Consider the following 72089-nt stretch of genomic DNA (forward strand, 5'->3'; position numbering starts at 1 on the left):
CTCCTTTATGAGGTACGTGTCTCTCCAGTTCACTTTGTTTTAGAGTGAAAAATATTATTTCGATTGAATTCAATTAAATACACAGCCGGACAGCCACTCTCTTGTTTACAGGAGGCGCCCAATCCAGTGGAACAGGGTTGCAGTCAGTGCAGGGTGTTCAGTGCAGAGCAGAGAGAAGAGTGCTCAGCAAGCTTAGCTTTAAACAAAGGGGCGGGAACAGGAACGAAATCAAATGGACGTCTAAAGTGCACAAATATCTGTGCCACAACAGCGTGGACACAGAATGGAGGAAGAGGTCAAGACAATTGGCAACCATATGCATTGTAACTGAAAGTGTATATAGACAACGAGGAGTCATCAAAGAAAGAAGTGGGAGAAAGAGAAACCCTAAAATGGGTGCGAAGGATGGAATTAAAGAAGACCCTCGAAAGTTACAAGAATGGCAAGATAAGCATTAAAAAGGAAGATCTGTATGACAACGCAAAAGGCACTACCTTGCTATTTGAGGCTGGAGCTGATTGCCTAAGGACAAAAACATACTGGGGTCAATATACGGAACACTTTGAGGCATGTGGGGCTGCAGCAAAAGTCTGGAGACAACTCAGCACATCCTAATAGAATGCGAAGGTATTCACCTAGCGAGACCCGTAGGTAACATGCCCCTTCGCGAAGCGCTGGGGCTTAAAGCAGATGGAAGCATTAACCGATGAGGCAGTCCGGATAAGCAAGAGACGTTCAGAGTATTGGCGCAAAAAAGCAAGGGATTGATGGCTAGAACTGGATCCGTTGTAGATATAGGTAACTGCGCAACGTAAGTTCCAAGGAAGAGATGAATGATTAAGGATGTGTACACAAAGTGCTAGACTGATAAGGATGCGTAGTATGCCTGATTAGTTCTAGCAGGCTAGGTGACGATTTGTCACCACCCCATTTCAGAGGAGGTCTGCTAGTAAATAATCATCAATCAGCATCATCATCATGGAGCGGACAAAGAGCTTCGAATGTGTGAGAGTCCGGGCATGCGTGACCTGCTTCACGCGCTCAACAAGGCGCTTCGTGCGCTGGCTGACCGATGCTTGAAGTATGTGTTATTTGTAGGTAAACATGATTACACATGTAACAGGGGAAGCTGGTATTCTAGTTGATATTGTTACGGGTTCGAAGAGAAAGATGGCAGGTTGGTTGACTGAAGGGGCATGAAGATGAAGTGTAAGGAGAAGCTACGTGTAGAAGCAATCGTGGCGAATAACTTAAGCATCTTTCATTTAAGTGTGACGTGCGCGTTACACTTGTTAGTAGCGGCTGGATGACCGAAAAGAATGAGGTTACGGAAGCTACGGACGTCTTCAAGAGCGAAGTACTGAGCTTGTCGCGTGACCTTCGGTAAGTTTATTACCAAACGCAAGAACAGCGGCCATGGAGAGGATGTTTCGTTAAGTTGTAAGCTGCTACTCGTGCTACTGCTGCATCTAGGAACAGTGAACTGAGGTGTCAGAGAAAAAAAGAACGTGAAGACGAATTCGTGAACAAAGAAAGGCCAATATGAGAATCATTGCAAGCAGCTTCAGGACTTAGCAGGGAACGTCACACTGGGCAAAAAAAAAAAAACAGTTTCTTATGTCACCAGGTCTTCGAACCTAGCTCCTTCCTGCACTTCGTTTTCCTGCTTCACCCACTGAACCGGTCGTTTTCTTTCTCTTGAAGCCCGGACCACTACACAGAGGAAGAAATTGCGCCCCCAGAACAGCGATGCTCCCATGCACCCATACGCATGCATGTCAGCTGATGCGGCCGCGCCATGCACGGGCCAGAAGCACACGGACACCGAACGCAAAACTTGGCAACAAGATAAAAGCTGTCGCGTAAAGCACACAAGATCGCACAAACGCTCTGTTACGTTTCGCCTACAACGCGCGGTAATGCCGGCGCGGATGCAACGGACGCCGGGGCTTTGTTCAAAGCGGCGGACATTTTGGCCCGTTCAACGACGCCGCAACGCCTACCCGCCAAGCGTGTCCAGGCGTGTTTCAGTGCCACGTGTCTTCGTGTGTGCGTGTGTGTGTGTGTGCCCTCGCTTGTCAAAGCGCGGCAGCCGGGGAGCGGAGTTCCCCGAATGAGGGGCCTGGAGGTCTCTCGGCTCAACCGCTCGCGCCGTCGTGGGCCCCTGCTGCGCCGTCCCGTGACCTTCATCCCGTGACCTTCCCTCCTTCCCTTTTGGACCGCGACGCCGAGAGTATAAGAGCAGCTGCCCCCGGACGCCAGGGGAGAGGCTCCGATTTGTACTGTTGAGTTACGTGCTCTCCCGTCTCTCCACTTCGGTCGAACTGACCGGCCGCTCTTTTGCTATGTTAGAATAAACCAGTTGTTCTGTTACCAGTCTTCTCATGCTTTGCCGGGACCTTCGGATGCTTCCAGTGCCCCAGGCCGCCAGGCCAACGCTACCCTTGGGGCTTGCGACCCATTGGCAATAACGGGCGTCAGCACCGAGACCCCAACAACTCGTGCCAGCGGTACGATTCCAACATCTGGTTGCCAGCGGTGAGATCGCGACAACGGAGGCCAGCAGCGAAGAGATGCGGTTGAATGTATGCTGAGCAGCACAACGACCATCCGGGAGCAGTGCAACGAGCCCTGTGTGATGACTGGTTGCCTGCAGCGGAACGACTGCGCTGAAGTCTTGGCTGCAAGGTTTGGTGAGTGCGGGACTTTCTTCTTCTGAGTTTTGCCAGGCTTTTGTTAGTGTTAGAAACAGAGCTGGTAATTGTGGTTGTCGTTGCTACCGGGTTAGTTTGCGGCAAGACAATAGTAGGCAGTAGAGAAAGCAGCATTCAGAGCAGCCATGGATTTGAAGTCGTTGCGCAAACCGAAATTGCTGGAGCTTGCAAGAGAGTTGGGTCTGGATGTCTCAGACAAACTCAGAAAACCAGAACTGCTAAGGGCTATTCTTGAGTTAGAAGCTGAGGATGACGAGCTGTCGGAATGCCTTGAGACCATTGAGGAGAGGGAGACGGCAAAAAGACAGGAGCGTGAACTTAAAGAACAGAAAGAGAAAGATGAGCGCGAACGTAAAGAACAGAAAGAGAAAGATGAGCGTGAACGAAAAGAACAGATAGAACGAGAGCAACAAGAGAAAGAAAGAGAGCGCGACCGTCAACACGCGTTGGAAATGAAGCGTCTCGAGTTAGAGATGGAACGCGCTCGTAATGGAAGTCAGGCACACGGTGCAGGAGAACGAGTATTGTTCAAAATGACTGACCTGATGCGGCCGTTTAAGCTTGGAGAGGACATTGGTTTGTTCCTGGTTAACTTTGAGCGAACGTGCGAGAAGCAGGGGTTCTCTCGGGAAACGTGGCCACAGCGCTTGCTCACTTTGCTACCCGGCGAGGCGGCCGACGTAGTCGCTCGCTTGGAGAGAGAGGAGGCAGAGGATTTCGACAAAGTGAAATCGAGTCTGCTAAAAAAGTACCGGCTGTCAGCGGAGGCGTTCCGTCGGAAGTTTCGGGAAAATGAGAAAGGCAGAAGTGAGTCATATACAGAGTTTGCCTACAGGCTTATGTCAAACATGCAGGAGTGGCTCAAAGAAGAGAAAGCGTTTGGTGACCACGAGAAAGTTCTGCAGTGTTTCGGGCTAGAACAGTTTTATAGTCGGTTACCTGAGAACGTGCGGTACTGGGTCTTGGATAGGCCAGACGTTAGTACGGTGGCTAGAGCCGCTGAGTTAGCCGAGGAGTTTGTGACGCGTCGGGCTCGTGGAGCTAAGGACGGTCAAAAGGGTGAATTTGGCTCCAAGTTTGAGAGGCCAAAGTTCACGCCCATGAGAGCAAAGGGGGACACACGTAGTTCGGATGCGAGTGAAAGCAGTCCGACCGAACGTACGGAGACGGCGGCAACCGAAGCCGAACGCAGAAAGCGGTTCGAGATGAGGCAAGCGCGCGTTTGTTATACGTGCCAGAAGCCGGGTCACTTTTCGGCGCAGTGTCCGACCGAACGTAAGGAGACGGCGGCAACCGAAGCCGAACGCAGAAAGCGGTTCGAGATGAGGCAAGCGCGCGTTTGTTATACGTGCCAGAAGCCGGGTCACTTTTCGGCGCAGTGCCCAGAAACAAAACCAAAAGTCGTGTTTTTGTCTATATGCAGCACTGACGAGAACATGAAGCTTCTCGAGCCTTACATGCGAGACCTCCTCGTGAACGGGAAAGAGTGCCGAGTGCTTCGCGATTCCGCAGCTACGATGGATGTAGTTCATCCCTCTTACGTAGAACCCGATATGTTCACGGGCGAGTGCGCATGGATCAAGCAAGCAGTGGAAGCTCATAGCGTGTGTCTGCCGGTAGCAAAAGTGCTTATTGAAGGACCTTTCGGAGCACTTGAGACGGAGGCCGCAGTGTCATCTATGCTGCCCCCCCAGTACCCGTACTTATTTTCAAACAGGTCCGATCACCTCCTGCGCGAGAAGGGGCTTTTGTTTGGTGAGGCTAGCGTTCAGGCCTTAACCAGATCGAAGGTTCGGGAGCTCGCTGCAAAGGCGGTAGTTGCGGGGCCGACGTTGTTGAACGATGAAAAAGGGTCAGAGGCGCAGCAAGCTGGTATTCAGAGCACGCCCGAACGGGATAAAATTGAGCCTGTAGCGTTAAAGGCACCAGATACTGGAGAGGAAATTCCCGATGCGGGAAAGTTAGAAGAGCTTCCGGGACTAGGCTCAGTGACGAACAGGAAAGACACCGATCAAGTCATTAGTGACTTAATAAGTAAAGCATCGCTGTCGCCTGAGCAGAAAACCGAACTACACCAGCTCTTACAAGAGTTTCAAGGTCTGTTCTCTGAGAGGCCTGGTAGGACTTCTGTCCTTACTCATGACATAGAACTTACCTCCCCAGAGCCAGTACGATCCAAGGCGTACCGGGTGTCACCCCGCCAGAGCGATATTATGGAGGCTGAGGTAAAGAAAATGCTACAGCTCGGTGTTATTGAAGCGGGTGAGAGTGATTATACCTCCCCTTTGATTTTAGTTGAGGTACCGGGCAAGGAACCTCGTCCTTGCGTCGACTACCGCAGGCTTAATTCCATCACTAAGGATCAAATTTATCCGATCCCTAACATCGAGGAGCGCCTTGAGAGAGTGAGTAGCGCTCAGTTTATCTCCACCCTAGATCTTGTCAGGGGTTATTGGCAGGTTCCACTTACAGAAGAGGCTAGTAGGTATGCGGCATTCATTTCGCCAATGGGGACATTCCGTCCTAAAGTTTTGAGTTTTGGTTTGAAGAACGCGCCATACTGCTTTTCAAGCCTCATGGATAAAGTGTTGCGGGGACAGCAAGAATTCGCTTTACCGTATCTAGACGACGTAGCGATATTCTCCGCATCCTGGCCTGAGCATATGGCCCACTTGCGGGCAGTGCTAACCCGCCTGCGCGATGCGGGCTTGACAGTCAAGGCTCCCAAGTGCCAGTTAGCACAGGCCGAGGTTGTCTACCTCGGACACGTGATTGGTCGGGGTCGTCGCCGCCCCTCTGAAATAAAGGTGGCCGCTGTGCGAGACTTCCCGCAACCGCGCACGAAGACCGATATTCGGTCGTTCTTAGGTGTCGCCGGCTACTATCAGAGGTACATCCCCAGGTACTCTGATATCGCGGCTCCCTTGACGGATGCTCTAAGAAAGACAGAGCCGCAAACAGTCGTCTGGGATGAGACGAAGGAAAGAGCTTTTGGCGCCCTAAAGAGCGCCCTAACAAGCCAGCCTGTGCTACGATCGCCCGACTACACAAAAGGGTTCGTTGTTCAGTGTGATGCTAGTGAGCGAGGCATGGGCGTTGTACTGTGCCAACGGGAAAATGGAGAAGTAGAACACCCCGTCCTGTATGCTAGTCGTAAGCTGACCAGTCGTGAGCAGGCGTATAGCGCCACCGAGAAAGAGTGTGCGTGTATCGTGTGGGCCGTTCAGAAATTGTCATGTTACCTAGCCGGCTCGAGGTTTATCATTGAAACGGATCACTGCCCTCTCCAATGGCTGCAGACCATCTCTCCCAAAAATGGCCGCCTCCTGCGCTGGAGCCTCGCTTTGCAACAATATTCCTTTGAGGTGCGTTACAAAAAGGGGAGTCTCAACGGTAACGCCGATGGCTTAAGTCGAAGCCCCTAACGTGAGAATCAGCCTCAAAATTGCTTGTTACTGATGTTTTTCTTCCTGAGGCAGGATTTTTAACTTATTGCTTTTGTATAGTGTTTCAAAGTGATGATGTGCTTTCTAGTGCAATTTTCCGATTTGTGGACGCGTTCTGAGTGCTGCTAAACTACTGTAAGGAACTAGGCAGCAGTGTAAAAGGGGAAAGAGCCTGGCAGGGCTTAGAGAGGGTTGTGCCGTGCTTGCTGACTGAGCGGTTGACTTTCGGCGTAGTTCTAACGCTTGCCGGAAACGAGAACAAAATGTCAACTCTCCCGAAGTCACTTTGCAGTGTCCTGTGTGCACCTGAACGTGAGAACGAGGCCTTCTCTGTGCACTGCGCTCAAGAAACGCCAAAGGACGCCCGACTTCGGTTATGGGCATCATCGAGCGACATCCCTCCGGACAGCGGATGCAGTCCCCTGACCATCGGGATCTCCTTCCCCCGGCGGGGCGGTCTGTTACGTTTCGCCTACAACGCGCGGTAATGCCGGCGCGGATGCAACGGACGCCGGGGCTTTGTTCAAAGCGGCGGACATTTTGGCACGTTCAACGACGCCGCAACGCCTACCCGCCAAGCGTGTCCAGGCGTGTTTCAGTGCCACGTGTCTTCGTGTGTGCGTGTGTGTGTGTGTGCCCTCGCTTGTCAAAGCGCGGCAGCCGGGGAGCGGAGTTCCCCGAATGAGGGGCCTGGAGGTCTCTCGGCTCAACCGCTCGCGCCGTCGTGGGCCCCTGCTGCGCCGTCCCGTGACCTTCATCCCGTGACCTTCCCTCCTTCCCTTTTGGACCGCGACGCCGAGAGTATAAGAGCAGCTGCCCCCGGACGCCAGGGGAGAGGCTCCGATTTGTACTGTTGAGTTACGTGCTCTCCCGTCTCTCCACTTCGGTCGAACTGACCGGCCGCTCTTTTGCTATGTTAGAATAAACCAGTTGTTCTGTTACCAGTCTTCTCATGCTTTGCCGGGACCTTCGGATGCTTCCAGTGCCCCAGGCCGCCAGGCCAACGCTACCCTTGGGGCTTGCGACCCATTGGCAATAACGGGCGTCAGCACCGAGACCCCAACAACTCGTGCCAGCGGTACGATTCCAACAGCTCGCACACGCGCCTTACACACACGCACGGTACACGAAGGCCAAGCGTGAATTTCGTTTACCGCGCGGGCAGATAGCGAAAGAGCGACGTTCGCACGGGCGGCGAGCTTTGGCAGGTCAACCGACAACGTCTGGGTACCCGAACACAATGTCATCTAATCTCGGCCACGACGACCGGCTCGAGTCGCACTGTATGTCCTCACCTTCCCAGCCCGAAGGAAATCGGCAGCCCGTCGTCAAGGAGGCGTCTGTAGGGGGATCGAGAAGCCCGAAGCTTGTTTTGTAACAGGAACGAATTTACGGTTGCAGTCGTAAAAGCAATCTCTGCCGCGGGGTAAGCAATACTTTCGACGTCGAAGTACAAGTAAAACGCCCAATTTCTGTGATTAGACAACGACGGAATAAATTTGAATGGAGCGCTGTCGAACTTAAAGAGATAAATTTCATCTCTACCGCCTCCAGGAGGCTAACATTGAATTTAGAACTCGGAGTGTTTCAGAAAATTTTGCGAAACTTTGTAAGTCGAAGGACACCCTCAGCACGATTCTTACGAATATAACTCTCCGACAAGGACAAGTATGATTCCTTTCCGTAAGCGGTATCTTCTAGGGCGGACCTAAAGCGGACAAATTTGATCTTTAAGTTAAGAAATTACGCGGTTTTGTTAAAATGCTTACAAGGGTTTTGCAAAAGTAGTGGTCGCAATATGGTGGTATGTTCCAGAGCGATCTCTAAAACGTCAATTCTGTCCTCCTTGGATGTCTCAAGAAGTGGAGTTTACAAAATTGTGATATAACACATCGTATTTTATTGATAAATTGCACAGTTGCAAACTCCATCTTGCCATTTTCTTTCTTTTCTTATCTTACGCGAGTGCGAATAATATTTGTAAAAAAATGGACAAGGTAAATGTTTTAAAAATCTACTTCCTGCATTAGGCAGATCTGAAGCTTTGCTTCAAGACTGAGCGAACATAATAAAACTCGGTGCCTTCAATGCCTAGAAAAGCTATTTCTTAATTCGCTCGTTCCCGTGCATTTAAATTGGTGGTCTTGAAGCAAATCTTCCTCTTCACTGCTGCCCGCAACGGTGGCTCTGTGCTGTGGCCTAATGATACTGAGCACGAGGCCATGGATTCGACTCCGAAATGCTGCGGCTGCTTTTTCACGAAAATCGGAAGCTGATTCATACAGGTGTGCGTATCACGAAGAAGTATTTTAATGATTGGAAAATGTAGAGGGGTCGGCCGGATAATGGAGCATCTGGCCTGCTACTCTACGTAAGGGAAGGGGAAGAGGGGAAGAAAAAGGGTCACAATGGAGGATGATGAAGGGAGGAACGAGGTGAATGACATATTACACAACTGGTATCACAGGCGTGAGCCCAGGCCCGTGTCACCTAGGAAACGTGAAAGTGCACGCATTGTCTCTGTCGTCTGCCAACTCTGTGGCCATGCGCCTAGCAAGAGGTCCTCCGACAGTGGTCCATTGTGCAAATGTCTCAAGGTATCTGCCATTGTCAGTCTTTCGCGCGCATACTCAGGGCACACCACGAGCACATGTTCTATAGTCTCTACAGCGCCACACACTGAACAGTCCGGGGAGTCTGTCCGTCGAATAATGTGCAAATATTTGCGCGTGAAGGCGACGCCTAATCGTAGTCTGTGTATCAGGCATGTATGAGGGCGTGGAATTCCACGCAGAATAGGAAATTTCATATCGGGATCCAGCCTTTTAAGGCGGACGTGACGAGCGTCTGGCTGGGCCCAGTATCTTCTCGTCGCACTCCTCATTAATTCCGACAGCAGGCAAGTGATGTCCGGTCTGGAGAATGGCACTACAGTTCGCAGGCCATTGCTGAGGGCGCGCCTTGCTGCACCATCGGCCATCTCATTACCGCTGAGCCCACAGTGTCCCGGGATCCATTGGAACACTATGCGGTGGTGTTTTTCTTGAGCTCATGAAAGTAGCTCGGTGATCTGCAGTGCCAGAACCTGATATGCGGTGTGGCGCAGGAAGCATCCCAAAATTAGGGGCGCGGGTTTTGAGTCCGTGAAAATGCACCACTCTTGAGGTCTTTCCCCGCAGATGTGGCGAATTCAAGCACCTGCGTGCTTGAATTGGCCATGCGGAGCGTAAGGAAAGCGGGAGACTATAGAGTCACGACCTGCTTGGTTTAGACATCACGGCTTGAACAATGACGCTCGTCATATACAGACAGGTTGCGCTACCAACAACAACAAAAAAAACGTACGTAGGTTTTACTTTATCCCGCTGATGTCATAGTTAGCAACGCCACCTGGCCGAAATCATAAGTGTTTCTCGCACAAATTGCTACATGGAACTCTGGCGCAAAAGACCATTTTCGTAAACTTTCCTCGTAAACTTCACAATCGCAATTTGTTTCTATTGTGACGCAGAAAATGTAGATGTGGCCCTCGCGATCAATTCAGGCGTGAGAAACGAGTCCCAGCTCGTGCAGCTTATAGCACTTCACTAGGGTTGAGGATTGGTCGAGTTGGTATTGCATTCTAGAACTGGTACAGCGCAACATACAAAGAAAGAAACAAGCCGAGCCGGCCAGATAAAGGAACAGAGCGCTCTTTTCCTTTATCTGGATTCGTTTCGCCTTCGTCTTCGTTTGAACCATAAACAGTGCCGCCAGCAGTTGGGCAAAGGTGAAGGGTAGAGAAGCGCACTTGCGAATGATGAAAATGGTCTAGGGTCTACGGGAGCTGCAAGCAGGACGGCTGGGCCAAGAACGATGGTTAGTACACGTACTTTCCTAAACCTCGTCCTTACGGCTTCAAACGACTTTGCGACTTCGCGAGCTCATCATCGTCGGCAAAATATTGCGCTATAAATGCTACAATACTGGGTGAATATGCATGCGTGCAAAGAGTTGTTGCGTTCTACGCTTAGAAACTTTGGCTTGCATTGAAATTTGGGCCAACGAAGGCGGATAAAGCGCAGGGATAAAATCCACAGAAACGTCTGACGCCACGAGCACCAAGGTCATGAACTAACCATCATGATCTATGAACTAAGCATCATTACCACGGTGGCTGAACAATGATTGCGCCGAGCTTTTCTCTAGCAATTTTAGAACGAAGCTGTCGAAATCGACGTAGCCACGGCCACTTAAGCTCCGTCAACGCGTCCAGTCGAGAGTAATAGGCACCGAAACCGAAGATACTCCGTGTCTAAGGAACTGATAACTAGACCTAGCCGGTTGTGTACAGTTACTCTCTCCATTTTCCTTAAGGCAGGTCAAGCGCACAAAGACACGAATGGTAAAAAGAAGACAAACAATGCGCTGTATCGGCCTTCTTTTCGTTTGTTTTCTTTTTTGCTTGTTTTCTTTTTCTTTTTCGCTTTCTCTCTTTTCGCAAAGATTGTTGCAAGTTAGCGCCTGTGTGGGTCACGTCTTCCTTTCGTCCTTGTCTTTTCACGCGCTATAAGCCTCACGATGTAAATAACCCCTTTCACGTCAACTTGGCTCACTGGGTGTGTGACACTGAGCACGTGTCCCTCTTCGATGAAGCTCTTTCGCGCCGACTTTAGTCACTGGGACACGCAACTGTTATGTGCCGCTCTTCCACGGCAAAAAAAAAAAAAAAGGTCTTCTTTCTTTCTTTCTTCCATCTCACAAGGCTATTAATTGAACGCAACCTTGTGGTGGCTGGCACATGATAGCCATAGTCGCTTTTGCACCACCAAACCCTACATACCGATCAACCAACCAATCAGCAAAGACAAAAAACGGAATCTTTTAGCATTTATCCGATGTTGGGCGGAATTCAACCCACGTCATATATATTATCACGTTTTAGTCACGGTAAAGAACAGAGCAGCAATACTGCGAAAGACAAAACTAACTTTTGTTGGGCAAACCTGCGTCCACAAAAATAGGCTACACTTCAAGCACAACAATAGCGGCGAACACACTCGGCGATCGTCGAAATCTTCGGGTCAAGCGCGTCGGCTTTTATACATCAGGCATCAAAGGTTCTCGAGTGATCGCTGGTGCCCGCGTGTCCTCCAGAAAATTCTACACCATTCGCGTCGCGCGATGAAATCAGATTACGCGAGGTTCGGTGACAGCAGACAGCGGATAGAACCATCGATAACTTTCGAACAACTTCCGATATCCGTGCAGGCGCGTCCTGCGCTGCGCGATAACATTTGTTAGGCGGTGAAACGTGGTCACCCGATAAACAATCGCACGTGTCAATATTCAGATAGGCGCCATGCGCGAACTTCGAGGCGGCGCCGCGAGATGGCACGGCGTATCAGAGGGAAACGCGAGAGAGGAGGGCGGCAGCAGTCCCTCATGTATGTGAGGCGAAACGCCTCAAACGCCGCTACATTGCTTCAATTCTAATCACGTTACGCCGACAGTCATCCTGAGATGGTTTCTGCCAGAATTCTTTCTTCCGGTACCGGTTTACTTATGTAACCATTCATCATTGGCATCTGAGAAAGGACAGGCTGGATCATTTAGCAACTGCCACGTTTCCGTTTGCCAGAACGTTGAAAGGCGTGTTTGCCCTTTCGCTCGGTAGTAACCTATCATGGTTTCGATAGCCGCAGGAGGGCGTCAGCGGTTATATTGCTAGATAGATTGTCCCTCCCTGTCGCATGCAAGGTGTGTTCGTCCTTTCGCTCGGTAGTAACCTATCATGGCTTCGAAAACCGCCGGAGGGCGTCAATGGTTAGATTGCTAGATAGATTGTCCTTACCTGTCGCATGCAGCAAAGTGTTATTTGGCTTGCACGTTTTGGCCAGCGTTGTCTACAGATCGCGATCGTTTCATTATCGTGTTAAAAAAAAAAGAAAGTCGTAGTTTCACCCGAAGGGCCAAGCATTGATAGCAATAACAAAGTATTAGACAACTACGCAAAGTAAGGCTAGTAGCTTTATCGGTTGCATAAACTGCAGTGCTCGTTCGCTTACTAATTCAATTAAGAATTAAAATTGAACAGTCTATATTGGCTTATATTAAAAAGTCACGGTGCTGCCCTCTTCTTGAGAGTAGCTTCTTTGCCTTAATTTATCGTCAGTGTCAGAGAGTTTGGCGTTCATGCGACCAAAAAAGTTCTTCAACAAAATGTTAGCACTGCACCATAACACGTATCTCATGACAACTTCACTGGTGTGCCCTTCTTCACATTCGGGACACGTGTATTTATTCCAGTCTCGATTAGGCTCTAAACGAATAATTTCGCTCTCGAGGCATTATTGCATGCATTACCACAGTCCACATATTTACAACCCCTCAAATTAGTTTAGCAGTGGAGATACAAAACATTCCTGCAACGTTTTACAAAGAAACAGCTGCCTTATTCCGCAGAATTCCAGCTTTCCTCTTCTTTGCCTTAGCATTGGCACCAAATATTCTGTCATTGATCTTGCTGGGAACATGAACGCATGTTTTTTTTCAGTCCCGATTTGTAATTGCTCTAGCAATTGGGCACGCACGGCAGGACAGCATGCCAGGACTTTCATAACCCAGAAGCTATCCAAGGAACGGGAGGGTTCCCGGAACTAATCGAATTGTTATCGCCGTCGTCGCCCACTCGGTCTTCGGCATCTCATTTTCAACACAGGTGCACCGCTCGTAGCTTCGTAGAACGCCGCACGGAACTGCTATGTGGGCCTGTTTTGCGTGGCGTAACTCAAGGGGGGAGGGTACAGCCAGGAGGCCTTAAGTTCTCTAGAGGGTGTTGGTCTAGTCTCCGCAAGGGACGTTCATTCCCTGCGTTCTCCCATACCGGAACTGTAGGATTGCGGGACGCATACGTCACAAGCCCCACCTTCTGTTTTTTTTTTTCTCGCTTTAAATTCCTTCTGTTTTTTTTTTCTCGCGGCATACTTTCGCCAATGGCCTTGTGCCCGAGCTGTGGCCCGTAGCTCATTTCACGCAGCGCAAGCTTTGTGCGCTGTGCACGAGAACACCTGACTAGCGGTATAAGTTCTACACGAATACTGAAGCAGACACAAGCGTATCACAGAGCATGATTCCGCGCTGGAAGACGGTAGAAAATGACATAGTTTCACTCTCTGCGCGCGCGACTGCACGAGGTGGAACAAGCAGACGATACGAAAGTACATCTCTCTTGCTACGGTACAAATTAATTGCCACGGGATGTTGATATTGGACGTCAAGCGCATTTCTTCAATCAATAAATCAATCAATCAGTATATCAATCAAGCTGTCAGCTCATGCATAAGTCAGTCAGAACGACCCTGTTATCAGAGTCAGTCTGTCAGTGTCATTCAGAATTATTATTAATTTAGCTATTTCTTGAAAACTGCAGGCAAAGAAATTCCCAAGCAGGAGAGGTAAGAAATACAAAACATAACACAATAATGCTTGCACAATAAGAGTTCAGCATTGTATGAACGATAGTTGTAAAAGTGGAACTAATGCGTAATGCAACGTTTCAGATACTCATGCGGCACCATTTCATAACAGGCAGAGAAAAAAGAATTCAAAAATAAGGAAAGTCCAGACAAATCTATACAGCGCATTGTAAGGTTTCTATATAATGAAAATTTGTATGTGAAAGCTCATTCCATTCTGCAATTGTTCAGGGAAACAAGGAAGACTTGAACAGGCTAGTTCTGGCCATACGTAATATTAGTGTGACGCCTTTGTCGGATTGTTAATGGAGCTACATAGGAGGCAGAATCGAGAATGTGAATGGGATTGAGCAGTAAGCGTAAAAAAAATCAGGAGTAACAATTTCTTTCTGGACTTTATTGTCTTCATACGGTCAGACTGGATTAATTCTGCGACAGGTTCGTCGCGGGCGTCCTTCGCGAAAAGGAAACGAACACCTCTTCTCTGTATTCTTTTCAATGCAAAAATGTTCGGTTTTGTTTAGTACATGGGTCCCAAATGACACTCGCATCTTATAGTTTTCGCCTTATCAACGACGGTTAAACATATTAGAAAAGCGGCCGAGCATGTATTATTAATAGGCGCATTCTAAATAAATGTATTTGTTATTGTCCACAATATAATTACAAAAAAATAATAAAAAGCTGAGCCCCAGGACACTCCCCTGCAGAACCCCAGGGGCTACAGGAAGAACGTCCGATCCTCGTCCATTAATTTCTACTCACTGATTTACATCTCTCAGATGTCAAGATATACAATACACAGGAAAGTTATCAATCATGCAGTCAGGTCAGTCAGTCAGGTCAGACAGGTCAGTCAGTCAGTCAGTCAGTCAGTCAGTCAGTCCGGCAATCAGTGCGCCTGTCAGTCAGAAGCGAAATTCCCTCCCAGCCCCTTTCCTGCCTTTCGTCCACAAACATGCATCTCGGTGATATCGTATGTAGCGGACAGGCAATCTCGGCAACTAATGTCATATCCGGCCCTTCTGGAAATAGCGATACGCCTGCGCCGTCAATGACTTGAACGGGCGCCCCTAAGGCTCGCGCGATAGAAAAAAAAAATGGAAAGAATCTCGCCGGCTACCGACTGACGTATTTGTTTGCGTCAAAAAGGCGACGCATGCTGAGCGCTCGCGACGGGCTCGGCGCCAGCTCGGCATGCGGTGTGCGAGGGCTGCTTGCCCGTAGAACACGGCGCGAGTACCACTCACTGCCAAGTGGCTCCTCAAGCCCCCTCGTTTCAGAGTGGGGGGGCGTTTGGGGTGGAGACGGTACTCGCACAGACTGCTGTCGCTGATTAGTTGGATGGCTGTGGGCGAGCTCGAAACGCTTGTGTCTTGGAGTGGCACTTCTTTTTTAGCGCACCCGTGACTCTGCCACTATACGAACCACTTTGCGACGTCAGCTACGTTATAAAAAGCCCCGAAGCGAGTCGGCCCCCAAGTTCAGTCAGTCGTGGCAAAGCTGCCGTGCGAGTGCGCGCGACCGCGTGCATATCTGCCGCGACTTGTGGGACTTTGTCGACTTTTGTCGAGGATCGAATCTGCGAAATAAGTCTGTGCCGCGAATCACGCAATCAGCCTCCCGTGTAAACATTTTGAGCGAAGTATGCAAACGAATCTCCTATTGAGTCTTGTGACGGTCCTGTGAACTTGACGAGCAGCAAGGCATTTTGGTAGTGCACGTGAGTCAACAAAATGATCTCTGAAGAAGCCTGTGAACGAGTGCGCGAAGAAATCCATTTATAGGTTTGCAAACAAGCCTGGGAAGAAAACTGCGGAAGAACCGGCGAGTAATTTGTGAGCATGGGGACGAAGTCGATCGCCCAGCAACGGGGCATTTTGTGTTTCTGAAAGTGTCGGTCAATGAAGCTGTCGCCAATCCTCTCACGAAGGATGCAAGTGAATCCGCCAGTGGATTAAAAAATTATACTGCTACGCGGACCATTTTGCTTGCCCCTGCAAGGATATGCCCACCAAACAAGGCCTTTTGAGTTTGTAAACTAATCTGTCACAAGTCGATGATTGAGTCTTCGAACGAGTTTGGGAACGTGACTGTGAATAGTTATGCGAACGGGCCCACGTCGACAAACCTGCGCACAAATCTGTGAAGAAGTCAGCGTATTTCCCCAGCGACAACTTATTTCAGTAATCTGAAGGTGTCACGGAATGCGCGATCACTGGCATGGTGTATGAGCGAATGTGCAAGGCGACGGTCGGCTCTTTGACTCAGTTAGGAGTTGTGTGCGCGTGATTACTGTGTATGCTCAGCGATTGCTCTCACAAGGATGTGGGAGGTGAGTGGAAGCCGTGAGCCAGTGATCCGATGTGTGGTGCTGCAGCCAATGAGTGGCAGAAGAAACCGATAATGAGGAGGTGTCACATGGCCTAGCGAACAAGGGATTAAGCGCAAGACAGCTACTAAAGATAAAAAAGCGAACGAAACTTTTTTTAACTGTACTTTAATGCTACTGAGCTTCGCCAGCACCTGTTGGCAGTTGTGTCACGCCGCTACCACTCTATCATGCATGACCTTCAAGATAGCCCCCTCTAATTTAGGAACTATAGGCGGGAAAAGTCACGGTTAGACTTAGTAGAACCTCCAGATAGCAATCAACAGCAAAATATATGCTGTTGATTGCTATCTACATATATCCTATATGCTGCCACTGTCAAACGCGAAGGAATTCAATGCTTGCCTTGAAAGCGATGTGCTAGAAATAGATGCGGTCGACGAAAAGGTGCGACGTATGTTTCAAGTTATGGCAGGTGTTTTGTCAGCTTTGGTGTTCGTGACACAACTACATGAATGGAGCCTGTCGAACAGTTAGTTGTCCATGCTTCAAATTGAATCCGCGGGGGTAATTATGGTGCGAAGCGTGTGCTTGTATCTCAGTACCTGGTACAAATGGAAAAATTGAGCCGTAATGTGGCACTCAACGAAGAAGGGATCCATCTGAATCATGGTAAGTGATCAGTGATCAGTGTTTGACTTTGTAATCAATTTGTTCTTTAAGCTTAATTGTGGATGGTATTTCTTGTTTGCCTTGTTTTTTGACTTAGAGGACGGTAAACAGCTGCGCATACTGAAGGTAGCCCGGCAGAACCCACTTTGCTGCGTGTCGACTCATTCCTGTGAAAATACACGTTTTCCTGCAGCATGCCTGTTCTCCGCACATATGATTACAAACCACTGGTTCCGTGATTATCTGCTGGGTTCCTGTGCTTCGCATAGGCAATTCGTTGAAAACTTCCCAAATTTCTGAAATATTTTTCTAGTAAGACGCGTTCGGCAGAAAATAAAGTTCGATGCATGTTTGCTGCACAGTATGCTAAACTTCCAAACCTAGAATGACATGCCCGTGCAATCACCGGATGCCCGTAAGTGCTGAATCTGTTGTTGCCCATTTGCTGAAATCAATGAGCGTTTTACTGAGTGGCGCATTTCGAAGGGAAACGTACTGCTGTTTCTTAGCGACTGTCTAAAACAGCCATTAAAACGGCGGTAGGTGGCACTACAATATGGCAGCCGCAATGTTTTCACGTACTGACGCATGAGTCAGCTCTCAGAATGACGCATCAACAGCATTTATGGGGCCGAAACTTGGGACGCTTGTCGGTGGCGGCCATATTGGCCGGGGACTGCGGTAACTGGCGCAAAGAGAGGCTTGCGATAACGCTCACCCTGCTGTTATCGCACGGTTGCCGCCAGTGTTCGGTCGTTGCGGCTTTGTCATCAGCTGCGCCGTCATCAAAACCGCTGCCCCTGCGAAGGCTGCACCGACAGATGGCCGACGGAGGCCGAGATTTAAGTTCGCTCGCTCTGAACGCACCTGCGAACGTAAAATATTCTTGTTTTTTATGTTGGGCTGGCCCAATTGTTACTGCTTCTCCAGATGTGCCGAAAGAGTCATCCGTGCAACTTATATTGGCATCTTCTCCCTTCGCGTATTCCTCGTCCTCCTTGTTCAGGTGCAGGGTAGCAAACCGGGCTCAGCCTGATTAACCTGACTCCTACCTCGCCACCTCATCCCTCAAAATAAATCAAGACCTGCTAACTGATGCAAGGTCCATGGTGAACAGAGTTCGTCTTTATCGCATTTTTTTTTTTAATTACACGTTGACATCGGCCGTCATCGTGAAATTTTTTTTCGCGTGAAGTTCAGAACTGAGAGTCATGTTAAGGTCGCGTCAGTTCTGTCTTCTTTCAGTAAGTTCTCGCAATGTGCAAGCTTGCCAACATTGATTCGCAAATATGGGCTTTGTGCAACACTGCTGTGCAAATGAAAGTCTTACAGTAAGGTTTCTATACATACAACACTCACAAAGAGACCTAGCCGGCAACTGCCACCTGGAGGAGCACAGTATATGTGGAGCTAGGAAATCTAGCAACTGAAATGCTCAAAAACGTGCAAATCGCAAACATTGTGACGCCTTGCCTAAAGTGCAGTATCTTTTTTTCTAATCACTCCCGTAATTCTACCACGAACAACTCTTACACGTAAGAAGGCTCAATTGCGGTAACCCCTCACAGATCAAGAATGTGTATACACACGCTGCGAAGTTTCTTCCTGACTGGATCCACAACATGCACGTGCTACGTCTGCAGGTGTACTTGTGTAAGCTTGAGCTATTGGGAGCTCATCCACCCTCTTGAAGTAAGAGTGTGCAAGCATCTTTGCAAAATTAATGAGTGAAGCTTAACTGCAGGTGAGGAGAAAGTTAACTTAGGGCAATAAGAACCTGCACAGAAGGGCAAACGTGCGGTGTGAATCATCAGAATGATCTGTACATACACGAGGTCACGCAGGACGGCTGCGTGTTTGGCGTGTTGGTGTGCAAACTTGGACAACATTTTTTCAGGTAAAAAGAAAGATGTCTACGTGGTGTCTACGGCTCCCTTTTGTCCCTGTGTGCTTGTGAAAAAATTTTATTCAAGTAATGCAGAATGTTCTTGAAGTGTTAGCAAGAAACAAGTGATTTTCGTTAAGCATACTTCCACTGCCTGCAGTTAATACAGCAGCCTATGTAAATTGTAAAGTGAAGCAGACCTCGAGAAGTAATTATTTTTCACAGAAGATATTTCAATCACTTGAAACCCTAGTCTTGAAAATTTTGTTCCGACAGAGACTAAAACTATAAACTCTACTGGCTGTACTGTCCTTCCCATTCATTACGTAAATGCATATTTTTTATATCTTGTAGTTCCTATGTTTTTCTCGAGTTTCTATGCAAAATTTATGTGCTCTGCCTGTTTAAATTTCTAAGAAAGAAATTTGATTTTGTGCCATCAACCCGACACTAACCATGATGGGCTATAGTGTGGAAAACATTTTGTGTTTGCATCGCAATTTTTTATCATGAGAATATTCTGACAACAAACGTAATTTCGATAATGGATTTTGTTAGGGTGATCTTCTGATGTAAACAGGCATACCAGGAGACTCATGGAGGGGAAACTTGGCAGATACCTAGTTGACAATGTGTACCGACTGGTGAACGGGATATGTAATTTTCGGCTAATTACTGAAGGCCGAAATGAGATAGTAATGTTTCAATCAACCTTGTTAGAATGGTCCGGCTAGTAGCAGTGGTCTCAGGGCTTCTAACAGTCTTCATGTAAGCTGCATCTGCAATAGCGTATACACAATGACACTAACATAAAAGGCACTTGACACAACACAAAGCGTTTTAGAACGAGAAACGAAGTGTATGAGCGTGGCTATATGTGCTTGTTGGTAGGTCTCTGTACATGATTGATCTCAGTGAAAACCACAGCATCGGCTAAGGGTTCCATATGCAAATCTATGCGTGCTTTAGTCGGCTCTGAGCTGTCTCTGTTCTTGGCGTACGTCTACCAAAAGTTTGCGTAGATCCAGCAAATTATTTATTTGTTATCTTTTTCCTTTGTTCAAAACGCTTGCTTAGCAGAAATAAAATGCCCAGACAGAAATACAACGCGTATTCCATGTATTCGCTCTACTGCTACGCCACTTAGAGTACAAGAAGAAATACCTCTGCAAATCACAAAAAAATAATTTCGAGAAGCTGCAGGGAGGCAGCCTGGTCTCTTGCCGTTATCGAAGCCGTACATATATCACGGCGGCTTCGGCGGATGCGGTAATCGCGCCGAAGTCGTTATCAGCGAAGACGAGTCGGAGCTGCGGACGCAGATAAGAGCAAAATCTCCGCTCATAGACGCATCTCTATCGCTAACACCTATAGGCAGGGCGCGCAAAAGCTGCGTTCGTAGACTTTGTCCGCGTGGCGCCGAGTTGAAGGTGCCCCCCGACTGCCGCCATTTTGGAAGCAGAGGTCACGTCGGCGTTTTTCGGTATACTCTTTCCGATCGCATACCGTTCGCCAACGGTAGTGCAAGCACGAACTTTCACTACGAGGGGGAAACGAACGCAACGTCATGGTGGCGTCATGGAGATGTCCAAGCTGCCCTTTTCAAAACAAACGACTAAATTATTAGACTAAATTCTGGGTTTTACGTGCCAAACCTACGACCTCATTATGGGGCACGCCCTAGTGAGGGGCTCCGGATTGATTTTTACCACTGGAGTTCTGAACGCTCCGGTAAATAAATCCCAGCCCAGTTCTGCCCTATATTCGGGGCGTACGAATAGCTGTGACCGGATAGTAATTTTTGAAACGGAATCGAGCGCGAAGGAAATAATGCCAGAAGCGAATGGCATGCTGAATACCTTTTCGAATAGTTTTAAGAGAGATAAACCGCCGTTTGCACCATTAGCCCAAAACGACGTTGATATCCTAGTATTCACAAATGTTTAGAAGTTTCTGCCATAACACAGCATGTTATGGAGCGGGCTTTATTGAAATTTCAAGTGGAGCGTACGGAACAAATAAGCAGTTTCCTTGCATACCCGGGATTCTTTGGCGATTGCGAACGATAGTGGTTCACAAGAAAAAGTATGGCTTCTTCAGTGACGTGTGTAGCGCGCTCCACAGGTAACTTATTGCATGTTCGTTCTACAAGGGCCGCCGGGATGACATATATCGCGATCTTGCTCGAATTTCGCACTTGATCGCGCATTGAATTCAAAACCTGAATCTTTTTCGAAATTTGGACGCCGTTCTGAACGTACATACAAGTTTGCAGTTTGGGCTTGTTGGTTGAACGTCGACGTGATTGAACACCGGCGCAGATAGACAGGACTACGTCGACACGACAACAGCACCCGTTTTGCTGTGTTTCCGTACCCTGTAAAATAATGCACACCCTTATTCCCTTTTAAGGGTGCAAATCGTTTTACATTGTAGTCGTGTTGTCGCTGGTGTTTGTTCAGTAGCCTGCACCCTAAACACTACTGGCCTTCTAGGCTTCCGCTTCCCTTCATTCGAAAAATTGTCTCGGCGCTCCTCTCGCGATGGTTTCTCAGTACCGAGAGATAGAGGCCTACAGCCACCAACGGGGACCCGTCGCTATGGTAACGCAGACAACAAGCAGGCTGCTCGCCATTTCATGTGTTGGGCTGACGTGGCTCAAGGCAGCATGCGCCAGGGCACTCTCTCCTTCGCCTGCGGCACCTCGTGTAGCTTAAGCCACTGAGCCACTCGCGGCGCACACAAACGCGCGAAAAGTGCCAGAACGCGTAAAAGACGCGGGCAACGAATGCACGAATGGTTCTGGTCGTTTCGGCCTTCCTACGGTTGCTGAAACACGCGCCTCGATGCGATTCGAACACTCATCGATGCTTGATAACTCGCAAACGCGTCAGAAACTTTTGTCGAGTCCCAACGCACGGCAACAAGTAAACGTTCATATCTACGCCTTCTATGCAACAGCTGCGTTGTATCTTGTGACATGAAAGTATGAGACATAATGTGAGACCAGATTAGATGGTGCATACTCATATCTTTCACAAACGAGTCACTAATTCTTGCTCGCAAATGTCAGCGGAGAGAGGTTGTTCTAGCCATCGCAGCATTGCCGGCTCTGTACGAAACGGAGTGTAATGCTCCCCAGATTGGGGCTGTCGTCGGCCTAGTGTTACACATCTCTTTGTGGCTGCTTTCCCTGTTTCTGTAACACTTCACACCGTCAGCTTCTGCGCTTACCCGGTTTGTTTCAATAGATATGAATAGGCAGATATGAATTCAATAGGCAGGTATGATGATGAATATACTCTTATGGAGCAGACAGTTGTTTTCGTCCTCCGTTAGCCCAGGAATCCTCGGCGCCGAGCCCTTCTCTTCGCCCAGTCCACCAGGAAGCCAACAACTTTCCGATGCGAAAGCGTCAAATGGCCCATTGAGCGAAAGAGCCGGCGCCACTAACGGATATATCTAGACATCTATTCAGACGATAACTGCAAACTATGCGGCAGGGGTCACGCATCTCTTAGACACATTCTCTGCGATTGTGAGGGTATACGCGGAGAAAAAGCAGTTTCGCCAGATGAAGCTGTGGCGCGATGGACGGCCGCGTTGCGCAGCTCAAACCTCCAAGCTCAACTATGGGCCATCCAGTGTTGTAATCGTACCGCTGGCACGAGTTGATGGGGTCTCGGTGCTGACGCCCGTTATTGCCAATGGGTCGCAAGCCCCAAGGGTAGCGTTGGCCTGGCGGCCTGGGGCACTGGAAGCATCCGAAGGTCCCGGCAAAGCATGAGAAGACTGGTAACAAAACAACTTGTTTATTCTAACATAGCAAAAGAGCGGCCGGTCAGGTCGACCGAAGTGGAGAGACGGGAGAGCACGTAACTCAACAGTAAAAATCGGAGCCTCTCTCTTGGCGTCCGGGGGCAGCTGCTCTTATACTCCCGGCGTCGCGGTCCAAAAGGGAAGGAGGGAAGGTCACGGGATGAAGGTCACGGGACGGCGCAGCAGGAGCCCACGACGGCGCGAACTGTCGGGCCGAGAGACCTGCTGAACCGAGTGTAGTGACGCATCGCCAACCTTCACCCACACGACGGCGTGAACAGTTGAGCCGAGAGACGTCCAGGCTCCTCATTCGGGGAACTCCGCTCCCCGGCTGCCGCGCTTTGACAAGCGAGGGCACACACACACACACGCACACACGAAGACACGTGGCACTGAAACACGCCTGGACACGCTTGGCGGGTAGGCGTTGCGGCGGCGTCGAACAGGCCAAAATGTCCGCCGTTTTGAACAAAGCCCCGGCGTCCGTTGCATCCGCGCCGGCATTACCGCGCGTTGTAGGCGAAACGTAACAGACCGCCCCGCCGGGGGAAGGAGATCCCGATGGTCAGGGGACTGCATCCGCTGTCCGGAGGGATGTCGCTCGATGATGCTCATAACCGAAGTTGGGCGTCCTTGGGCGTTTCTTGAGCGCAGCGCACAGAGAAGGCCTCGTTCTCACGTTCAGGTGCACACAGGACACTGCAAAGTGACTTCGGGAGAGTTGACATTTTTGTTCTCGTTTCCGGCAAGCGTTAGAACCACGCCAAAAGTCAACCGCTCAGTCAGCAAGCACGGCACAACCCTCACTAAGCCCTGCCAGGCTCTTTCCCCTTTTATACTGCTGCCTAGTTCCTTACAGTAGTTTAGCAGCACTCAGAACGCGTCCACAAATCGGAAAAATTGCACTAAAAAGCACATCATCACTTTGAAACACTACACAAAAGCAATAAGTTAAAAATCCTGCCTCAGGAAGAAAAACATCAGTAACAAGCAATTTTTGAGGCTGTTTCCCACGTTAGGGGCTTCGACTTAAGCCATCGGCGTTACCGTTGAGACTCCCCTTTTTGTAACGCACCTCAAAGGAATATTGTTGCAAAGCGAGGCTCCAGCGCAGGAGGCGGCCATTTTTGGGAGAGATGGTCTGCAGCCATTGGAGAGGGCAGTGATCCGTTTCAATGATAAACCTCGAGCCGGCTAGGTAACATGACAATTTCTGAACGGCCCACACGATACACGCACACTCTTTCTCGGTGGCGCTATACGCCTGCTCACGACTCGTCAGCTTACGACTAGCATACAGGACGGGGTGTTCTACTTCTCCATTTTCCCGTTGGCACAGTACAACGCCCATGCCTCGCTCACTAGCATCACACTGAACAACGAACCCTTTTGTGTAGTCGGGCGATCGTAGCACAGGCTGGCTTGTTAGGGCGCTCTTTAGGGCGCTAAAAGCTCTTTCCTTCGTCTCATCCCAGACGACTGTTTGCGGCTCTGTCTTTCTTAGAGCATCCGTCAAGGGAGCCGCGATATCAGAGTACCTGGGGATGTACCTCTGATAGTAGCCGGCGACACCTAAGAACGACCGAATATCGGTCTTCGTGCGCGGTTGCGGGAAGTCTCGCACAGCGGCCACTTTTATTTCAGAGGGGCGGCGACGACCCCGACCAATCACGTGTCCGAGGTAGACAACCTCGGCCTGTGCTAACTGGCACTTGGGAGCCTTGACTGTCAAGCCCGCATCGCGCAGGCGGGTTAGCACTGCCCGCAAGTGCGCCATATGTTCAGGCCAGGATGCGGAGAATATCGCTACGTCGTCTAGATACGGTAAAGCGAATTCTTGCTGTCCCCGCAACACTTTATCCATGAGGCTTGAAAAGCAGTATGGCGCGTTCTTCAAACCAAAACTCAAAACTTTAGGACGGAATGTCCCCATTGGTGAAATGAACGCCGCATACCTACTAGCCTCTTCTGTAAGTGGAACCTGCCAATAACCCCTGACAAGATCTAGGGTGGAAATAAACTGAGCGCTACTCACTCTCTCAAGGCGCTCCTCGATGTTAGGGATCGGATAAATTTGATCCTTAGTGATGGAATTAAGCCTGCGGTAGTCGACGCAAGGACGAGGTTCCTTTCCCGGTACCTCAACTAAAATCAAAGGGGAGGTATAATCACTCTCACCCGCTTCAATAACACCGAGCTGTAGCATTTTCGTTACCTCAGCCTCCATAATATCGCTCTGGCGGGGTGACACCCGGTACGCCTTGGATCGTACTGGCTCTGGGGAGGTAAGTTCTATGTCATGAGTAAGGACAGAAGTCCTACCAGGCCTCTCAGAGAACAGACCTTGAAACTCTTGTAAGAGCTGGTGTAGTTCGGTTTTCTGCTCAGGCGACAGCGATGCTTTACTTATTAAGTCACTAATGACTTGATCGGTGTCTTTCCTGTTTGTCACTGAGCCTAGTCCCGGAAGCTCGACCGGAAGCTCTTCTAACTTTCCCGCATCGGGAATTTCCTCTCCAGTATCTGGTGCCTTTAACGCTACAGGCTCAATTTTATCCCGTTCGGGCGTGCTCTGAATACTAGCTTGCTGCGCCTCTGACCCTTTCTCATCGTTCAACAACGTCGGCCCCGCAACTACCGCCTTTGCAGCGAGATCCCGAACCTTCGATCTGGTTAAGGCCTGAACGCTAGCCTCACCAAACAAAAGCCCCTTCTCGCGCAGGAGGTGATCGGACCTGTTTGAAAATAGGTACGGGTACTGGGGGGGCAGCATAGATGACACTGCGGCCTCCGTCTCAAGTGCTCCGAAAGGTCCTTCAATAAGCACTTTTGCTACCGGCAGACACACGCTATGAGCTTCCACTGCTTGCGTGATCCATGCGCACTCGCCCGTGAACATATCGGGTTCTACGTAAGAGGGATGAACTACATCCATCGTGGCTGCGGTATCGCGAAGCACTCGGCACTCTTTCCCGTTCACGAGGAGGTCTCGCATGTAAGGCTCGAGAAGCTTGATGTTCTCGTCAGTGCTGCCTAATGAAAAAAACACGACTTTTGGTTTTGTTTCTGGGCACTGCGCCGAAAAGTGACCCGGCTTCTGGCACGTATAACAAACGCGCGCTTGCCTCATCTCGAACCGCTTTCTGCGTTCGGCTTCGGTTGCCGCCGTCTCCTTACGTTCGGTCGGACTGCTTTCACTCGCATCCGCACTACGTGTGTCCCCCTTTGCTCTCATGGGTGTGAACTTCGGCCTCTCAAACTTAGAGCCAAATTCACCCTTTTGACCGTCCTTAGCTCCGCGAGCCCGACGCGTCACAAACTCCTCGGCTAACTCAGCGGCTCTAGCCACCGTACTAACGTCTGGCCTATCCAAGACCCAGTACCGCACGTTCTCAGGTAACCGACTATAAAACTGTTCTAGCCCGAAACACTGCAGAACTTTCTCGTGGTCACCAAACGCTTTCTCTTCTTTGAGCCACTCCTGCATGTTTGACATAAGCCTGTACGCAAACTCTGTATATGACTCACTTCTGCCTTTCTCATTTTCCCGAAACTTCAGACGGAACGCCTCCGCTGACAGCCTGTACTTTTTTAGCAGACTCGATTTCACTTTGTCGAAATCCTCTGCCTCCTCTCTCTCCAAGCGAGCGACTACGTCGGCCGCCTCGCCGGGTAGCAAAGTGAGCAAGCGCTGTGGCCACGTTTCCCGAGAGAACCCCTGCTTCTCGCACGTTCGCTCAAAGTTAACCAGGAACAAACCAATGTCCTCTCCAAGCTTAAACGGCCGCATCAGGTCAGTCATTTTGAACAATACTCGTTCTCCTGCACCGTGTGCCTGACTTCCATTACGAGCACGTTCCATCTCTACCTCGAGACGCTTCATTTCCAAAGCGTGTTGACGGTCGCGCTCTCTTTCTTTCTCTTGTTGCTCTCGTTCTATCTGTTCTTTACGTTCGCGCTCATCTTTCTCTTTCTGTTCTTTTCGTTCACGCTCATCTTTCTCTTTCTGTTCTTTAAGTTCACGCTCCTGTCTTTTTGCCGTCTCCCTCTCTTCAATGGTCTCAAGGCATTCCGACAGCTCGTCATCCTCAGCTTCTAACTCAAGAATAGCCCTTAGCAGTTCTGGTTTTCTGAGTTTGTCTGAGACATCCAGACCCAACTCTCTCGCAAGCTCCAGCAATTTCGGTTTGCGCAACGACTTCAAATCCATGGCTGCTCTGAATGCTGCTTTCTCTACTGCCTACTATTGTCTTGCCGCAAACTAACCCGGCAGCAACGACAACCACAATTACCAGCTCTGTTTCTAACACTAACAAAAGCCTGGCAAAACTCAGAAGAAGCAAGTCCCGCACTCACCAAACCTCGCAGCCAAGAATTCAGCGCAGTCGTTCCGCTGCAGGCAACCAGTCATCACACAGGGCTCGTTGCGCTGCTCCCGGATGGTCGTTGTGCTGCTCAGCATACAGTCAACCGCATCTCTTCGCTGCTGGCCTCCGTTGTCGCGATCTCACCGCTGGCAACCAGATGTTGTAATCGTACCGCTGGCACGAGTTGATGGGGTCTCGGTGCTGACGCCCGTTATTGCCAATGGGTCGCAAGCCCCAAGGGTAGCGTTGGCCTGGCGGCCTGGGGCACTGGAAGCATCCGAAGGTCCCGGCAAAGCATGAGAAGACTGGTAACAAAACAACTTGTTTATTCTAACATAGCAAAAGAGCGGCCGGTCAGGTCGACCGAAGTGGAGAGACGGGAGAGCACGTAACTCAACAGTAAAAATCGGAGCCTCTCTCTTGGCGTCCGGGGGCAGCTGCTCTTATACTCCCGGCGTTGCGGTCCAAAAGGGAAGGAGGGAAGGTCACGGGATGAAGGTCACGGGACGGCGCAGCAGGAGCCCACGACGGCGCGAACTGTCGGGCCGAGAGACCTGCTGAACCGAGTGTAGTGACGCATCGCCAACCTTCACCCACACGACGGCGTGAACAGTTGAGCCGAGAGACGTCCAGGCTCCTCATTCGGGGAACTCCGCTCCCCGGCTGCCGCGCTTTGACAAGCGAGGGCACACACACACACACGCACACACGAAGACACGTGGCACTGAAACACGCCTGGACACGCTTGGCGGGTAGGCGTTGCGGCGGCGTCGAACAGGCCAAAATGTCCGCCGTTTTGAACAAAGCCCCGGCGTCCGTTGCATCCGCGCCGGCATTACCGCGCGTTGTAGGCGAAACGTAACACCAGCAAGTCCGTGAGGCGGCGAGGAGACAGGATCTCCGGACCTCCTCGGGGGCGGCCTAGGCCCAGGCCACGAATCTGCCAGATCTTCAATAAAGTTGTCACCACCAGCAAGCACCACGAACGCGCTTCGTGACGCCTGCTCGCGCTCGCTGGCTCGGGCCTCGACGGAGCAGAGAAGGCGAAAGGGTGCACCGACTGCCCCGGTATTGGGTGAGGGGAGAGGGCATTGCCGCGACGCCACGTCACCCTCACTCTAGCTCTCGGAAGCCTGTGTTGTCCGCCAGTTCCTCGCTCGCGTAAGCACTAGCCTTCAAGAAGCACAAATAAAGTTGTTACTACTACTATCACCACTCTCGCCTGCGTTTCAACTGCGCCTCGGTGAGGCCAAGTCAAAATTCACCAAGCGTCTCAACGGGCTCGTTTGCCCGCGAGGAGTTCATAACTTGAAGGACCGCTCAGTGGCGTTGAATTGTATATTAATGATTTCGCATTAACTCATAAGTGTTTAAGTGTACTCGGATTTTTTTTTCTTCTTCTGAAGAGTGTCGTGAGGGTTCTTGAGCCTGTGTGCCGAGAGTCTGTGGCAATCGTGTAGAATCCTGCTTCGTGTATTTCTTTAGGCAAGGATTGGCAGATATAATGCCATGAAATGAGCATAGCTGTTATAAAAGTACTGTTTACCAGAATATCTACTCTGCTCCCAGCGCCGGAAATATGCGACCGAGAAAATTCTTGTGGAGCTCCTTGAGGTTTCCTGAGGTAGCCTGTTGGTTTCGGCCCCGTTTCACAGCAATTACTTTGACCACCCGGATGGCGTAGCGTGCATCACGTCACACGTTCCACTTCCGGCATGCGGGCAGGAAATGAACTTTGGCAAGGCGGAACAACAACGCAGTATACTCATCGCCTCCTGCCTTTCATTTTCTTTCTTTTCACTTCCGTCTCGTTTTTGTTTTTTCTTTATGCTGGTGGCAGCCTGACCGGTGGCGCCCTATAACGTCGGTTCGAGTGGCTGTGCCGCGTGCATCGCTCCTGTGCATTATACTTCGGTCACCCCCCACCACTCACCATCACCCTTCCCCCCAGCCTCTCACCGGCAAGATGGCGCGTTTATCGGAGAATGGAGGAACTGTTGACCGAGGACTCGAAGCGGGCCTCGGCAGCGGAGATTAGAACCTGACGGGAGAGTTTCTGTTTTTATCAATCGCCGTCTCTACGCCACCCCCCTCTCCCCCCCCCCCCCGCGACTCCGTCCCGCGTCGAAGCAGCGATAAATGAGAGAGATAGCCGCCATTTTATCTCCCCTCTTTCCCCCTTCTTCCCCTGACCCTCCCTCAGCCATGGCATAGAGCTGCTTTTGCCCTCACCAGAAGTGCTGCTAAGAAAGAAAGAAAGAAAGAAAGAAAGAAAGAAAGAAAGAAAGAAGCAGTGCTGCGCTTTCGCGCTTTCGTGGTGAAAGTCAATGCAGAAGAGGAAACAGTGAAAAAAAAAAGAAAAAAGAGGACAGTAAGCGGAAAGCTGTTTGTTCACCTGGCCGAACAAACACGGTCCATATGGCAACCGACCGGCGCGAGGCGCCTGGCAGGAGTCGAAGGCGCGCGCGCGCGCCATTCAGTGTTCAAATATACTTATTTCGCTCACGGGCGAGATAGGCGGTGGGCAACTCGGCTCCGATGCCTGTATCTGTTTCGGTTCACTGCAGTATTACACTTCTAGACAAAGAAAACTATCGGTGACCCGAGAACAGCCTTAAAAATGACGCCCGGCGTGGGCAGGAAGGCCATTCCAGTCCCTTGCTGTTGCCAAAAAAAAAAAAAAAAAAAATTTAATAAGAGCGTATTTGCAGTGCACGTTTTGGTTTGGGCCCCAAAGAAATTCGCACTGAGCGGTTTTGGGAAGAGCAGGACCAAGGAACTTTAGTATTGGATTTCGCGTTTGCGGTTTACATGTTGCACTTACAGCTCCACTGCGGCTAGAAAGTGAGGCTGCAATGACTGATTTGATAAATGAGTGTTGATAAATGAATTGCCCTCGACGCACGTCGTTTTTTGTAAGAAATCTCTGTTAATACGTTGCATGATCATCATCAACATCATCATCAGTATAATTTATGTCCACTCAGGTCGAATATTTCTATCAGCGATCTAGCTGATTTCAACTTGCGCCTGCAAATTTGCTAATTTGATCACCCTACCTATTCTTGTATCATCCTCGACTGCGCTTACCGTCACTTGGCAACCATTCACTCTAGTGGTCCACCGGTCACTTGTCCTGCGCATTGCATGGCCTGCCCAGCTCCATTTATTTGTTCCTCTCTTTATGTCAACTATAATATCGGCTATCCCCATTTGGTCTCTCATCTACACCGTCCCCTCCATGTCTCTTATCGTTGCGCCTCTCATTGTCGCACGGCTGCAGCAGCGAGCGAAGATGCCTTCCTGCTGCCTCTTGCTTCAACGTGAACTAAGCGGCGAGAGCACAGTACACACATAGCGATCAGACCTCAAGCGATCCGAGACTCTGTCCCCATGGCAGATCGCTTTCAACATAGGGTCCACGTGGTCACGCTCAGCCGCGCCAGATTAGAACCCCCCCCCCCCCCCCTTCCGGTGCCTTGCGTGCTATGCCAGACGCTGCGCTTCCTCCCCGCCTTCCTTCTTTGAGCGCGTGAGATCAAGCCACCATTATCATCTCACCTTCGCACGCTTTCACTCGCACACACAACATATATACCAAGCGCGGCCACGATGTTATCGCACTTGAACTTTATATGAAACATCACGACGACGCCGACGGTGCAAATGTGCCTGGAGTGTCCGAATAATTGCTATCGCAATATCAGAAAACGACATCAGGTGCATGATATCAACACAGAATCTATATGAACATAAATGGCATCTATATAACCTAACATCGTGTCTACATTGGGTTAGACACTGTGGCTCCCAGACAACGACTTCTATAATCTAACGCGAATGTGAAGCCGTGGTGATCGTTAAATTCACTTAGGCAATTCATTCTTGTATACTGATTCTGCAGAAGCAACGTCATACATGCATCACATTTAAACAACATCTACGTAACGTAAGCCTGGCAGCTACATGATGCAAGTAACATAGTGTTTACACTGAGGTAGACGCTATGGCTCCGAGACGAGAACTGATATGCTGGTACTTGAAGCAGTGACGATCGTTAACTTCTTTCCAGCAGTTCACTTGCGTTTATTGTTCCCACACAAGCAACGCCATTACATGTTTGACATCAGCACATAATTTACATAACCTAAACATGGCACCTAAATAACTGATCATAGCGCCCATATTATAGTAACATCACATAACGTCAGTACATGTAGAGTTTCGCATCTGTATACTGACTCCCGCAGTGAGGGGGGTCCGCCTATAAACTTATTTTTCTGAAGCTTCGGGCGACATGACCAAGCCTTGCTCAAAAGATGTTCCTTGGCAGCTGAAAACGGGTGAATACGAGGATTCCATTTGCGCGTCTTCCATGTTCTTTCACCAATATGTTCCGCTTAAGGGCACATGCCTGCATGAAAGTTTTCAAGTATTGTGCAGATTTTTGGGGTTTCCATAAACGTGGAGACCCGTCTTGTTAGAAACCTTTGAGCTTTGCGACAAGCATGCTAAGGTTTCGGAAAGGTAGGATGCACGTATTGAGAGTACGCATTGAAAGAGGGCGCTATAAACACGTCAATTTTCAGGGGGATGGACGTGATTACAGAAAGCAGTAATAGCAAGAAAAGAGTGGTGGCTATTCCGTACTCTCATTCAGACCTCAGAGGCTTAAAAAAGTTGCATGTAGATGTGCTGTTAATGTCGTTTTCACTGCTCCCAATAAGCTAGGTAAGATATGCACTGCCGTGCAGAGAAAGAAGGAGCAGGTGAAAGGCAAGAAAAGAACATCAAGAACAGCAGTTTCACTGACTTTGGCATGGGTGCGGTATACTACTTCCCTTTAGCTGTGGCCATTTCTACGTGGGGCAAACGGGTCAATGTATCAACTAGAAGCTAATGGAACATAAGTCGTTAACCGGTGGATCACCGTCTAATCTTTCCTTACATTGCCAAGAGTGCCAAGATTGTAACCGGACGCCTAAGATAGATGAATGCGCGCTGTTGTACAGACATAGGAAGGAAGATACGCGTCTTATGGTCGAGGCATGGCTTATCAATACTGGCAGAAGTGCGCGCGTGAGTCAGCTTTCGATTACCTTACTTAAGGAAGAGATTAGAAGCCTTAACAGTTATCTATCACGTAGACCGGCACGTGTACCCGATTGACCAGTGGTGCTACCTTTCCAGAGCATGCGCAGATGAGTTTTGTCTTCTTTCTTTTTTCGCCTCAGTGCTTCCTACAGTTGATAGTCGGAGTTCGTGTTGTCCACTTCTCTTCACTTGTATCCGCGTCTGCACGCCTTACCCCATCTTCGCAGTATGCTAATCGGCGCCGTACTCAGTAGCATAATGCAAACGTTCATTCGACGTCTCGGTTCGAGACGTCGAATGAACGCGGGTAAAATTAAAGGCACGCGTTAGTGAAGGGGAGGGGGAAATCGAAGTTCCGGCGCAATATCGTGCTTCATTTTTATTTTTATCCCTCCTGTAATGTATCCAGTATCATATTGCCATCCCCGTAGCGAATTTCCCTTTGTGTGTGTGTGTGTGTCTCATTGGGTTTATTTAGGTTTTGTGTTTTGGTTTAGCCATTTATTACTTTAGCCTGCTAAATGGGGGCTTCGACGTACATCTGCGCTAGGGAGACTTCCTGCTAGCGCACTTCAAAACTTTAGATTTTAAACCCACCGTGCATGTGATACGAGTGACTTTTCTGTACTTCAACAATATGAATGGCCTTTTCCTAGTTTTTCACATCATCACTGCACCTTCCCTAGCCCTCGCCTCACAATATCCACCCTATCTCATCTCACCCTTACAAATCTTCCCGAACGCGATCCTCAACTCACCCTCACCTCAACGCGTGAGGGTGAGAGCAGATGCGTTCAACTCTTAAAGGCGAAGCTTAAGCGTCCTCCAAACTTTTTATAGCGCAAAATAGTCAAATTTTGTTCATTAGTCGATTACGCATTTCAATTTCGTGTGCGAGAAACGTCTGCCGCTTCGAGTAATCCAGCTCAAGAACTGCAGTTGAGCTGTCTGCCATAGGTGATTTTTAAAATTTCCCTGACGATTACGATACTCCCCAATGCGAAATTTGAGCGCAGCTCTTTGGGTGTTTTCAATTACGCCACTTGCGTCCCTGATTGTTCAGAAAGAAAGCGTGAACGCAGGAACGCATGGCTCACGCGGAGCGCATTCTCTAGCGGCAACGGCGCAGGCGAAGTAGCGCATGCGCAGAGGGACCGAAGCGCTCGCCAGTGCTTTGTTCCCATATATATAGTATCCATGGGCTCGCTCGCCGCATGCCTTAGTAATGACGTCATCAGTGACCGGGTGACGTTGCGCGCTACAGTGGCGCCATCTCGTAGCGCCACTGCGCTTTCCTTTTCACGCTCTCGCCATACTATCGTACTCCGCTTTCCTCATCATGCTTCCGCTGTACCCTCCTCCTTCGCTTTTCTCCTCGCGCTCGCTTCGCTATGGCGTCTTTTCTCCTCCGCTCGTTCGTTCTGTCGCTTACGTCGATGCCGAGGCCGACACCTAGGCTGACGCTCAACGCAGAAATGGGTGCCTAGGAGCTGCGCTCTACAATTCCCTATGGCCTAAAAAAAAGAAAACACCCCCTATAACTTGTGACAGGATTTCAAGGAGCCGTGGAAGTGCGTCGTTTTGACGTCAGCGTGCGCCCGCAAAGCTGATAGCGGTTGGAAGAAACGGACACCAAAGTGCAGGAGGGAGCTTCGCTTTAATAAGGCATATAATAAAGAATGGCACAAGTAGCGTTTCAAGCCACAGGTATGAAGTTTAGACGAATGTCTGTGACAACCGTGATTCGCGTGTTAGCAGAATGATCTCTGCGCTAGAGTTATCTCTCCATATATAGCAACTTTCTTATGGGAAACATTATAATCCGGCACCTATCGGAGTTCCACTGAAAATCAAAGCCAATGGGCTAAAGGATATATGCCACCTACGAAATTCGATCACCATATGCAAGCTATCTTGCTTCGGAAAGAAATGCGGCAAAATATATTGCATAATATCTCTGCGCTCACCAGAATATGTACTGAGGTCTTTCAGACCTACGGTATATGCATTGAAAGGCTTGCACGTTTTTTACAGCCGTAACGTCAAACGGCGGACTCAAGCACATTCATTAATATAATGTATGTTGTCGTTGTTGTGTGTGGCAAAGCCAGTGTCAAGCAGACACTATTTATTATTTCATTTGCTGGTCTGTTTTGTTTACATCAAGTATGATGTATTACATGTGCTATACCTTACATTGTACGTTACGTTCATACCCCTGTTGTAAGCGTGCCTACGGGTGAATAAATTCCCTTGTCGACTCATTAAAAGAAATTATAATTTTGCGGACATTTGTCTATGCTGCCAAGCATGGAAAAGTTACGTGATATGCTCCAGAGGTGCATGGCAGACTAAAAGCGAGGACAGACGATGCATTGTTGGTCTGCAGTTGCGTTCACGAATTTACGTAACACTAACACAGAAAATTCCCTGCCTCCGTTGCTTTCCTGCCAAGTTCCTGCAAACATTTGTGTCCATGTTCCGAGGCGTGCTCTAATAAACGAAGTATTATTCGGCCTCTGGCGCTGAGCCTTTTGTCGCAATGATTACCGCTGTTTTCGAACGCTCGCTCGGAAGACACGCTAGATGTACCTGAGTCTTCCTAAACAATGTCGTCATTTCCGTTACCATCACTATTATCGATCGGTCTATCGTTGTTAGAATGTGCAAGAGTTGTAGAAAATTTTCATATTGACACGTGTATTACGGGCGACCGCGTTTCGCCGCCTAAAAAATGTTATCGCACAGCGCGGGACGCGTCTGCATGTATCCGAAGTTTCTGGATAGTTATCGATGCTTCTATCCGCTCTCTGTTGTCGCCGAACCTTGTGTTATCTGATTTCATCGCGTGACTCGAATGTTGTAGAACTTTGTGGAAGGCATGCGGGTCCAAACGATTAGTCTGGAACATTCGATGACTGCTGTATAAAAGCCGACGCACTTGACCCGCTGATCAGATTTTCGACGATCGCCGACTGTGTTCGCCGCTATCGTTGTGCTTTAAGTGTAGCCTGTTTTGTGGCCACAGGTTCGCCCAATAAAAGCTAGTTTTGTCTTTCACAGTACTGCGACTGTGTTCTTTAGCGTCACTACCACGTGACAATATGTGATAACGGACGCGTACAAGCAGTTGTAATCGATCGAAAAACTGTCACCGAAAAAAATAAAATTCCAATTTTCGCGCGGAGGGTGGGAGCATTGACAGCGATAGCAAGGTTTAGCTTTTCACTTTGACAATTGCTCGTACGGTGTTCTACTTATATGCGAGTGCGACGTGTTTGCGAGCAGTAGGCAACTCCTAATGCACAGAAGAAACATCACCGCGGTAGCTGTCGGGCGTCTCACAACGTTGGCTTGATGAGGAGCGTCGCCAGAGGCGCTGCAGGCGGGTGCACCGCAGAGGTGCAAGAGATGACACCGACGGGAAATTAGTGAGTTCCCAGTGAAGTATTATAGATGGAATTAGCTTGACGTTTGTTTACTGTCTGGTTTCTCGGACTAGTGGATACAGGCAGCATCTCAGCAGGAACGCTATATGCGCACTGCGCTATGGACCCACCAGAAACAAATAAACAGATAAGCGAACAAATGACAACGCGGACGCCGTCATCTCTCAAGCAGACGCCTATAAGAAATGCAGCCTTGTCTAAAGACGCATGTGGATGATTTGTTTGTCTTACAAATTTCTTTTGCTAAGGTTAACAGGTATTACGCAGGCGTAGTGCGTACGTTTTCGTTCATTTTGCTAACTGCACTCACTGACGTGTCCGTGAATAAAACAAAAAAATTATGCCTTTAATTTCTCCAAGTTGCTGGTGTATTGAAGTATGGAGTCGAAAAAAAAAACGAGACGTGAGAAATACAAACAGACGTTCCTTTTGAACACCCTAGGCATAACGTATAGGTAAAAGTGGGTGATGCTACAAAGCTACAAGACTAACGGCGGTCCTAAATCATCGCGTTGCGACAAGGTATGTCGTACACTGCGCACAAGCAGCGGCGTACAAAAGACTGCAGCTTGTTCAAAAGACTAACGCGACCCGTGGACAAACATGCACGGACGAAGTTTTCAGAACGATAATGCAAACCTACCCCAGCTCGTTCGAAACCGCCCAACTGTGCCACTCGAAAATCAAACACGAGGGTGCCAGTGGGCATAGTTGGGTGCGTCGCGAACGCGTGAATTGGAGTTTCGGTGAAGGCTACGTCGGCCCACGGCGCGGCGGCACTTCGTTTCAAAAGAGCGACGTGTTCGAACATGGCGAGAACACGGCTGGCCTCTTGTTCGCTATAGCGAGAAACAGATTGTAAACCCCGTCCCCCGCGCTCACCCCCTACTTAACTTTTATTCGAAACTCTAAAAACTCGAGTTAGCCGAACGGATTACAAGATTGGCACAGGGGAGACATAAGGGGGCGGGGTTACGTCTATAAATGGGGAACTTCGTCGAGAGAACGAATAAGATAAAAATGTTCGTGTCTATTTTGCTCGCCCCCTTTCTCCTAGTTTGCTGCTACAGCCGATTGCGCGTTACTACCAAACCGTAGTAAACGCATTAAGAGGGGGGGGGGGGCGTAAACTTTTATTACAACAATGGAACTGTCTCGCGATTCGAAGACGATGTATACTTTATGCAACTACAGCGAAACAGAAAAAAAAAGTTTGCAAGCTGCACTGAATTTTACTCTCTCTCTCTCTCTCTCGCTCTCTCGCTTGGTTTGGACGTTGAAGGTAATGTTGGGGAGAGGCCAGGGGTGCAGATGCCATTCCCGTTTAATCCCCGGAGGCCGGAGCGATAATCCGGATGTGGATTTAAGCGCGCACGTTTTTCTCCCCACCGTCGCCGCCCCACGCCGTGTCCTCCCGTTTAACGACGTTTTCAATGGCTTATCCGTGACCCCGCCTCCCTATTTGCACCCTTTAATCTTCGGCGGTCGATACGCATGCTTCCCGAATTCGCGCTCGTGTATAGGGAGAGGCGGCGATAAATTTGTCACGGTAATACGTACCGAGGACGCGCTTATGAATGCCGAGTAGGATTCAGAAGCGGGGACCAAGTGGGCCTGCCAACGACGACGCTTTAAGCCGCTGTTGCGTTGAAGGACTGAACTCGGCTAGAACAGGGCTCGGAGGGGGAGAAGTATCGGTTCCGTTGTGGCGGCAGCGAAAAAAGAAAGAAAGAATCAATGCTGGTACGTGTTCGATAGCTCGTTGTAGCGAAGCCGTGACAAATTTGAGGACGCGACAAGCGACAAGCTTTGAAATTCAAGTCTTTCAATTCATGGCTCCGTCCCCTCTTTTTGAAAAAAATAGAAATAAAGGTAAATAAAGGTAAATAAAGGTAACTCGGCAATATGGCAACATTCTCATACTACACCGTGGAACACGCGACAACACGTTGGCGGACGCTGCAGCTGCGAACCCAACGAAACATGGGAAGACTTGCGCGTGTTTTGTACGCTGCGATGCCAAACGCTCCGAAGAGCAGCTACCCGCCGCTGTCACGGGATGCTTGTTTCGCACGCTTCAGCTTCGAGCATCGGCGGACGCAGAGACCGACAGCAGCGAGCGAAAGCTGCCGCTGGCACCTGAGCACATCGGCAGCTGCGTCACGCTCTGTTGCCGCACTTTTATTGGTCAGACGCAGCGCTGCTGAAAAAAAAAAAACGTGTACGCAAGCACGCCTCTGGGAGTTGCCTAAGTATGCGTAAGCATTGTGTCACTTGCTCAGCTCTACGCAGCCCGCTGTCGTTATCACTGTTATGAAAGTAATACTTGTTGGGGGGCTAGTTGGTGCATGTTTCCAGATGAGGGTTGTAGCGCCGAAAGAGACAACACATAGCAAGCGAGACGGGACAGGCGCCTGTCCCGTCTCGCTTGCTATGTGTTGTCATTTTCGGCGCTACAAACCTCATCTGGAAAAAAGTGCTATGAAACTTGATCTGACCAGTATAAGTGACAGCGCTGCGGCGACACGGACAGCTGCGAATGGCGGCGCCAGCGGCGCTTACTACCATCCGATCATTATAGCCGTTATCGTTATTTGGCGCCTTATCCATCCGCATCGAACCATTATCAACCACGACCAACCGTACCCCGGCGGCAGCTACGTATGGCGTGGCCGTGCGGGCCCATATATCTTGAAAGCGATCTTTGACGGGGAGAGAGTGCGGCGTGTGCTGATAGCTTCGTTCGCGCTGAAGCGAGAGGCAGCGCGGAAGCAAGTTCACTTATTGCTGCGGGCCCTATCTTCAAAGCGATCGTCTTGCGTGACGTACAGAAGGAGGGACAGACGAACGGACGGACGGATGTTGTTTCATCGTTTGGTAAGCATATAGAAATGCTTATGCATTTAATATTTCCGGCAAGTCCGAATTCCACCTCACTTCCACAGCTGCCGCACGAAAACACGCCGTTTCAGCGACTGCTGTGGCTGGAATCAAGGATATACTGGAATAGCAGAGAATCGTTGTTGGAGTCGACGTACCAAAGTCGTTCAAGCTTTCTTGTGTTTTGCATGCTCATATGATATGCTGAAAATTATGTGTATAGAGGTGTCTCCTGCCTGTACGTTTCTGCATATGTGGTAGTTCGATACTAGCATGATGCTACAGATCGGGATGCTCATCAACGTGTTTCTTCCATGAGCTTACGTTAACTATTAAATTAAAATTAATATTTAGTATGTCTGGCAAATTTCTGCAGTGAGACAAAAAGAAAGAACGGCACGCGCACTGGCACACTCATGCCGCAGGCGCGAGGATGGGTGGTCGATTGATCGTTTCGTCCATTTTTTTTTCCTTTAACTTTACTACTTCTACATTTCATTTAAACCTAACAACCAACTTCTCCTATGCTTTCCCCGCCTTACTCGTCTGTCACATCTTATGGTTCTCACTGAAACAAATATTAAACGGACTTCCCCTATTCCTCTCACTCGCGTATACAGCGTTACATTCGCTACAATAAATACCAGGAAAAAAATATTAGCCCACATTAGGTGGACTAATATTAGCCTCCACAGGTGAACGGTCTGATGAGGGAAGTGAAGCAGGATCCTTAGTGTAGAAAAGACCTAGCCTTGTATGATTGACCTTTTCCTAGTGCTTAGCTATATAAGTAACACGTAAATTAATTTTTTGTTGCTCTTGGTAGTATTGTTTCTCATTTCCTGTTTTTAAGGTTTTCTTCAATTTGCTTATCCTCCGCTTCTTCCTTTATTCAAGGCCATTGAAATCTGTTTCTTTTCTAATTCAGTTTAATTCATGTTGTTTCCGTGTCCAACTAATCACTGCAGTTATATTTCCTTCAGAATCCCGGCTGCGCATAATAGCACAGCCAGTCGATACTTGGCCAGTGGATATGAAAACGTGACTTCAAATTTTTCTGCATGTGAATTTCTTTAATCACATTTTCTTTCAATTGTATGCTAGCAGAAATTAAGGGTAGCCTTACTTTGTCCGGTGGCATAAGGATCTTTATCCTTATGTCTTATATTTTCTGTCGTTTTTGCTTTTCTAAAAAAAGCACCGTTGTTGTATTAAATCTTCGCTTTTACATACTGTTTATAATAAGTCCACGACTATGTTTATCACCAACAGAATATTGTACAGTTTTCTTTCATATCACCACGACTCATCCGGCACAGTGGAATAGTCATTGTTCGTTATCATACCTTGCTGATTCAACAAAATTCAGGCCACTTCGGGGAGCAGTTGAAGAAGCAAGATCACAATACCACTATCTCTCAAGAAAAGCCTATTCGAAGCCCTTCTACCATGGGTGACCAAGCCTTAGTCCCAAGCATACCACGTTGAAATTTTGTTTCTACAATTGAATTTTCATACATATTTCCATATTTAGCTGCATTTAAACCCCATTTCAATTACTTTCAATAGGCTTTATTTTCGCTATTGCATTGCAGGTTCAGAATCCTTCCTCGCCTTTATTTCTTTCATTTCGAATTTTTTAAGATTTCGAAAGAAATTTTAAAAGGAACGAAATGCAAGAACGATCATGTGTTTCTCCGCTATGAAATAGCCCCTAGTGGGGAAAATAAACCCGGAACCCGCCACTACAGCATCCATCATAGCACACTGTTGACCTTTTAGATTAACGTGATGTTGGCTTCATTAAACACATATGTACAATGCCCAATTTGTGATAAGAAAAGCTAGGTCAAAGCTGCAGATTAAGCAGCTTGATGTGTCCCCCTTCCCTGATCACTACACAAAAATCAACAAATCTTGGCTGGTCAAATGCAAATGCAAGAATTGCATAAACATGGAAACAGGGGCGTAACAATTAGTTACAGCAAAAAGAACAACATGAGCAGGTCAGTGCAAACTATAGGAAACGATGAAGAATGACTGTTAAAGCACACAATTCAATACGTGTAACGCTGCGCCTAAAAGACACGGACAGAAGCAAGGAACTAAGATACACACAAAGCACAAGCTGTCAGTACTTTAATTGCTGAACCATCGTGACCTTTTTATACAGTGTGCATGTCAAGTCAAGCCACACGTGTGCAGTCACTCGAAAATGCTATTTATTTTGCTGACAATGCAATCGAAGCCACGCTGATACACCTGTCTTTCAAATTAGAAATTTTGCGTACTCCTCTCTCTCACTCTCTCTCTCTCTCTCTCTCTCTCCTTTCTTGTCTTTCTACCGCCCACTCCCCTGTTCCCCAGTGTAGGGTAGCAAACCGGATTTTCTGTTCTGGTGCACCTCCTCGCCTTTGTCCTTTCTTTCATCTCTATCTTTTTTTTTTATACGCTATCCGTTAACTAAAGGTTCTGGCTTAAGCACGGAAAACGAAACACAGAGCTTGCAATAGCATTTTAATTTGCTGGGGCGAAGTTTCAGTTATGATTAGTCTAGGAGACCACATGCTAATTAATTATTGTAAAATGTTAATATTCTTTTACCCAAATAACGTTTTATTAATTTATGTACGAATGTATTTTCCATGGCCAGAAAGAATGGCCAATAAGTTCTTGTAATTTACTTACGGGTTGAATGGTGTCCTGGGTTTATCAAGTGCAGTCGCCTGAACAGTCACCTAAGAGCCCAACGCTATTCATTATAATAATGTGGTGACCGTCTAGAATACTGAATTACGCAGTGAATTCCATACACTTTCCGCCGGCTGTCGACGAAATTCTTGCGCATTATCACTCTTCTGTAGAGGTGGGCGAACATTAACTTGTTCGAACACGAATCGAATAGTACGAATCGAATATCGAATGAAATATCGAATAGTTAAACGCAGACGCGTAAATGTACACCAGGAATATTTATTTTCGTATAATTATGAACCACTTCAGGCGCTGCCTAGTGGAAAAAAAATATGTCTAATTGTCAGGGGCAATGGATAAGTCTTATATGCAAGATTACTGCAAGTGTCATTAAAAAACAAAACGGTAACAATAGCTGCTAAAGAGCTTTACAGCCTGGTGGCATACAAGCTTCCCAATTATGAATGAATGCTGTATGACTAGATTTCCAAAGTCACTAAATGAGTGAGTGCCGAAGAAAAGACCAGAAATTGTTGAAATAGAAAACAAAAATGCTCCTGGAGAACTTCTGTGCTAGAGACACGAGTAAAAGGCCCCGTTGCAAGGAAAACGTCAATGGCTGTAGCGTAAAGGACAAAACCGCTACATAACTACAGAATGCCGAACTTGAAATGGTAGAATACAAGCAAAATCCGAGGTTTTCATGTAGGCTTCCACAGCGAAACCAAAAACAAAGCTTGCATTACCCATTTGATTTCTGCATTGCTTCGAAAACTTTTGTTGTAGTTTCACTTCTGATAATCGGCAATCCATTCGCAACTTTCCCAATATTCGCCCCACCCCTAACTCTTCGTCTATGCTTATTAGTAGCTATAAAAATTTATTTCAAATAGAATCGACGAGGTAGTACTTCCCGTTAACTATGACTGGTAACGGATGGTGACAGATGCGAAACGCAGAACGAGTATTGGTTAATGCTGAGCCACTGGGTATCTTAATAACTTTTTGTCAGTACGCGTACGTGGAGGCGGCAAATCCACGATACAGCCGATCTGCTGACTGAATAACTACCTCCGTCAATGCGTTTAGTATTTTGTTTTCTTTCTTTCTTCTTCTTTTTTGCGTGTGCTTGGCAGTATTCATTTCACTTTTGAAAGCTTCAGTTTTTTGCGTCAACGGGCACAAGCCATAAATGCCGCAGTGAGATCACCGACTTAGCTACAGTGGACCGAAATAAAGCGTGCATGAGTGGCCGTGCGTGAAAATTATGCCGTGGGCCAAAGCACACAGAGACACACAAACACCAAAGTCATACAGGCACACACGCACAGTCACGCACAAGCGTGTGTACACGAACGCTGCGATTTCCTCCCGTTAACTGAAATGCGTATGAATAGGCCGCGACCGTAACTCGTCATCATTCAAACGACGTTTAAATCCCGTGCGCCCCCTCCGCCTCTTTTTTCCTCCAAAGTTCTCACACCGATCGCAGCGCCGCGCCCCACACGGACTGCTTCGTAATAACGCCTCCGCTCCGCTACTGCGTATGTGAGTAGCTTCGTTGACTTTTTCAATGTGGTACCGAGTTCTCTTGCCTATTTTTTTCTCTTCTTTTTAAATTTTCTTTTCACACTCCGGGCCCCAGTTTTGTGGCCTTATATTGTGGCGAAGACCCCCTCACCCCACGCGCGAACTTGGTGCGGTCAGGGGCGTGAAATACGCCTGGAAGCGCTAGTTCGGAGTGAAGGGCGCGAGGCGAGGGGGAGGTGAGAAGGACAGGGGGAAATGGGGGGGGGGGGGGGAATGTAAATGGCGTACGTTCAGAAGTACGGGAAGGACGACAAAAGGGCTCATTTAGTGGAAGCGCGTTCATTTCAACTTGAAAAGAAACGTTTGTAATAACCGCACTGCGCCACTAGCTTTGCGTGTGCGTGCGTGTGTGTTCACTAGCGCGCGTGCGTGCGTACGTCTGCGTGTCTGCACGTATGCGCCTGTGTACCTTTGCGGGTGCATATCGGTATGGCTTGCATTTCGTGTGTCTGCACGTGTGTGCGTATATATGGCTGCTTCTGCATAAGCGTGTGTGTGTGTGTGTGCGAGTGTGTGTGCGTGTGTGTGTGTGTGTGTGTGTGTGTGTGTGTGTGTGTATGCGTGCGAATGTGTGCGCCTGTTCGTGCGTCTGCACGTGCGTGTACTGAAACGCGCTTCAGGGGCGCAAGGGTGCCTCGCTATTAAGTTGCCAGTCATCTCGCTGACGGCAGCGGCGGGTGCAAAGCGTTCAGTCTTCGCTCATTTCGCCGCCCACCCAGACAACCCACATACGTTAAAGTGCGGCAAAAAAGAGAAAAAGCTGAGAGAGAGAGAGAGAGAGAGAGAGACAACCCACTGACGGAAGGCGCGCGGCTTCAGTTTCACGCGCGCCCGATGTCACCAGCGGGTGCGCACATTTATTTTCATTGCTGCGCTCTCCTCACCACCAACTTGGCGTCCCCCTGCCCCTTCACCGTCTTTTTTTCTTACTGCTATTTTCTGCTGGATCTTCATAAATTACGTTTATGAAACGGGGCTCAGAGGGCACCTACTTCCCGTGAGAACAGCGAAAAGCAGCGTCTCTCGCCTCTCGTTCGTTATGTAGAGTACGTCCCAAACTCACTGAAAACAACTGCAGGGACTTCGGCTACGGCGGTTATTGGCTGCACCGACCCTTTGATGATGCAGCATTGCGTGCATGCGTGCGCTCGTGCGTGCGTTCAATGATTGCACGTAAGCGTGCCTTGTGGCTCCTAGATCCAGTTATAATGGTACAATCAAGACAGTGGAATTCCTGGAGCACTGGAGGGCTTCGCTATTCCGGGCGAAATACGTTGAAACGGACGTTAGTTGTTCGCCTTCGAAAGGACAGTAAAGAAAAATAAACGCTATTTTGGTTTGAGGCAGATGTATTATTCTTTCAAAACTCTGTTATCGGTGATTTTACGACACGAAGTGGGAATCGCTCAACAGGAAAACGAAGGGCAAGACTTCTACTTTACTTTTAGAATTACGCGCTGTAGACCCAGCACTGTAACGTCAGCGTGACGTCACCAATGTCAGCGCGCTTCATCTTACGTGAGCCGTTGTCATTGTCCACTACGGGTGTAGCCTCCGACATGTTGCACACCGCCGTTAGGACTCCCGAAGAGCCGCGTGAATAGGAGGAGAGGCAAAGGGAAACAGAATCGGCAATGCGATCAGCGTCGGCGTGCTATCAAAATTAGCATTGCTCCCACATACTAGCATTACTGCAGAGCAATAAAGCATTGGTTAATTCCTAAGCAGTTGTAGTGATCGTTTTAAACAGCTTCGCTGGACACTCACTTTAGCTGGGCGGGGATGATGAGTAAATTTTTCTCTTTCTTTTGCGATATGGTGAGAGTCAAGAGGAGACTAGCGAGTTGAGCCGAAAACGATGAAGGCGGCCCAATGTGAAGGACGAAATGGTGGACAACTTGCAAATCCGGTTTCGCGAGCTTCTAACTGCCATCGCAGTTTAAAAAAAAGCTGAAGTAAAAATAAGGAACGCAAGAGCCACGTTTCTACCCATGGTCATCGGTTAATCTTAAACTTACGGCTATGCCGTATCTCTCATCCTATAACGGCCAATTATTAGGAGGTTTCACCTAAACGAACGTTTGCGGTGCACTCCACTCAGGCTGGTGCATCCTGGCAATTTGCACACGGCCACTCAGCGGGGAAGCCAGTGCGGCGTGCTCACAGCCAACGCCACCTATAGACAGCAAAAGGCATGTTCACTTCGATCCGTGACGTCAGCATACCTGGCCCGAAATTTCCACTGCCAAGGCTGGCGTGACGAAAGCGGTGACGCCGAAAATCACCGTGGCTTACTCGGGAGCGTCACTGTTAGACTGTATATGGCATTCGGGCAATGTAGCATGACGTCATGGATCAGAGCGAACAGGCTTGTGCTGTCTAGGTGAATTAGAGCGGTTTGGGCGCGAGCTAGTAGTTGGCACGGATTATTCATTTATAGGTGTTGATCACTATCTGTGTGTTGGTCACTGTAGGTTTTGATCACTATCTAGGTACGTATCACTACCTAGGTGTTGTTGGCACCGAACTGATGCCTGCAGGGATACGTAGAACACTGCCCACGCCGCACTGCATCCCGATCCCATTGACAAAAACATATGGGTGAGTCCTTCTGAGGTTTCGCTGCCGCGTTGCAGCTAAGTTGACTGCGCGTCGCACCCATCACAAGGTGATGTGTTAGTAAAAAAATGCAGAAGTCCGTACAGTTCCGTGCAGTACCTCAGCACGCCAAATCCTAGCGGAGAGGAGCGTATACTACGCTCGGCTAAGCGTGCCTCTTATCATTCCGACTGATGACGACGATAATGAGGCGCACATGACTTCTCCCGTAACGATCTATTTTTGTTTTGTTTTCCCGAACTCTGACTTGTTGGCGGCCGCAGGACGCTCCATGTATAAAATAGAGTCGTGGGAAAACAGAGGCTATCTGTACAGACCGCACGACCGGAGTGCCTCATGTACGCGATAGCTAAATTCTTTCAAGAGCGAGACTGTTAGCCATTATCTCCTTTTGTTTCATTGTTTAGGAGTCGAAATGTTGTAAGCGCCCACTGTGAATGACCTTGCGATGAGCCTTCTCTTTCTCGGTGTTGTCGCATCGCGACGATAACCACCTTACCTCTAAAAGAAGCTCCCAAATTTAACGTTTGCATGTTGTGAGGAGACAAAGAAAATAATACGTGGGCTTAACAACAAACGCACGCGACTGATGTACTAGTTTCAGTCGAGAAGTGGCCGCCGCGTTGATTGAGTGGATATGGCGTTCTCTGGACCACGAGATAATGGGTTCGATTCCCACCCCAATTCGGTTAGAGTCGGAATGCTAGGGAAAAAACGAAAGAGAAAGAAAGAATAGCGCTCGTGTATCGCGCTTTAGCTTACCGTTAAAATCCACAGGACCTGTTTGGTGGGACACATTTACACCGTGATAAGCGCTAACACAGCCAAAGAATGGGGAGCAAACATCGTCGACAGTACCGTCAAGTTGTCACTAAGCAACCGCTAGCGCCTTAGCCCTAGCTTACGCGCTACCCGTACGCGTCTATCATCATCATCAGCATCATCATCATCATCATCATCATCATCATCATCAGCCTGGTTTGCCCACTGCAGGGCAAAGGCCTCTCCCATACTTCTCCAACTACCCCGGTCATGTACTAATTGTGGCCATGTTGTCCCTGCAAACTTCTTAATCTCATCCGCCCACCTAACTTTCTGCCGCCCTCTACTCCGCTTTCCTTCCCTTGGAATCCATTCCGTAACTCTTAATGACCATCGGTTATCTTCCCTCCTCATTACGTGTCCTGCCCATGCCCATTTCTTTTTCTTGATTTCAACTAAGAAATAATTAACTCGAGTTTGTTCCCTCACCCAATCTGCTCTTTTCTTATCCCTTAACGTTACACCTATCATTCTTCTATCCATAGCTCGTTGCGTCGTCCTCAACTTAAGTAGAACCCTTTTCGTAAGCCTCCAGGTTTCCGCCCCGTACGTGAGTACTGGTATGACACAGCTGTTATAAACTTTTCTCTTGAGGGATAATGGCAACCTGCTGTTCATGATCTGAGAATGCCTGCCAAAGGCACCCCAGCCCATTCTTATTCTTCTGATTATTTCAGTCTCATGATCCGAATCCGCAGTCACTACCTGTCCTAAGTAGATGTATTCCCTTACCACTTCCAGTGCCTCACTACCTATTGTAAACTGCTGTTTCCTTCCGAGGCTGATCGCAGCTGAAATACGTGATTCCGTGAGAGACAAAGAGAGAGAAAGATAAAACGAAGGCAGGGATGTTAACTAGTCAAGAGTCCATTTTACTGCCCTATGTTGGGGGAAGGGAAAGGGGGAATAGAAAGAAGGGAGGGGGAGTGTGTGTGTGTGTTTCCACGAAGTTTAGCGCGTACTACAATACCTATCATATCATCGCACCCGAAAACAGCTGCGAAGCACAATCACTTTTCGAAGCGTTTATTATTTCGGACTGGTGCGTTACCAACTAAAAAAAAAACAACTTTTTCTTACACACCACGGTTACAAGCAGAAGGCGGCATCTCCGTACACCGTCTCCACATGATGCTTAATTGTCTTAAAAAAAGCAGCTTTTTTTTCTTAAACGCACTGCAGGTGGCGTAATATCGTGTGGTAGGATGACATGTTGCATGCTGTATCCCAGATCTTTCATGTCAGCTCGCGGTAATTCAAGTGCCCTTCTCGAGCGCTTTTCGTCATAAGTTGACAAAACTATCTAGATCAAATCAACGCCAGATGCAAAGGCATCAAAAAGGCACGAATATGTTTGAAACACTTCTGCCCAGTTCCCCGTGCATCTGACTTCGAATGGGTGGCACGAATATTTTAACTAATTACTTCCGTTTCGAATCTTGAAAATTTATTGAAAGCAATGTGCGTAAATGTAACAATACTCTACACGAGACAATAGGCAATTTTCATTTGGCGGCCACGCGGCGCTTGCGATCCCGAGGTTGCGGGTTCGATACCACCGCAGAGGCCGCACTCCGGTGAGGGTGGAACAAAAAAAAGTAACGTCGTGTATACCGGGCATTGTGTGTACTTTAAAAAACCCCGCAACCCCGCGTGAACCCCAGGTGGTCAAACTTTATCCGGAGGCTCGAACTCCGCGTGTCTCATAATCATATCGCAGTTTCGGCACCCAAAACCCCAGTGAGTGAGTGAGTGAGTGAGTGAGTGAGTGAGTGAGTGAGTGAGTGAGTGAGTGAGTGAGTGAGTGAGTGAGTGAGTGAGTGAGTGAGTGAGTGAGTGAGTGAGTGAGTGAGTGAGTGAGTGAGTGAGTGAGTGAGTGAGTGAGTGAGTGAGTGAGTGAGTGAGTGAGTGAGTGAGTGAGTGAGTGAGTGAGTGAGTGAGTGAGTGAGTGAGTGAGTGAGTGAGTGAGTGAGTGAGTGAGGGAGTGAAAATTTTATTCGAAATGTCCGGTGATTTGGGCGGGGCGGGGCCATAAGCACCCTAGCCTAGGTGACGGCCTCGAGGACTTGATCATAATTTTTGTTTATCCGAGCGCCCATGCCCGCATGACTCGGCATTATTCCTATCGAGGTTATATGCCCGAACATTCCCGAGCTTCTTTCAGCTCCACGAAGCTCTCCGCTCATAGCAGTCGGACAAACTATAAGCCCCAGCCGAGCGAGCGCTCGAAGCGTTAATGATTGGCACGCTACGCACATGCACCGTGACACCGCCGATCACCTATTGCGATGCAAGAGATGTCTCCGAGATCTGAACACATACAAGCGGGAATGCTTCGCATGACTGGCACATTTGCGATCGAGATCAAAAGCACGAGATATAGTAGAGCTTAGCAAAGGTAAGTGTGTAGCACTCAACCGAGCGCAGGCGACCTGTCATGTTGTTTCATATGTTCAAATACTTGCAAATCCCAATAGGGCCCTGTGTCGGCGACGCCGCTCTGATAAATTAAGTCGCTGCAGCGCCGTCCTCTGGCAGATGCAAATCTGTCTATGTAGTTAGGTCCCGCCGCTAGGTCGCGTCGTTTGCGCACTCCGGCCCTTGCTTTTGAGACGTGTTTGCAAAAAACGAAAACAATAGAGGAAACTGTGGCACTAATTTTTTTTTGTTGTTGTTTCACAGGACTTACGAGGCAGCACAAATGATACTGGGTTTCTCGGCTGCTGACGTCATAGAAAGACTTATCGCAGGCAAGTTTCAACGTTACGCTTGCCCGTGACGCTTCCTTCCCGTTTCGCTGCTCAAAGCCATCATTGTTTGTGGATGGCTCACTCAACTCTCCAAGCACAGCTTAGTGCTGCAATCACTGGTGCTGTCATTTTGAGAGAGAGAAAAAAAAAGCGATTAGGGGCAACAACAGCAATAACGACACTCTGCTGCTCCATACCGCTGCCTCAAAAAACTGCAAATGACCGAAGAGACAAAATGTGTGTTATGGATACCAAAGACCGCCCCACGCGTCGTGCCCTATCCCACGCCGATTCAAATTGAGATAGTTGACTCTGTCTCCGAAGAGAGTGACGTCATTATAATGCTTGCGTTTTCCCTTTAAAAACGAAAAGAGGGCATTGACGCGATGCACACACGACTATCGTTCCAGCAAACAAACAAAAAAACAAGGAGGAAAAAAAGACAGAGATCCCCAAGAGCTTGATGCGTTGTATCATGGCGGACGCCACGTGCTACACACACCGTCCCGAGGTCACGTGGCAGTCGACACGTGCCATCTTGTCGCCGTTTTCACGTTCCCTCTTCTCCGGCGCCTCCCGAAAACGATCCCTGCTCCCCCTTGCGGGAAGATCGGGTATCACTTCAATGTGTGGGGAGGGTCGGTCTTCGGAACAATGCGAAACCACCGTGGAAACCGCTATACCGACATCGCCGCGATGCGCGAGGAGTGATAGAGACGTGCTCGTAACCGCGCGCTTTGAAGAGGCTTAAAAAGAGAGAGGGGCGGAGGGACGCGTGCCAGCTTCAAACAACTGACCCACGTATCCATTTCTCTATCTGCTATATATACTGCCACAATCCGCCTTTGTGGGTGTAACTTCTGGTGTTAAGTTTCATGGAATCGCTTCGCTCGTTAACAGCTATCACTTGACTCTCCGGTTTTTTACGTTGTTTGCATGCGGTTGCTGCGTTGTCCGACGAGCTTGCATGGAGGAAAGAATCCCTCCCTCCGCGCTTGTTTGGAGGTTGCTTTTAATAGGACGCTTCGTTCACGCCGTTTGGCGAGCGGTGATTCTGAACGCGTGCGGTCGTGCGGGGTGTGAAACGAGGCAACCACGAGAATAGAAAGCTCGTTAGGCGCGTGCTTGCAGAATTCATTCGCGCCAGGTTCTTTTTTAACTTTCTCACGGTCCGGTTTATTCCGGCTCTCGGCGACTACGGGGGGGGGGGGGGGGGGGGGATATTTATTACGGAGCCGCGTTTAACGCGTTCGCATAGGAATGCGATCGCCGTGGGAGAATTGGTTAAATCAGAAAGTGGGGTGTTCCAGGCTTGGGCCCGCTGTATTGCAGCACATGCATTCGGTGTAAAGTTTCGCGCACTCTAAGTCGCTTGCCTTTGCATTATCACAGCTTTTCGAACAAAGCAAGAACAGAAATAAATTGCGGGCATTTGTATTTTTCGTTTATGTTTTTTAGACCGCACACCTCTTTTTTTTTTTTTTTTTAGATCGCTGGCAGCAGGCAGCACAATAGTCGTGGACCTTGGTTACTCAATGAGGCGGACATTACTCGCACGAGAATTCCAAATGTATGTTCGACCAATCAGTAAAATTTCGCAAATAAAGTGTTTGAAGTAAGTGCTACATATTCCAAATCACAAATTGTAGCGGGTGGGCTCACACGGCGTATGCACTCAGAACAAATTATCAGGATATGGCACCAGTGCCCAGATGTCCGTTCCCAATGTGTGAGGTGGAATACATTGGTGTATTTTAGTTAACGTATTTTCTGGACTATAGTCCTCGTACCACCCACGTTTAAACGCTGAAATTTCTCAGTGTACACACTATGTACGCGTGCGGCCTGGGCATTATTTTACAGTGAAGCTGTATCTGGCTGGCCGATTCATCCGTCTGTCGCCTGTATGCCGAAAACTCCTCCGGCGCAAAGCATTTCGCATGCGCGGAAAAAAAAAGAAAGAAAGAGAGGCTCGCGATTGGCTGCGCCAGTAGTGACGTCGTTGCTCTCCGCCGCAGCCGAGCGCGCGTGCAGCAGTAGAGTGTTTTAGTTGAGCGTATTTACGCTCCGCTAAGCAGTTAAGCGGAGCGGAAGCGCGAATGCGCATGCGCCGTCCGCTTAGCCGTAAGCGGGATAGCGGAGCGAGGAACACGGTCCGCTTAGAAGCTGCCTGAGCGGAGCGTGCCGCGCAGCACTTTGGCTAGCGTTGGCGTCCGAACGGATTGGATTGGATGCCGAAAGCAAGCGCGCTGGCTAACACGTGGCGTTCCCCAAGACGGCGCTTTATTTTCCATTGGATAAAATGGACCGGTAACGCATTACAAGCGCACGTCTAGATACTTCATGGAGAAACAAGTTATATATATACATATATACGTTTTACGGTATAAGAGTGATCAAAAAGTGTTTTTATTTTCTTTCATTACCCTGTATTTAGCCAGGGGGCGCTGCAACTACGAAAGGTACGCTCCGCTACGCTAAATGTGCAACTAAAACGTGAAAATCGCCCGCCGCTCCGCTGTGGCTTAGCGGGGCCGCTCGGAGCGGAGCGTACCGTAAAGACGCTCAACTAAAACACTCTAGTTTCTCTTCGGCCCCGAAATGGGTAGGTCACGCGTCATGCATGCTCCTTAGGAGAAGGCAGCTTTCGATCAGCAACGCCGCGAGCAGAACAGCGAACGAGCTCGTCTATACGCCATGCCGATGCTGCAGTCCGGGCACAAGAACAGGCTCGTGCAGACGAGCGCGAGCAGCAAACTGCGTACCCAGCTTCTGGCAGCCTAACAAGCTCTCGTTTAATCAGCCGTCGGAATTAACCAAGTGACAAACACCGGGGCCGCACGTTTCGACTTCGTTGGTTAACCATCTGTATGGAGTGCTTGGGCGCTCATTTTATTTTTCAAAGTCGGAAGCAAGCTTAAGGAAAGCAAGTTCGCACTGAGTACGCAAGTGTTTTTCTCCGCGCTAAAACACACCGAAATCAACTGCGCAATGATCGGCACCAGCGATATTTGCAGCTGATATGTGCAATTCGCGATGTGACAGTGATTGCCCGCTCGCGATATGTGAAGTCGCTGCCTTTTGAGTGCTCCGACTTGTGAGTACTTGCTTACGACATGGTTGCAAAATGTGCCCCGTATTAATATTTCTGTGTGTAACTTCATAGATGCGCAGAACACAAAAACAGTTGCGATGGAACCAAAAATAATTTGATTCTTCGCGGCATCGTTCAAGCTCAATGTCGTCGAGCGTCGGGTGTGCGTCGGGTGTGCACTACCTAACATAATATATATTTTTATTTTGCGCCTAAATTGGCCCCAGCGAACTATAGTCAGGAAAATATGGTACTTTTCTGAAAATGACATCCAATTTTTGGGAAGTGTAGGAATTGTGCATTTTTAGCTCGTGTTTCACGACGCATATCATGGAACCGATGACATCCCCAGCACCTATTATCCTAGTTATTGCCCAAAAATGCACCTCCTCTTTTGCTTAATATTTCGCAAAAGAACAGTCGTAACGTACGGAGACCTCAAAAGTTTCCAGTACGCGGAATTGGCGAAAAATCTGAATTCCCACGCAGCTAGGGCACCATACCACCCGCCGTGGTTGCTCAGTGGCTATGGTGTTGGGCTGCTGAGCACGAGGTCGCGGGATCGAATCCCGGCCACGGCGGCCGCATTTTGATGGGGGCGAAAACACCCGTGTACTTTGATTTAGGTGCACTTTAAAGAACCCCAGGTAGTCGAAATTTCCGGAGTCCTCCACTACGGCATGCCTGATAATCAGAAAGTGGTTTTGGCACGTAAAACCCCATAATTTTTTAGGGCACCATACCATGGAATTGAAAGGTTCTATCTGTAGTAGGCTTTTGTGTGTGTGTGTGTGTGTCCCACAGTGATAAGGAAAACTTGAAGCGACATGCCCTAACAGAGCAGAAAGTCCCACTTGCCGTGAAAGTCATGTCCCGTAGACTTTTTAGCACCCACTGTACATGAAGTTACACGAACAGTGAGAATAGTGCCCAAGTCGCAAAATAAGCTGGTCACGTCACCTTTCGACTAAATAATTTGAGAAAATTCCGCAGGAACGCCGGCCATTTTAATTTTTCTGAAGGTTCATTTACTCAAATTTCTGTCGTCGTCGACGACTCACTATTTTTTAATGGAAATCACAAGCCGTATGTGTTGCTTTGCAAGAGATCACCACTGGCAACGCACACACGTTCCTACAGCGTGAAGGAAGAGTCTCTCGACAGCTGTCATACAAAAGAACATTTAAGAACTCGTCTGTAACAGCAAAATGTCCTCTCTTAACGTGGCAGGAGGCAGGCGAGGACAGAAAAATACGCGAAATTGGAAGCCTGATGGAACGCCACGAATGTTGCCGCTAAATGTTGCTTCAAGGTCGCAAGAACTGCCTACTGAATTTTAAATAACGTAGGCGTTTCAAACATAAACTCACGTGGGCGTAAATCGTCCACCGAAGCGTTACACATTTTTCTGGTGTGCGTACAAGTGAGGAATAAACAGTAATTTCACAGACAGGATGTAGATGGCTTTTGATGTACTAACATATCTGCACAGCAACAGATTAGGAAAACTGAACATTCCCATTTAATTTTAGGCAGTTAGCATCCAGGACAATAAATAAACATGGGTAACCTGACTTTCTCAGCATGCAAATTAAGGCACTTGGATCACTTTACACCTACAGTTTTGGTATTGTCATATCTCGGTACTTTTGAAAGAGAAACAAAATTATTCTACACCTGTATGGTGGCATGTTGTTGACACCGTTATGACAAGCGCGGGATCTTTATGTAGGTCAAGTTCTGCGCTTCTGCCCCTTGATCCATCTGAAACATTCGTGCAGTACTGGTTCGTTCTAAAGCCTTGACAAACGAAAGCGGTGCGTTCAGATGTGTGTAAACGAGAACAGCCACTCCGACGTGTACGCGTTTGTGCAACCGATATCTCTTATTATGCAGCTGCTGCGTTCTAAATCTCATCGTAGTTTTTACTGAAATTAGTTTTTGCAAATTAATTTACTCTTCCGCTTGCAAACTTTCTCCCGTCGAGCCTATTTGGCGGAACTGCAGAACCTGCTGGGCTAAAACCCATTCAAGCAGGTTTTGCGAAGAAAAAAAAGAAGACAGAAAAACGTGCGTTTATGAGCACAATATTAAGCCTGTTAGCAATAACCAGTAGAGTTTCCTACAATAATTACTAGATGGAAGTCTGGCGCCGCAATCGTTCAGTCACCATGGCAGTGACGTGTAGTGCCTGCATTTGTCTGATATTCGGGCTTGTGGCTTCAGATGTTTCTTGTGGCTTTGTTTATTACGCTTTATCCGCATTCATTGCCCTAAATTTCAAAATAGTTCATTAGCCCAGCGATTTTCTCTGTACATCAAATCGCGGGCGGATGCACTACAGGTGTTTTGTCGTCTCCGGAATACCGCATTCCTCACAATTCGGAATGTCCGCCCAGCCGATGAGATGTAGGTAGCGCCGGGGGAAAGCCACACCTAGTCGTAATCTGTGTAACAAGCTCGCATTACACCTTTCGTGTTCGGTGGTATCCGTATTTTCATCTATGAGTCGAGTTTCCCTTTCCCCCAACGCCGAGTAGCAGGTCAGAACATTGACTCAGGCCGACCTCTTAGCTTTTCTACCATAATAAATACCTCTCTCTACGCGAACACCGGGCTGTGAAAGTACAAGCACGATGTAAACACCACTGTTGCGAAGACAACTGTGTCTTCGTCATGGTAACAGATCGCACGCGTCATGCAACCAATTCGTGCCGCTTATTTGTAGTGTTTCAGTGGTTGGGGCGCCCAAGAAGTCATTCTCGAACCAACTTTCTTAACCTCGAATCCCTATAATGTCGCCAATTGTTCTGTCATGCTGCCAAAAAAATGTTGCCGGTCGCCAAATAGAAATATTTGTCGCCAAACTGACAGGAAAGTCGCTATAGCTGGAGACAAAATTTCTGAACTAGCAACACGGGACGCCTGCCCAATGTTCTAACTGCAACCACCCGCCATGACATCAAATGTGACATCCATTACTCTGGGCGAACATAACTGCTTAATCGTCAGGAAGGAACACATTGCATAGTAAGGGAATGAAGGACTAGGCTACAAGAAATTTTCCAGCGCCATAATAGTCCACAAATACGAGAAAATAACGTTGTAATCCTTGAGGCCACCTTGACGCATCAGCGCTGCACTTCAAACGCGAATATCAACAAAATGAAGGTTTGATCTTCCTGCTATACTCCAGAAAACAACCTTTCTTAGCCTAATCGTAATAATACTTAGATAAGATATCAACATACATAAGAAGGCCTGCCGAAGCCAAACAAGCGCTTGAGGACCATAACCCGGTAGCAGGAGACGTGAGAGCACAGTCAAGGGAAATTGACATATCACCGGTCAATGAACGAAAATACAGTCCTGCCACACTTAGGGCGTGTAAACATATTTAGTGTGCTTGTTTAATGTGTCTTTAAGAGGCTATCCTTTCAACTGTTTCAGGCAGATCGAAAGAAAAGTCAACAGGACGTGAGTTCTTTTACTTTGCTTGTCAGGTGATGAAGTTCGTTCCTTCTTCCCTTTATTATTTCTCTCGACACCGGCAAAATTTTTCCTTTATTTCTGGGGAACGACAGCACCTAAAGCGATAGGCAAGGTTGCTTCTAGTATCTCTGACACCTGCACGCTTCAACGCGCACCGTTCCTGCACGAACGCAAACATCCGGAGCTCCCCATGAAAGGCTGACTTTTTGGCCAGGCAACGAAAATCTCACATCCACCCTACACGCGTAGGGAAGAGGTGCCGAAGGAAAAAGAAAGCGCAAAAACTATCGCGGAGGATTCAGTGCAAAAAAGCAAAAGAGACGCGAAATACGCGCTGCTGAGACTGAAGATATGCCGAAACAGAAGAGCAAACATGGCGTCATCCCCAGTGTGCGCGAGTTGAGCGTTGGCGACGGCTGCGCAAAGGGGGACGCGATACGCAGGGGTGACAAGACTAGTTTGCTTTTCTTTAGATTCGTATGTATACTAGCGCCCTCTAGTTGCCCCTTTCTTTTCGTTCTGCAACCTTTTTTTCTTCCTCGCGTTGAACCTAATGCTCCTCGCCTCACCATAGCTTTTTTAGGTCTGCCCACTCCGTGTCAATACGACGTGCGCAGGCAGCCAAGCGAGCGAATGAAGCGCCACCTTCATCATCTATGATTGTGTGTTCTGCTGCACGCTCGCGTTGCTCGTGTTGAATTTTGTGCTTGACGTTTCTGTCGCTAGAGGGTGCCACGCACCACTTGCCACTCCGGTGCCCCCCCCCACCCCTCACGCTCCCAAACCACCGCAGCGGTTACGCCTGTTCGCATCGAAGGGCAAGCGTTTGTCGCGCTGCTTCTTGTTGGTCGTGTACTCCTTTTGTGTTGTCGCTTCCGCTTCCGTTCTTTTGGCCCTGTTCCTTCCAGACATTGCACGCTTACTGTTTCTCTTTCTGCCCCCTAACCCAAACCCTCACTCATTGGCTCGATGATCTTGTTGTTCAGCGCTCATCGCCTCTAACGGAGGACGTCGATTTTTGTTTCGTACTCGTGGTTTCGGATGCCTGCCCTCAAAAGCAGCAGAGCCCTCTGTCGGTTGAGGCACGCGGCGCTATCTCGAACTTTACGCTCCATGGGGCACACGGTTGTGGCCGCTTTATCCCCTTTCTTTTTCTTTTTTTTTTTATTCAGCACTCTCGCTTTCCGAGCTGCCTTTTGTTTCCGTTTGCCGTGAGAGGCTTTGGGCAGCAAGTCGAGACGACAAGAGCGGGGTGCCTCATATGGCCGCAACTTGCGGCTGGCGCATTGTTCAGAGGGAACTCTCCACCAGGGCCCTTTCTTTTGTTTTTCAAAGCCCCGTTTCCCCGCCGACTTTTTTCAACTTCTGTACCTTGCTCAATGTGCGTTGTTAGACTTCCACAGCAATAATAACGACTATGTAGAGGCATTTTGCAAGTAGCTGGCTATTTAGCATTGCTTGGCATTGCTTTGCTTAGCGAGAAATCATTGCGTTAGGCTGGCTATACTGTACGTCGGTGGGGGGGGGGGGGGGGGGGAGTTCTTTTTTGGAGTTAATGCTTGAGTGCATGTGTCCGTGTATGCTGGTGTGCTTTTTTTGTACTCTAATTTGTTTTACCATAATTCTGTGTGAGACGGCGACGATTGTATGTCGGCGTAGGCGTGACATCGATGACGAGAGCATGATGTAGACGATGACAGCGGCGTCTTGACCCGACATGGCGACGAAAACACTACGGCTGCACGACAGCGCCATGACAGCTGCCAATCCAAAGCGAAACACGTATTATACCACGGAATCGTTCTGAGAAGCTAGGAATGCTTCGCATTGAAAACCCCTCGACATACGTAACGTGAAATAGCCATTGCGCAATCGCCTATCAGGCCCTATAACACTCGACACCAAGCGCTTCTCTAGAGGCCATAGAGTACAGTTTATTTACCTGCAATAAATTTCGCGAGTAATGAATTGTACATTCAACGAGAATACAAAATTTCGCACTTTCACCCGAAGGGTGAAGTACAGGAAGCGATAGCGAGGCTTCGACATGCGATTCAAGTGCTCGGACGGCCGCTCTAACAAAAAGTGTGCAGGAACTAACGACGATGTTGTCAACGTCAGAATAGCGGGACTTTCTATATATAGAAGTAGCTGCCGCTCTGGGCAGCAGCACATGCTGGTCTTCGTGTCTGTCTGTCTGTCTGTCTGTCTGTCTGTCTGTCTGTCTGTCTGTCTGTCTGTCTGTCTGTCTGTCTGTCTGTCTGTCCGTCCGTCCGTCCGTCCGTCCGTCCGTCCGTCCGTCCGTCCGTCCGTCCGTCCGTCCGTCCGTCCGTCCGGCTTCTATGGCAATCCAAGGTTTCAGAAACAAACATTGAGGATTCATCAGCCCCCTGTGATCAAGGACGAGGTGAGATCAAGCGATACGAAAGTCTACATTAAATTCATTATGCGCTTCTCTTGCGTCTTGGGACTTTCCTTACGCTGAAAAAAATATTTGGACATAAACGTTCCTTCATCTGTCCCTTCTAGTGAAGCAGGCCAAGAGTGGCAGAAATTTCTGCGTATCTGGCATCAATTGGGCAGGTTGGACGCCACCATCTATTGGCTTAACGTTTCTCTATTATCCGGATAACTGAAGTATGTGGGATACCTTTACGGTTACTGCTGCTTCGTTCTAATTACACAGTAATGCCGCATTTTGTGGTTCGCATCGTTCAAATTGCCCCGTATACAGTTACTCACCGTCGGCCCATAAAGCGGTCAAGGCACTTTTGTGCTTCTTGAGGTCGACGGGCTTGTGCGAACGTCTGTGAGTATAATGCAGTTTCTATTAGAGCACACGCGTCAGCGAACTCATCGCTGTTTTCATTCTTTCCTTCCCTCCTCTCTCTCCCTGTCATCTTTGTTTTCCCCTTTCCCGTTCCCGCGGTGTAGGGTAGCCAACCGGACGTTATTCTGGTTAACCTCCCTGCCTTCCGTTTTTCTCTCCCCTCCCTTGCCAATTAAACAAAAATGCGACGACACCGCAACTGGCGTTCATGGCGGCCATGACGTCACCGGGTCGCTTCCGGCGCCGGCAGTACGTCAAAGCTCGGCGAGATTGCCCGTCGAAGCCTCTCCGGCGCGTCCCCACTTCTGCCCTGCCGGTAGCTTAAAACAATAACAACCGACCCTCGGACACACTTGCGTCATTGCTCCGGCGAAGTTTCGGCCTCGCTTCCCAACGAGAACCGCGTCGAAGGAGCCGCGTCGTAATGGCGGCCGGTAAGAAGCGAGCGAAAGCGAGGAGAGGAGGCCCATCATAAATATTTCTTTACGACGCGTATTCGCGAGCGAGCTGACCGGCGACGAAAAGCCACGGACCGGCGGCGCAATCCCAAGCGGCTTGCCGAGCCGTGGCTCGAGCACACAGCGCGCGACGCCAACGTCCGGCGCGCGATATTTACGAGCCCTGACCCCATTAGCCACGGAGACCACCGCTGGAGCGGCCGCGGAGCTACCGTCTGCTGCCCCCGGTTCGTTGTTTTACAGGCCGCTTACTCCTTCCTTATATACGGTTCTTTTCGTTTTCTTCTCTTTTTTGCTTCTTTCTGGCTTTCTTTCATTGTTTTATGAGGCTGGACACTCGGTCGTTTGCCCCGTACAGCATGCAGGCTGCCCCTCGAGGATGGAGCAGAACATAGAAAAAAAAAAAAGACAGCTGGTTCGAGGGAGGGGGAGAGGGATATGATCAAGAGCATGCGAGAATGTTGACTTGTCCTCTGGCGGCACCATTTGTATAGGGTGGTAAATAAAAAAAAAAAAAAACGTTCATGGCCGAGGTGTGGTTTCGCCCTGGCGTGGAGGACCGAATTAAACATTGAGGCCTACACAGTTTTACCGATGCGCATGACCGTCGCTGCTGCAATCGGAGTTCCGGTTCAATTGAAGCAGACAGAAGGCCCCCACAAATGTTTGATTTATATAAGATAATCATTTCAGCTGGTCTACGAAATTTTCTTTAGTCAACGCAACGACAGCATCAGGTGAGAGATGTCAAAGTGTTGATGACGCTAATGATGGAACCTCCACAACAGGTCGTGGAGTCTGCATGCGGCGACAGCTTGAATAACATAAACCTAAGTGCTCCCCGCAGTGTTCTGCTGTCGTTTCTATTACGAATTTGCTAATTAAATACAAGGCTTTAGCATTATAACACACGCCATCCAAGTTTATCATCCCTACTAATGGTATGTCTACTCGGCCGCTGAAAAGTTTGAGTGGCTACATCTTCCCATTTGTTTGTGGCGTTTGTTTAAAGATCAACTGAAACTGTTCCTGCACCTGCTGGAGTTCCAAATCGGTAAGTATGGTACTTCAGCATTTTACCACACATTTTAAGGTTCCTAAGAGCGCCTACCGAAACTCTACTTGATAGGCGAGAAGATGTAATGCGTTGCGTTTTCTAGTTTACAACTGACGATTGTTTGATAGTTGCCTGAGATTGCTGGGCTGCCGCCACGCCTACGGCCATTGTCCGGGTCTTATTGTTTAGTAGTTTTGCATTACCAACTACTTCACTGTGAAGAAAAGGGGCACTGATGACTTCTTCTGGTTGCTGCTGACAACATACAACAGGTGGCGTTCAAAACCCGACGTCCGTGACGTGTTTTCGGCTTCCAAAATCGCTGTCGCCATATTCAACCAGCAAAGCCATAGCCTTTAAGATCCGCGTTTTAAATCGACAGAGCGCCACCTTGTGCTTATAAAAACATGCTTTAAGTCGGGGCCAACTCCTATTTCTCTATTGAAGCATGTATAAGACGCACAAATTGTTTCATAAGTCAACCGCACGACCAATTTTAATATATATTCAATAGAAAAATAAATTTCCGCAACATTAGAAAGCTCATTAGAATTGCCCGAATTCAATGAGCTAAAAGGAATTTAAGCACGAAATTCACAAATTCGTAACTCTGAGCTACAGATAGACGCCGCGATTTTGTAAACGGCATCAGAGCATCTGAAGCAAGCTAATTTGGTATGTAAATTCAGAGCTTCAGTGAAATTGGTACATTGTTTATGCGGGCTTTGCGAGAGTCCTACTCACAAATGAATGCTATATATTACAGCGGTACATATTACACGAATTTGTTTTCCATTTTACATTCATTATTAGGTGTAGCTTGCACAATTGTGATGTCCTTTCTTTTTGTTGGTGATTTAGAGAGTTTTAAATCTGACACTTCAGTCGTTTTTGTTTTTTGTTACATTTTTCTAAGAATGTTTGTAAAAAATTCGTGGCCTAAATATAAAATCTGCTTGCTTCACTTGCTCGATCTTAAATTATTCTAAACGCAACAAGCCGCATCAAAACAGGTACAGTAGCTGCAGAAAAAAAAAATCAACGATTTTTCTATTCCCGTGTATATTTGCTTAGGAGATTCCGATCGAAAGGTAAATTCTTAATCATCGTACCTGAGAATTAGACCGCTAGCGAGGCCCCCAAAACCACCACTTTTCATTCGGAAAGGCAGTCAGAACTGTTGCGGCGCCTGCCGTTTCAAAAGTATGTGACGGCTAGGCGGCAAGTGGAGAGCTAAAGCCCCTGAAACTTTCAGGATGGATGGATGCATGGATAGGGGGATGGATGTTATGAGCGTCCCCTTTGCAACGGGGCAGTGGGGTGTGCCACCAAGCTCTTGCTATCATGCTGCCTAATGTCCTATCTAGGTTAAAAAAAAGGTAAAAAGAAAAAAAAACACGATGAACTCCCACAACCAATTTTCCTATTTTCCTATTGTGAACGTTCCTTTGTACGTCTCCGTTTTCTGTCGTTTCTCTACTTTTCTTCCACCAATCTTCCAATCGCCTCTTACTAATCTCCACTGCGGACGTGTTTACTTTTCCCCTGCTCTCGCTGAACCCAAGGGCTTCGTGGAGGCCAGTGGTGCCTAAATCGACCGCTGGGCAGATGTCCTCACATACTTATAAAACATGCTCCATCGTTTCCCTAGCTCTAACGCAGCAAGCGCAGCTTTAGGGGGAGTTTAGTGAGCGCCGTGAGCTAGCGACGACTGGTGGATTTTTTTGACACTACAGTCTCTCCGTTTCCTTGTTGTGCTCACAGGTGGCAGAAGGATATACGCGATCGGAAGCCGCGCGGGAAAGCTTCGTTCAATGAAAAGCTCCATTAGGTCATCCGAATCCATGATTGATGAACATTGATCCATGAACATTGATCATCCGAATCGACTGTCGTGCGATCCGCAGAATGAAATAGTATTGCTGCAGAACAAGCAGCCGCGGGTCACTTATGTTGTTATGGCGGTGAGCTGCTGAGCTCGACGTTGAGGGTTCGACCCCCGGGCCGAGGGTGGCCGCACTTCGACGAGCTCGATATGGAAAAACGACCGTGTGCTTAGTTAGAGTCATGTGCACTTAGACGAACCCCAGGTGGTTAGTTCTTAATCCGGAGTATCCCACCACGGCGCGTGCCTCGTAATCATATTCTGGTTCTTGAAGGTGCAGCACTATTTAATTTAACTTTGGTTTTTCTTCCCGGAAAGACAGCGGAGCTAAATGGAAGGAAATGTGTACGCATATTAAAAATTCGGAAGCCGTGGTTATATAGCAGTCACAGCTTTTTTTTTCATGGTTACCCACTTTGCTTTAGTTTCGGGGCGGCACTCTTTACACATTCCTGGTATATTTTAGAGCAAGGTGTAATGTATCAATTAATTTACCTATTGATGTCATAACTTAGATTAGTTTGAGCTGTAGTAGTAAAGTACCCTTCCACAATGCAGGGTTGCCAGGTGTCTCCAAGTAGACAAAGTCTACTGGAGAGTTGAGGGTTCGTGAGGGGGCGGCTGGCGATGACCGACCCCGTCAGTGCCAGGAGTCAGGTGCAGCGTTGTTGCCGGGCTAAGACAGATATCAATAAAGTCAGACGTATTGTCAAAGGTTACGGCTTTCAGAAGAAATAGAACCACGACGCCAAAGAAATTGCCTTTACGTTTATGTGAATACAACGTGGGAAGAAAAATGCACGTGAACACGATAAATCCTGTTCTTCAGCAAAAAAACTAAACTAGTTTGAATGAAAGTTAACGCCCCCAAAATGAGAACTCACATGACATTTTCGACCTCATTTTTTTTTTTTGCGTTAAACCTTTGTAAGACTAACAAAAATCTAAAGAAAGAAAGAGCTATGGACTGGCTGTGTGAACGTTTATTCCACCAAGGACGGGTGGTCAGTCCATCGCGTACCTCTTGCGGTTCCATGCAAGATGCTTCAGCACCTGATATCGGAGTGTCCCGCTTACACTGCGCAGCGTACGTTGCTAGTGAGGGACTATCATCTCCTCGGCCTGCGGTGTTCGACACTCGACGAATGATTGTACACCGGTGGTTGTGCGTCTCAACGCGATCAGGCGCATCGCGCGCCTCTTACTTTTCCAAAAGAAACCAACTTTATTCACGTTTGTAGACTATTTATGTTTTGTGTTGACGAGCCTCAAGCACAATTTCTTCTGTTTCGACGTCCTTTAGTCGCACGACCTGCAGTGACCGGTCCTACTGTGTGTGACATGTGTGTGTTCTGCTTTATTCTTATAGATTTGTCAATCTTGCTCTTTTTTTTTCCTCTTTCCTACCCTCCTTCCTGTCTTCCCTTTCCTTGCTCCTCTCTCTCTCTCTCCTCCTTTCTGAAGAGTAGGCACGCGTTGGGCCCCTTCCGGTGGCAGTTGCCAGCCTGCTCCTCGCTTTCCCTTTGTTGTCAAATGTACGCATGTTTTCAAAACAAACACTAATACTACTACTAACAAAAATAATTCCAGATTTAAGAGTTCCCTAAATATTCAATATGATCGGTGGTGGGCAAATCGCACCCCTAGTGACGGTTACCTCCATGTAGGAGAGGCCAATCTCGAAGGTCATGCTTTTGAGCACTGCAAACGCCGGAAGCCATTGCAGGAGCAGTAACGCGTCCTTGCCGCCATGCCTTTGGACGCGATTTATACTTGTTTCTATGAGCCAAGTTCTGTCTACGTACATGCAGGGTGGATGCGTCATGACGTGCGGCTCGCTGCATTCTAGTGATCGCTGCGGTGGCCGCACGAAAGCGTAACCGGAAGACATGCAACGTAACCAAACGAAACGTCATCGTATCATATTCTACGCTGTCATCCTACCTAACCTAATGGCTGCAAGACGTCACCAAATTTTGATCGGCATCACGAGGATGTCGATGATGCTCGGAATCATTTCAAGACCAGCTTTAGTATCATAATAAATGTATTATATGAGCTTCGCAATCTTCATACTTACGGTCATCCTTTTAGGGCGAGAAGCGTGTGCTAGAGCTTCTACAACTTCAAAAAAGATGTGTCAGTGCTGATTCAATAAACGCTTGGTAAATGGTACCGACAGATAGGAGGAAATGTTTGAGTTAGCATCTGAGTTTTCAGAAAACGTTCTAAAAAACCAACAGTTTTCTAAAAAAAAAAAAAAAAAACCGAAGCACCATATGTGCAGCTATACAACTCCACCTTCATGGCGAATATCGCAATACTGCTAAGGGAAACATTTAGCTCGGGATGTCTTATCTAAACCCACGGGAATTAATAAATCGTTTGTCTACGCAACCACTGCGCTGATTTTCGACGAGATGTGTCGGATTTAAAGCGAATTGTTAAAATCGTTATCAATTCTTCAAAACTGCAAAATCTAAACAAAGATATTTCTGTCAATAGACAACTGCAGGAATCAGCAATAAAAAGGTATGTCACAATTTTGGAAACGGCCCCTAATGAAGGTGAAAACACGTTGGCGGGCTAGTTGGTTAGAATCCATGATAGAGTGTACAAGTGCGAGTGAACGAGGACGTAGAAAGAAACAGATACACAGAGACAGCGCTTCACTTTCAACTGTACATTTTATTTTCGCACGCATCGATAAATATATATCGTACGAGCGGAAACAAACGTGACAGCAAAAAAAGAACATTCAGTGGTGCATGTCGATGAAACATACACGTGTGCAAGGCATGGTGAAAACATTTACTACAATGGTTACAAAGATAAACCGAAGAATCGTATCTCCTTTACAGATAGCGACACTGATGGCTTGCTCACGCACCTTTCCTCTAATTTTGCAATTTCGTAGGTAGGCCGACAATCTCCCTTGCATCCTGCTATGAGCCCTATACAGAATGGAAGTGCTTTCAAACATGGGTTTGCAGGAACAATCTCGGCAATGAATACCCAAATGACCCTAGATTACCCTAGTGACTATATGTCGATGCTCTTTTAATCCCTCATTGATGCATCTGCCAGTTTGACCAACGTACGTTCTTTCGCACGAAAGTGGAATGGCATAGACAACGTGTGAGTGCAGATTACAAATTGTTTGTGATGCTGAGTAGAACGTGCGTGCCTTTTGTTATCTGTATTAACCTGTTTGCATAGGTTCTGTAGACGCTCAAGGGCAGAGAAAACCATGTCCACCCCCGATTCTGTCGGTCGGTCAGTCGGTCGGTTACTTTTTCTGCTTTGGGTATCGCTGCCACTGCGGCGTACCATTGTGTGCCTCTGATATTTCAAGCTATAAACTGCACACGTGATGAACCACTGCCATATTCAAAGCAATAGTCGATGTTTTGGGACGGCTGAGGCGGCGCGTGTCGACGTCACAAATGTGATTTAATAAGCTGCAACTCAATACAATGGTTTAATAAAATGAAGCATGTTGTTTGGGCGAAGGCGAACTTGACATGTAGAGTTACCCCAACAATGGTTGTCAAAACGTCATGCGGAAAAAAAAATCAACCCAACTACAAAAACTGCTTCGCTGCGGACGAGAGCCGTCGCATCGTCGTTGCTCCTGCTTCTTGGACAATAAAATTTCAAACTGTGTTTTGTCTTTTTCCCCACTGGATAACGAGCCCTTTCCCGTCTTCACCAAGATCAGGTAATTTGAGTTTGTTTGCAAGGTCGTTCGTTTCCGCAAGGGGCACATCGACTAACGGGTATTCGGTATCCACCAAACCAAAAGCACTAGTTGATACCAGGGTGAGCACTAATTTCTTTTAAAAAACGTGGCTATAGTGGCTATAGCTATCAGGCGTTCGAGCTTTGCTAAATTCTGATTTCGGATCGCGAATCATCAAACGTACATGGTATGCCTTCCATAATGAAAGGGCACTTCAGGCCCATCGCTGACTTCTGCACGAGTTCGACATTATCTCGTGAAGGTGCACAGCAACAGCCGCAGTGTATTTACAATTTCCCCCAACAGCGGCACGGCATTCGCTCGAAATCTCGAGTTCTTAGGCAGCTGGAGACAAGAGCCCGATGTGGATGCTGCTGCAGGTAAGTTCTATAACACATTTCTGCCTGGTCACTGCGTTGATTACAGTTTGAGGAACGCATTATCCCGGTGATTTTGCAACCGCCACCTCCCGGACTTCGTAGATGTGGCCTCCTGTAAACATGATCTCTCCCTCGAGGTTAGCGCAGCGAAAGAACACGTCCAAGCTCCCGGTTCTACGAATCCTGTCGTTATGATCACGGGCACACTGTCTGCTGCCATAGAGCAGGGCGCCAACCTTGCGCGGCAATCTTTTGAAATTTTGAACTTGCCGGCGGAATCTCTCTTTCCGCAAACAATCGCCTCCGAGATCGCGCGCTGCCCGATCTCGGAGGAAACGCCATCGCAAATGTCAACGCGGTCGTGTGGTGGCGCTCTTTAATTACACACGGTTGCGTCATTTTGGACAATGTGCATCGTGCCTGTAGACTAACGGTGAGTCAGGAACGTGCGGCTACCACGCTGGCACGTTGCAACGATCGCGATAAACGCGCCTTCTAAGAAATGAGCGTACCTGTAGAAGCATATCGGGTCAAGATGCGCACCGAGCGGTTATCAGGGCGCATCGTTTAAAACTTATTACGAACAAAACATACTGGACCTAGCCTATACTTAAAGCCCCTTAAACTTCGTAAAGTAGTGCCACGCTTTGAAGAATGCCGCCTCCTCTTCGCGCGCTCCCGCTGAGGGCGACGCCGCATCGCTATTGGCCTAATAGCATCACGTGGGCCCTCGCGCAGCGCATCAGCGCCACTTTTGCTCGAGAAGCATCTACGGAGTGGCGAGGAGCGCATGTTGGCGCCGTTGCTACGCTTGAGCAGGGTAGGCGGCGCCACGGTCGAGGAGGGAACGTGAAAGAGAGGAGAAACGAGGAGTAGTGAAGGCGGAGGAGGAGAGTGTCCCTACTTTGCGAAGTTTAAGGGGCTTTAGCCTATACTCGGTCGAATTTGTTTTCGTTGGGCCGTCGGTAGTGTGTCAATAGGTAGGAGTAACTGAGTATACCGGAAGGGGTATGGTGACCATTTTTTTGGCGAATCCTCCAGAATGTGTATGTGCCGCAGTCGCACAAGGGGTGGTATCGAATGCTTAAATATAATTAAATACGGGTCACGCTTCTCCTTACAATCGCCTTTCGTCCCCACTCATCCTTCGACAAGCACCATATATCCCCATCTTCCTCGTGACATGTCTGCGTAGAGGCCTCACAATATGCATCCGCGCACTTTCGTGTTCGAATTTGGGCACAACTCGTGAACGACACACGGTGCGAATATAAAAATATTACTCAGGAGTAAGATTGTCACCTGTGCGGGGCGCAACCTTAACCTTTGCGTGAGATTACGCGTTGCATAGTATAAAAATAAACGCCACTATACTTATCTCAGTTAGCCGTATATCATACTGTGCATCACTTCGCTAATGTATCTGCTCCTCTAGATTCTACCATGCGCGCACCCAATATGGATGAGCATATATATATATATATATATATATATATATATATATATATATATATATATATATATATATATATATATATATATATATATATATATATATACATACATATATATATATGTTATCTCGTCGATCCTGTCATCGAATTGAAATCTCTTCACATCTTACCACAACTAAGTGTATCCAGCCAGTCTTGATTCTGGATGACCTACTTCATTTCTTCTCTTCTTCCTCTCTTTCTATCAGCTATTTGTGCAAATTTCTATCGCCGCGGTAATGTAAAACGCCTGTTACATTGTTATTCTTCTGCGGGAAGGTACAATACAATAGCAGAATAGCCTCTCTTCAAGCTCATGAGTTCTACACATGACAGGTCGATGTTGAGGATGATAATTCCTATTGTCTTTCCCTTCGGAACCAGGCGGCAGCAAATAGGCACCTTGTTTGCTTCAACTAATCAAGCTTTACTACATCTATTGCAGTCTCGCACTCTGCTCATCTCTCTTTCAGTTTTTATCTAACCAATAAAACCTCTTTCTCTACATTGTACAGTTACTTATGCCTGTAACGACCCCGAGGTTTTTAGTATATTCGATGCCTTCTTCTTCTTTCCCTAATACTCTCAATGCCTCTTGCTTATATCGACCATCCACCAGTTACTGCTTCCATCCGCTTTGAATCTCAGCTGGAAAGGGGACATTCCTACGTTTCTTGCTGGGTGAATACCATGGCATTTCATTACAATGTGCAGATTCACCTGTGGACTTTTTACGCAGCAGGTACATGATTGATCCGGTTGTCAATATTTACCCGGGTATTTCTCCTATCCCCATATAGCGTGCTCTGGCTTCAAATAGAAAAGCATTTGCCAGCTTCATGCAGCATAGCCAGCGCCGCCTGGCTGCAAGGCGTAAATTACGTACATTGCATGGTGTACTCAAGGAAGGGGGTGGGGCGTGACTTGCCTGATTACCATGAAAGCGAAAAAATCGTCATCCACTCGAATGTAGCAGAAATCTACAAAAGAAACCCGTACGGGTTTTCTCTGTAGCTTGCTAAGATGGTAGAGCGACCGCCCCGGGAAGACGTTGGTTCCGAGCTCGAATCCCGGACCAGGACGAATTTTCCCTCAGCTGCGAAGCATTCTTCCTGAGAAACCCGCATGGGTTTCCTTTGTAGGTTCCTTTCATGATGCTTCCTCCACTCTGCGGCGTTCCGCATAACCGATTTGCCTTACCTGAGTACCAACGACGGCAGACGAATTGGAATAATTCCCCATGCCCCAACAGACAGACCACGTCCGCGTCCGGGACTCGAACGAAGAAACCCCCTTGCTCCCCGACAAGCACTCAGCACCGGGTCGGGAACTCAGGGTTCGCATACCTATCGCCATAAGTGTGGTTACGCAAACGGAGAGTTGGCGCTTCACTGTCTTCCTTTCTTCTGTCCCTTTCAAGAAATGTATTTTGCGCCACAAAGTATACCTAGGAAATCAAAGCACCAACTTGCCCAAGAAGTCCTTTTGCAAACGGAGAGTACCAATGCTTACAAACAAGTGACTATCAATACCAATCGCTGTCTCGAAAGGTTCACCGGGAAATGTCCCTTTTTTTTACCCTTCGTACAAGAAACAATAATTTTCGAGGCCACTCTCTTCGCAAGATAGAATGTGCTTTGATGCATTGATGGCTCGAAGAACTGAATGAACTGATGAGATACGCCCTTTAATTTGCATGGAGCCTCACATAAAGAGAACTAGTTCCTGGGTCCAGTAGGTAGATTCTTGGTAAAGGCATCGTAGCACCAATAAAACAGACACATGAAAGATGAAACCGGACAGTGGTAGTAGCGCCCGTGGTGTCTATACTGTTTGTAATGTATGTCGTGTTCGCGCTACGACGGCTTTGGCTTGTATGTGACCGCATAAAAAAAGATATTTATTAACCTAGCACTATGACTTTGTTTTTGGAAAGCTTGTTTGGGCATAAATTTCAGTTGAACGCTCCATTCTCGCAACCTCCATGCTGATGACGCTAACAAATGGCTCTGAATCGTATTTAAGGAGATGTTTCCAACCAACGAAAATGTTCACTTGTGCTACTTCAGTTCCAAATTATAGAAATATTGTTGCTGTTTTTGCCGCGGAGGAGCTGTTTCTCCTTTTCCTTTTCTTTTTCCCTTTTTTTTACGATCCGCAACGATAGGGCGCCTCGATATCCTCCGTGTCCACGCCAGGCGCTCGGAGCGACGGCTGCTGTTATGAAAAGGAAAAAGAGCTCCTGCATGGCAAAACAGTGGCGGGCGAGGAGGGCATCGAAACACCCCGCGCAGCAACAGCAGCAATAGACTGGTGCGATAGCTGGTGGATTTCTTTTCAAGCGCAATCGCTCTGCTTCTTTTATACGATCCGAGGTGGCAGCACCATACCAACTGGAAATGGGCAGAAGGCATTCATCAAAAACTCACCAATTTCATTAGCTTCGGCGGCCGCATCAGCCGCATGGTAGAGTGAGCGGGTTGCGTTGCATCTGCTTCATTTTGTTTGCAGAGCGCAAGGTGCCCGATAGAATAATTTACCGCCTGCAGCTCACAACGCTAGTTGTGAAAACATTGCTGCACAGAAACAAATCATTGTCAATTGGAAGTAGAACTGAAACTAGACCTGGATGGCAGAAAAATCCCTAATGAGCTCAGAAACAACGGCAGCGTAAAACACTGCACTAAAGACAATGTGTTACTGAAAACTTTCACAGAAACGTCTCTTTCCTTCCCACTAACGATATCATCGCCTGAATTCTGAAACATATCCTTGTGCAAAATACGTGGAACAGTTTTACTAACCTGATTCCTTCCAGATTCTTTGGTGTTTTTTTTTTTTTTTGACTTCAACTAATTTAAATGAATATCAGGACCCATTCCACCCTGTGAAGGTGGATGACCAGCCAAGCTGTTTAGCGCACAACACAGAGGTGACAGAGAAATTTGAACGAAGGTACGAACTCATTTGCCGTGATTTTTATATACATTCTCGTGGACGACGGGACCGCCGCTCCGAGGATCCGGAGGAAACTAGACGCGCGTGACGTTTCGACGGGACCGCCACCACGGGAGAGTGGAAGAGGAGGAAAGGACATACGCAAGTGCTTGGAACGCCGACAAAGAGAGGGCGGTGGGAACGTAGAGATATAGTAAGACATAGCCAACGTGGGTGAAAGTGTTGTATCTGTTCTTATCAGCATAACATTGCCGCAGAGAGCTTTCCACTTACCAGTTACGGGCATTCCCGTGAGGTACCCTTCCAAGCGCCTCATCGCTAAAGGCAGCCGCTAAGCACCACTCATCGCATCCCCATTTATAAGAGCGCAAGCAACGCCTCACGCATGGCGAGACAGCACGTGTCTACTTGGCACGCACATACGGCCGCGCCCGAGTTCCCCGTCCAATGAGAAGTCACGGCATGGCTCCTGGTCTTCGGGCCGCGTGAAAGTGTGTACGGTGTAGAGACGTGGTTCACTGTTGAACAGGCTCCTGTTAACTCTTCTTGTGAATTGCGTAGAAGTACTTTAGCCTTGAGTTTCCGGGTGCAAGTTCGCTACAATAGACCAGGAGCACCATTTGAAGTGTTGTAGCGTTGCGCTATCTTTGTGGGGAAGGCAGAACTATTAACAGCAGAGCATGGCCTCAGAGATCGAGAAGCGACGCGCGCCGCCCGATCTCGAAAGCCGTTAGTTGAGCACGATGTGTTCGATATTGTGCTCCCTTTTCGCCATATGCCCTGTAGAGCATATGCCCTGCAAGCCACAATTCAATCTAGTAATTTTAGTTAAAGAAACTCAGTGCTACGTGCCGCGTACACAGGCGACATCTGACGGACAACAAGGTAAGTAGCTGATCTTACTTATGCCTTGTGTCCATAGGTGGCAGCAGTATACCGCGATGGGAGCCACGCAGATTTCGATTCGCACACCGGTTCACACGTTTGTTCAGAATCACACGTGATATAAGGAAGATGAGATAGGTCTGCGACAGGCAAGAGCATTTTCCCTCCCTATCTTCGGCATCTTCGGCAACGTCACAAAAGCCCACAGCGTGGTGTCGGAATCGCTGATCGGTAGGTGCGCACAGCTGCCTGCCTGATGACAGAAGGAATTCATGATAAGTTGACAGAAATGGGCATTGGCGAGGAAGGCTATGGCAACATACAGAGCGACCGTAAAAGCATCATATTGAAAATGGGATATGTAGTTGGAAAAGAGAGAAAAGACTGAAGTGGCCTGTCCAAATTTGAAGGCTGAAGGAAGGAACGAAAGAAACTTTATTTTTCAAAAAGTAGGCGAGCGCGGTTGGGCCCTCAGTCCAGGACTGCACTGGCGCGAGCGGCTAGCTGGGCTTGGTCCAGGAGAGCCACTTGGCTCTCCTTTCCCTCGTCTGCAAGCCATGCCTACCACTACCTATTTGACATATGTGGATGTGCAGTTATGCATGGGCTAGTAGTATGTGAAGGCCTTTCCAGGCACTCCTATGTGATGTGTTGTATTGAAGGCTGAACAAATAAAGAATATAGCCACAAGGGTCGAGAAAGAACTAGGCAAATGGCCAAGCAAGGAATGGGTCTATAGTGAGCTTATAAGTGTAATTACGACAGAAAAACGTAAAGAGAAGCAGCATGATCGCTGGAAAGGAAAAAAAAGCAACAAAAAAGCTGGTGGAACAGAGAGATGCGAGAAGCGATCGCTGCACAAGAGAAAGCCTCCCGACAGCAGAGGCAGACAAAAAAAGTGCAGTTGCTGGAGGATAAAGTAGCCAGAAAATGGGAAATATACCGAGAAGAAAGAAATCGATGGTTGAAACAATTGTTCAGGCAAAGATAAAAGGTCAAAGTGAGCCTTGTTTCTCAGAAATGCATGACAAAAAGAACGCCGCACTTAGAATATTTTGGAACAGCATAAACTCATTAGGTAAGAAGTCTGAAACAATGCAACATATTGAAGCCAAAGATGGCAACAAAGTCGAACGGTGCGCTGCATTAAATTACAGTCGGAAAATAAACAGCCCAATCTTTCCAAGGCATAGACGAGGTTCTATATGAAAAAAAAAGACCATGA

The sequence above is a fragment of the Dermacentor andersoni genome, chromosome 7 (assembly GCF_023375885.2).
Source record: "Dermacentor andersoni chromosome 7, qqDerAnde1_hic_scaffold, whole genome shotgun sequence".
NCBI lineage: Eukaryota > Metazoa > Arthropoda > Arachnida > Ixodida > Ixodidae > Dermacentor > Dermacentor andersoni.